Source organism: Lolium rigidum, chromosome 2, assembly GCF_022539505.1.
Source record: "Lolium rigidum isolate FL_2022 chromosome 2, APGP_CSIRO_Lrig_0.1, whole genome shotgun sequence".
Lineage (NCBI taxonomy): Eukaryota > Viridiplantae > Streptophyta > Magnoliopsida > Poales > Poaceae > Lolium > Lolium rigidum.
The window spans coordinates 223,915,371-223,987,459 of NC_061509.1; the positions used below are offsets into that span (position 1 = coordinate 223,915,371).

At 44.9% G+C, this 72,089-nt stretch overlaps 2 protein-coding genes and 1 long non-coding RNA gene across 10 annotated transcripts; 2 read left to right on the forward strand and 1 right to left on the reverse strand.

The window, feature by feature from the left end:
• The first annotated feature begins 28,454 nt into the window (after positions 1–28,454).
• LOC124693040 lies at positions 28,455–35,415 on the forward strand. 8 transcript variants are annotated; one of them, XR_006999836.1, is made up of 7 exons: positions 28,455–28,940; positions 29,123–29,185; positions 30,124–30,379; positions 30,990–31,176; positions 32,077–32,313; positions 32,405–34,479; positions 35,135–35,415. It is a non-coding gene; the product is annotated as an uncharacterized LOC124693040 (long non-coding RNA). The 8 variants fall into 8 exon arrangements; XR_006999839.1 differs by having other exon boundaries at positions 32,405–32,555; positions 34,340–35,415; XR_006999838.1 differs by having other exon boundaries at positions 30,124–30,414; positions 32,405–35,415.
• Positions 35,416–39,946: 4,531 nt separating this feature from the next.
• Positions 39,947–47,874, forward strand: LOC124690604. Its single transcript, XM_047223968.1, has 4 exons — positions 39,947–45,336; positions 45,733–46,730; positions 46,824–46,967; positions 47,120–47,874. The coding sequence occupies exons 1-4, from the start codon at positions 40,620–40,622 to the stop codon at positions 47,525–47,527; spliced, it is 6,267 nt and encodes a 2,088-aa protein (XP_047079924.1). The 5' UTR covers positions 39,947–40,619; the 3' UTR covers positions 47,528–47,874.
• A 728-nt stretch (positions 47,875–48,602) lies between these two features.
• LOC124688215 lies at positions 48,603–52,491 on the reverse strand. Its single transcript, XM_047221925.1, has 7 exons — positions 52,419–52,491; positions 52,253–52,297; positions 52,045–52,162; positions 50,137–50,196; positions 49,419–49,527; positions 49,123–49,339; positions 48,603–48,954 (listed from the first exon to the last, which is right to left on the reverse strand). Exons 1-7 carry the CDS (start codon positions 52,461–52,463, stop codon positions 48,781–48,783), a joined length of 768 nt encoding a protein of 255 aa, XP_047077881.1. The 5' UTR covers positions 52,464–52,491; the 3' UTR covers positions 48,603–48,780.
• Positions 52,492–72,089: the final 19,598 nt, after the last annotated feature.

The window sequence follows — 72,089 nt, forward strand, 5'->3', positions numbered from 1 at the left end:
CGGGCTCCCACATGTCGGCGACTATTTGCATAAACCGTTGGTTCGCGCCTTTTTCTCGTCGCTCCTTCCTTCCCGCGCCTCCCACCCCACCGCCGCCGCTGGATTTCCCGGCCGTTTGGGCGTCTGATCTGTGCTGCGAGTCAGCACCGTTGTCGCGGCTGGGGCTCCCGCCGGTCGTGCCGCCGCCGCGTCGCCGCGCGCCTCCCAGAACGCGCCGTCAAATCCGCCCCACCTCCGCGCACGTAAGGTGCTCGGACGACTTGCCGGGTAGGCGCGATTGGTCGCTGTTTGTTGCGCTCGTCCGCGCTCGGCGCAATTTTAACCATTGATTTTGCTTTAGCCATGGACAGCGACGATGAGATGGTTGCCTCGCTGCCGGAGGACGAGCAAGCGTTCGACGACGACCTGCGGGAGCATTTGCCGATCATCGCGTCCCTCCAGGACATGCTTGACGCCGAGGCGGAGAAGAGGGAAGAGGCCGCGCCGCGGAGGATCAAGGCCGGGAAGAAGGAAGTCGAAGCCCCGGCGAGAGGATGGAGGGGCATGCCATGCTGCACAACGACTACTTCGCCGACGGGGCAACACATGCCGACAATTTTCGGCGCCGGCAGCGGATGAGCAAGGGCCTGTTCATGAATATCCTCCACGGCGTTCGAGAGTTCGACCCCTACTTCAAGCTCAAGCTCGACGCCGTAGGCGTTCTCGGGTTCTCATCCATTCGAAGTGCACCGCCGCCATGAGGATGCTTGCATACGGAGCACCTGCCGATACACAGGACGACTACCTTCGCATGAGTGAGTCTACCGCCATTGAGTGCATGTACAAGTTTTGCCGAGCTGTGGTGGGAAAGTTTGGCAAATACTACTTGAGAGGGCCAACTGAGGAAGAGACTCGCAAGGATCATGGCACAAAATGCTGCCGGAGGATTTCCGGAATGCTTGGAAGCATCGATTGCATGCACCGGGCATGGAAGAACTGCCCGTTTGCTTGGCAAGGTATATACAAAGGGCGTCATGGATATTGCAGTGTGGTGCTTGAAGCTGTGGCAGATTATGACCTGTGGATTTGGCATTCTTTCTTTGGCATGACGGGATCACACAATGACATCAACGTGTTGCAGCGGTCTTCGGTGTTCAGCAGACTAGTGGAAGGGCATGCTCCACCATGCAACTATGAGATCAATGGCCACCAATATACCAAAGGCTATTATCTAGCCGATGGTATATATCCAAAATGGGCCACTTTTGTCAAAACAATCTCGAATCCATCAGGTCCGAAGAATTCTCACTTTGCTACACGACGAGAGGCTTGCGAGGAAGGATGTCGAGCGGGCATTTGGTGTGCTTCAAGCACAATTTGCCATTGTCCGGTACCCTGCTCTAAGCTGGTCTCACGACCAAATGTGGGAGGTGATGCAGGCTTGTGTGATCATGCACAACATGATCATCGAGGATGACCGCAAGAATCATGTTAGGTCACATGTTGGTCCCTATGAGTGTCAATGCCCTCTCGCGGAGGTTGATCATGAGTTGCCTGCAGATTTTGCTGATTTTGTGGTCATGCACGCAGAGATCCGTGACAGCAATGTGCATGAGCAACTTCAAGCTGATCTCGTTGAGCATTTGTGGAGGATCAAAGGAAATACCGTGGCACCTTGATGTATCATCTAGCCCTTTTTATTATATTTGATTACTTGTTTTATTGTTTGTTGTAATTTAATTTAAAAACAATCCTCGAAAACATTTTTTTTCATATGCTACATTTGATATAAATTGTTTATGTGTTAAAAAAATTATTTTAAATGTTTGGGGGCGGCGTTTGGGGGACGCGGCTGGGGAGCGACGTCCCCCAAACGCGGCACGAACAAAACACGTCCCCCAAACGCTCAATCCGGCGCGGTTTGGGGGACGGTTTGGGGGACGCGGCTGGAGATGCTCTGAATTGTTAAATTATCATCAGAGCTAAGCTATCTCATGTTGTCTTTATAAGTTATTCTGCTGTTTTTTTAGAGAGTTATTCGGCTGTTATGTGCACTATAAATCAGTTGATTCGATCTGTGTATACATGTTTTACTCGAATTTACTGCATGGACCTGAGGTCTGCAGGAGGAGGATCACCACACTGACTACTTAAAAAGTACTCATCCGATTCATATTAATTAATTCAACCTTATCTAGATATAGATATATCTAGTTAACAAACACATCTAAAATAGTCAACAAACACATCTAGATATATCTGTGTGTAAAAAAAATTGAGTCAATTAATTCGAAACGAATGGAGTAATAAAAATTATAAATAGGTACTCAACCACCTAGCGACAACTATAAACACTAGCATGAACCCAATGCGCGTCACCCTCGCTCCTCCATCACCGAAACTGGACAAAGCTTATCATAATAAAGCTTGTTGTACTAAACGAGAAGTTATCATGCTAAGATCCAAAAAAACGAGCACACCAAACAGCCACCAACAAATACTACATCAAGTTGAAGTAGTATGAATTTAATAACATCAAATTTTGACACGTCAGTTAAATTTGTGATTAAACTTGAGGGAGTTATTCGTGGTAGGAGTACTATCTCGTTTTTCTACAAAAAATCAAAATCATATTTTCGAGTTTCAGAAAATTCTAAGAAAAATCGCATGTATGTAAATGATGTAATTCAAAAACGTGTAAAATATCAATTTCAAATACTTTAAGCAGTTCATTTTCAAATCTCCAAAACATATCAGATTTTTTCATTTTTATCTAGCATAAAAAATAATTGGGTTGAGATTTTGCATGACCGTGTATCACTGAGTTATTCTTAGATTTCCTGATAACTTGTAAAAATGTCTTTTGATTTTTTAAAATAGCGACTGGGGCTCGGGTGCTAAAAGCACTTTCCACATCTTCTCTTCCTAATAATAAAAAGAGAAGTGGAGTAGTGGGAGAAAAGTGTTTTTGGCACATGAGTACCGCTCCTAATTTTTATAATCATATTTTTTCGATTCCGAAATATTGGAAATTAAATACCCACATAAATATAAACATTCCGACGGTATGGTTGGAATTTTGGAGAAAAATATGTTATACTCTGACCTATACAAAAAAGACAAATTTCGGACAAATATCTACTCCTATATGTAGCCATAAATTTGTTTTTTTTCCTGTAGCTTAAAATACAATGTTACCGAAACTTTGCACGGATATTTAGTCATTCGTGGAATAAATGTGAGATTTTTTGAAACATAGATTTACAATTTTCAAATATTTTAAAAACTGAAACACTGGTGGTGATGCTCAGTGCATCAAAAATCTGCTTCCATTGGGTGGTTTCTTCTCTGCCAAAAGGAATTCTTCCGCCACGGCATTCCCAAGGAAAACCCCCAAATCCGAAACCCTCGTCAGCTACTCCGGCAGCGGCGGCGGCGGCGGCGATCACCAGTCCCAATGTACCGCGCGCACCAGGGACCTCGGTGTAGGTGCTCGCACGGACCCCGGTGTGCCGGAGCGCCGCCCGTGGGAAGCCTTGCGGCGGCGGCCCTGCACAGCCGCGTGCGGCCCTTCCCCATGGACGCGGCGTCGGAGGTCCAGCAGCGGGAGTGCGGCGTAATCACAGAAGGACTAGATGCGCACATCGTCACCCTGCTCTCCTGCGTCCACTCCGTCCTCCCCTCTCCGCCCGTCGTCTCCGGCCACGCCGCCCTTCTCCCCCCACCCGAGGACGGCGTCGACCGCATCAGCGACCTCCCCGACAAGATCCTCGGCGACATCGTCTCCCGCCTCCCCGTCAAGGACGGCGCGCGCGTCTGGCGCTCCGCCCCTCTCGTCCTCATCGACTCCGACCTCCTCACCGTCGGAGGCGGCGAGTCGGGCCTGCAGGACGCGCGCGCTGAGGCGCGGCGGGTCGCGTACGTCGTCTCGGACATCCTCGACGCTCACCCGGGGCCCTTCCGCTGCGTCCACCTCGTCTGCAGCAGCCTGGAGGAGTACCCCGACCTGCTCGCGCGGTGGCTCCATCTCCTCGCCGTGAAGGGCGTCGGGGAGCTCGTGCTGGCCAACCGCCCGTGGCCGCTCGACACGCCCCTCCCGCCCACCGTGTTCGGCATGGCAACCCTCACCCGCCTGTACCTTGGCGTCTTCCAGTTCCCTGACACGACCGCCATCCGGTGCGCTGTGGCATTCCCGCGCCTCCGCGAGCTGGGGCTCTGCTTCGTGCCGATGCTGAGGCGGGAGGACATGGAGTTCCTCCTTTCCAGGAGCCCTGTGCTGGAGATCCTATGCATCCAAGCGAACGTTTTTGTCAAGCACCTAGATCTCGTCAGCCGCAGCCTCCGGTGCGTGCAGATCATCGAAGGCATTGATCTGAACATCGCAGTCAAGAATGCACCACACCTCGAGAGGCTCATCATCTGGTCATCAACAGTCCGAGACGGCTTGCCCTGGTTGGTCAAGATTGGCCATATCAGCGCAGCGCCGCGCCGCGCCGCGCCTCTGGCTGGCTGTAGCCTGTAGGAGTGGAGGAAGACTGGGAGAGGAACCGAGTTAGAATGTGGTTGAGCTGGCATTAATGTGCACGGTCATGCACGGCTGAGCAGACAAACACGCCACGCGCGTCATGCACGGCTGTCACGCGGATCACACCGATTCACCTCCAAGACCAAGAGACAAACGCGCCACGCACGGCTCTCACGCTGACCAAGGGGCCGGGTTGTAATTCACGCGCACGAAACAACCCGCCCGCGAATTAGCTGGCGCTCAGCATGCAAATCGATCCACCTCCAAGAGAGGCTCGCGCTGGGACGTTCTCATTAGCTGTCGAAACGGTGGTCCCCATCGCGGTTCCCCATTTCTTTTTTTTTTTGAAACTTCATATACAGGCCGCCTCATCAAAAACCTTCCAGTCCCCTTAGGTACCCTGGAAGGAAAAGAGTGCGTCTGGTACCTGCTGCCCCTCACAAAATAGTTACATCACTAACGAGCTTGCTAAGAATAAACCTAGGGGGTTCATCGACCCGGTACAAGACCTACCGTAACTAAAAGAAACTCTAGCAAGCTCGTGAGCTACGTGATTAGCCTCCCTATTACAAAACTCAATAGCAACCTTCCCAAAGCCAGACCAAAGAATACTACAATCATCATATATGGCTGCGGACGATGTTGCTGAGAAACCTCCATCCTTCATAGTCTCCACAACTTGGGCGCAATCTGTTTGAATAGTAAAATTTTGCATACCAATTTGTTGTGCCAGTGTCAAACCATCACGAAAAGCATAAGCCTCTGCCATCGGAGCATCCACCACATGAGGCAAATAAGTTTGGAGAGCTGCCAAGAAAGCCCCCGTATGGTCTCGAATAATGACACCCGTCGCCCCCTTTCCTGAATCACCATCAAATGCCGCGTCTACATTGATCATAAACCCACCTTCCATTGGCTTTTTCCAGCCCTCCTTTTTCTTCACCACCGATTTAGACCGAGCCTCCATATAATTTTTTGCAAGAACTCTAATAGACATAGCTGATCGGATCGGTGTCCGTACCTCCTCACCATGAACCTTCTTCCTCCTTTCCCACCGGATGAACCAGCCCTGCGTAAGAAAAAGTTCAGCAGCACCCACATTATCAATAGACGGTAATCGCCCCCCTCTTTTTATGATCTCCTCCACAATCACAGAGCCCGATCTGTCTATGTTCAGAATATCTCCAAGCCTCTCCTCCAAACCGAGACATCTCCACACGTCCTTTGCTCGCTCACATGTAAACATCATATGCTTTATGTCTTCACAACCATCTCGCACAAATGGGGCACCCGGCCATATTACCAATGTGCCGATTAGCAAGCACACCCTTACAGGGAATCATAGCATGTAAAACTCTCCGACCAAAAATTTTAATTTTACTAGGAATTTGGAGACTCCGTAGCTTCTCCCAAACTGAATTGCTTGCCCCTTCCGCAATACTCTCATTTCTATTGTTTCCCCAAATTTATAGTTCCATTGACAATAATAAGCTGATTTGATCGAAAACAGCCCCGACTTATTGTAGTGCCAAGCCACAAAATCTTCCCCGTCCTGGAGTCGGCGGAATTTGTAGAATTTCGTGTACATCAATTGGCCAAAAAATATCCGCAATCAGCTCTTCATCCCATCTACCATCAACGGGATTAATCAAATCCTCCACACGAGTAAGAATATTACCACCTCTAGGCGTCATGATTTTCGGATTATGACTTGAAGGAATCCAATTGTCCTCCCATATATTTATCTCGACTGCCGTCACCAACTCTCCAAATACACCCCTTTTAAAGCACTCCAGTGCCCGCGAATACTCTGCCATGTAAAAGAGTCTGCCACTTTTCGGTCTAGCATTAAGAAGCCGACCATCGTGGTAATACTTAGCTCGCGTAACTCTAACACATAGAGAATCAGAATCACTTAACAATCTCCAAACCTGCTTTGCCAACATTGCTAGATTGAAACATTGAAAGTCCCTAAAACCCATACCACCACTTGTCTTTGGGATGCACATTTTCCACCAAGCCTTCCAATGCATATGTTTCTGCTCTTCCTCATCGCCCCACCAGAATTGAGAGATGGCATCAGAAATTCCTTTGGAAATATTTTTTGGAATCTTGAAAACCATCATAGCAAACACTGGTATTGCTTGAGCAATTGCTTTAATAAGAATCTCTTTCCCCCCATACTCAACATTTTCTCCTTCCAACCACTAATCCTTGCCGTAACCCTTTCCACCAAATGTCTAAAACAAGTCACTTTTATCAACCCCTACCATAGCGGGTAGGCCAAGATACTTATCATTAAGGGATTCCGTAAGTATATTCAGAATTTGGCATACCTCCGCCCTCACTTCAACGAAGTATTCGGGCTAAAATAGATGCTTGATTTACTCTCAGATAATTTTTGACCCGAGTTTGTACAGTAACTATCCAGAATTTCCTTCACTTTGAGCGCATTCTTCGAATCTGCATTCATCAAGATTAAAGAGTCATCCGCGAACAGTAGGTGTGATACCATGGGGGCATCACGGCAGACCCTGACCCCCTCTAGTTCACCTCTCTGTTCCGCCCCCTTAAGCATACTTGATAAACCTTGGGCCACCAATAAAAAGAGATAAGGGGACAGAGGGTCCCCTTGCCTCAAGCCCCTGGATGGAGTAAACACATCAGTCTCCATAGAATTAAATCTGACATTATACCTTACTGATGACACACAAGCCATAATCATATCTATCCATCTTGTAGCAAAACCCATTTTCACCATAACCTTCTTCAAATAGCTCCATTCAACCCTGTCATAAGCCTTGTGCATATCAAGTTTAATAGCACATAAACCCTTTTTTCCTTTCTTCTTCTTCATAGCATGTATACTCTCATAAGCTATTAAAATATTATCCGTGATTAACCTTCCAGGGACAAAAGCACTCTGATGATCACTGATAATATCTGGCAAATACTGCTTCAGCCGCTGTGAAAGCATTTTTGAAATAACTTTATAAACCACATTACACGTACTAATAGGTCTAAATTGGGTCACCTTTTCAGGACTATCAACTTTCGGAATTAACACTATTGTAGTATTATTCCAGCCATCGGAACTGAAATATTATTGACAGACTTTGCAACACTTCCTTTACCGAGATCATCCCCAAGCATGTTCCGTAATCTTTTATAAAACACGGCATGCGTACCATCCGGCCCCGGGGCTTTTAAATCACCAATATTAAATAGAGCTTTTTTAACCTCTTCCGCGATGAACGGGGCCGGGAGTCCCATATTCATCTCATCGGTCACAAGACGTTGAATATCATTAAACACCAACTCATCAGGCTCCAACACTTCGAAGTAAAAAGATCCGAAAAATATCTCGTGCACAAGCATCGCACATAGCATCCCGATCTTCTTGCTTTATTCCATTATCATCAATCAAGTATTTGATCGTATTCTCGCTTTTCCGTTTTGAGGCATATCTATGAAAAAAACTTGTATTCCGATCCCCATGTTTCAGCCAGTTCGCCCTTGCTCTCTGGATCCAAAACATCTCCTCTTTTTCCAAAGTGTTCTCAATTTGCATTTGGATATCATTCTGCGCAGCCAACGTAGCATCTGTCATTGGGCCTCGTCTAAGTTGCTCGAGGTCTCGTTTCAGCTCCTTTAATTTCCTATACGGTGCTTTGAGCACCTCTTTATCCCAGCAATGAAGCTCCGAGTGTACGTCACTACATTTTTCCATCAAGGAGATATCCTCTCCCTTCTGTTTTGCCCGTTCCCACGAAGCCCTCACCATTTCTTCTACCTCATCCTCCATCAACCATCTCGCCTCAAATCGCCGCGGAGCGTTCGTCATCGCATGCGAGTTTGACAAATATTCCGTATCGACCAAGATAGGCCGATGGTCAGATCTTATGGTTTCACTATTTACCAGAGTAGCAAACGGAAACAAATCATTCCATTGTCCATTAACCAAGCCTCTGTCTAATCTTTCCCGAATCTTCCCTCTCCTCCAAGTAAACAGATCCCCCACATATCCCATGTCCTCCAAGTCACGAGTCTCGAGAGCATCATGAAACGCCCGCATCGCTCGCTCGTGATCTTGGTCGACCACCATCTTTCTCATAATTAAACAGAATCTCATTGAAATCTCCCATAGCTAACCATGGCAAATTCATCTGACCATGTAGAGTCCGAAGAGAATCCCAAGTAATATGCTTATTACCCCAGCTCGGCTCACCATAAATACCAAGTAAACCTCCACGGAATAATATCTTCAATCACAACATCAATATAATTTTTTGTCACACTTTTACCAAGTAATCTTCGAGTTATTCTTCCAAACCATAAGAAGTCCCCCACTTTGACCATCACTCTCAAAGACAATAGCATGATCAAAACCTAACTTTCTCCTCATTTCTTCTGCCCTAGCTTTATCCAAATGTGTCTCGGACAAGAAAAACACATCAGGTTTCGGCTTGCTTCTCGAGATCAAGAAGCGCACGAACCGCCCGGCGGTTCCGAAGACCGCGGCAGTTCAGACCGCAGAGTTTCATTGTTCCCGGCGATCCTCCATCCCGGAGGTCGCCGATCCTACAAATTCGTCCACTTCCACACCATCCACCACCTTCTTTTGCCGCTTTATTGGTTGTACCTTCTGGGGAGAAGACAGAGTTATCCCTCCAGAAAAATTACCTTTCCCTGATTCCGGGATGTTGACTTGTTGCGCCACCGTACCGACCGCAGCCCCAAGCAAGCATTGTTCCCTCGCCACCGGCGTCTTCCTTGTCCCTTCTCTACCCCCGAAAGATCCCACAGTGCCCCAATCCATGTCTGTTGCTTCCGATTCATGGGGTTCTCCCGACCCCCGGCCTCCACCTCTACCTCGGCCAAAAGGCCCAGAACGTCCTGCTGAACCCCTTCCACCCCCAGGAGGGTTATTTGGCTCAAAAATGACTTTGATCCATTCACCCCACTGCGGTTCCCCATTTCTTGATCGTCTCCTCTTCGGTTCCTTCCCAATGCTCTCCCGTGCACCTTGTCAAAAAAACAAAAACAAACAAAATTGCTCTCCCGTGCGCGACTCCTGACTTAATAATTCACATGCCAATCCACGCACACGTCTCTCTGTCTCTGTTCATTCACTCCATTCCTTCTCTTCTCTTCTCTTCTCAGCTTCTTTTCTTTTCCATGATTCCAGTTCACGGGGTACAGTCCAAGGATAACAGGGAGTAATCGGAATAGAAAAAGAGACCTTCTGGGAGAACATCATGCTGTAGGAGGCATCGTAGTCGAACAAGGCAGGGCCAGCACTGGACGTCGGCAGCTCAGTGACTTACAGTTACACCTACGACGATGCGTATTCCACCTTCAAATGCTCCAGGGCTGCCATCTACGAGACCATCTGACCTGCCACTTACAGTGAGACCACGTTAATTTGTTGTGTCTAATATAGTAACTAATTACTATCACACACACCAGGATTGCAGTTTACTGCTTCCCTGAAAATAAGAATACATAGCAGATGACTAACTTTGTGGAAAAGAAAATGCAGATCAAATGACAAAAATATGTAGGGCAATACAAAATCAGGTGTAAATTCCTATTTATATATAAGGCACCAGCTCCATTCTATTAGTATGACAATTCGTAGGATGATTATCCTGCAATATGCATTTCTTTTAAAACAAGAAAATAGTAATGTTGCACACCCAGATCTTGGTTCAACAATATATGTGAAGCAATAAAATAAAAGCAGCGACCATTAAACAGAGTAAATTTAGTACAGTCTCAAAAGGTTCAGTTCAAATACAAACTGCCGACCCTCTACAGTGTACACAAGCTCCACATCAGTCCCAAAATTAAGAATTCTGGACATGTACATTTAGTACATAGCTGGATATTGGATAATTCACTTGACTATCCACATCACGTGCCTAAAAAAATTAAGATGCTAACTGCGAGAGAGAAAGCTAGAACCTAAACCAATTCAGATGCTACACACAAGAAAATTACTACCGTCAGGCCAATGTGAACCGATTCATGCATTAAACATACAACAAAGCGACGCTCTCAGGATCAATTCACGCATCTATGTGCGAACTGGCTGTCCAAGAACGATTTTTTAACAGACTCACGGTTCAGTCCAAGGGTTGGGGGAGAACAAGATGTCTCACCGGCCGTCGAGGACGTCGGAGGAGACCGTGAGGACGGAGCCGAGAAGCTGTGCTGGCCTGCTGCGGTGGAGCGGACGAGGATGCAGGGAGGAGGGCCAACTGAAGCCGCCGGATCTCGCGGCCACCGGCGCCACGAAGTTGACGGTGGCGAAGGACGCGGCTGCCATCTCCGCCAACAAGGAAGTAGCGCGCGGCATCCGTGGCGCGCGTCGCCGCCTCCTGGTGGCCGGAGCGTCCTGGCCGGTGTGCAGCTCCCTCGGTCGGTCGGCCGTGCGCGCGACGCGGTCCGGACTACTCGACGGAGAGCCGCGCACCGTGCGAACGATGCACGCGCGCGCCGGCGAGCAAGCCAGCCGCGCCGACATGGCAGCGCCGCCTCTCTCAATGTGGGGAACGGACAAAGCTGGGAAGGAAGGGGAGAGTGTGAGGTAAAGGGTTTGGTTCGCTCCAGTTTCTTTCTTTCTTCTTCTTCTTTTTTTTTTTTTTTTTTTTTTTTGAGGATAGCTCCAGTTTCTTTCTGACCGGGATCAAAACGGGCGATCCCTATTCTCCGCTCAATGCGGGAGGGATCCGGCGCTCCGCACACCCTTTGCTCTTTCCCGCACGCTAATGGGCCTGGCCTGTTAACTCAGAACCGACTGTTTCTTTTTCGCCTCGCTGGGTCGTTTCTCGCACCTCGCCTCTTCCTTCTCCTGCGCCTCCCCTCCCGACGGCGCAGGGTTCCTTCTCCTGCGCCTCCCCTCCCGACGGCGCAGGGTTCCTTCGCTTGTTTCTCCGGGAGCGCCTCCCATCCCGACGGCGGGCGATAAGATTCTTCGTCGGCGATGGCAGCCGAAGGTTCGTCTACCCGTGCCCCTTCCTTCTCACAATTTGCTGACCGTCTAGGGTTTCTCGTAGAGTGCGCGTGTAGTTCTAGATAGGTTTCGTTTCTTTGGCTTAACTAGATTCGTGTGATGATAGCTTCTATACGCGTATTTTTTCCGTAGGCGCTAGTGTAGTTTGTATGGTTTTACTGGTTGGGGAATTAAGTTTTTTGTGCTTCGTGGGGATTTTCCTTATATCGTTTTGAAGGTGTTGCTTCAGGTCGATTAGTGCTGGTGCTTCCAGGTTGGTTTTTAGTGCTGGTGATAGTGTAGGGGATTTTTCAACTGGGTTTTTTGGAAATTAGTGTTGTTGTTTCAGGTGGATTTTTTGGTTCAGGGGTGGGGGCTGTTTTTTTTAGAAATTAGTGCTGGTAGCAACGATCCAGTGCCTTTGCATGTGCTGGCGTGATTTTTTCAACTTTTTTGTAGTACTACTGATGGCCAGCTCCTGGGATGTGCTCGTATGCTGGACACCTGTGCACTTTGTGTCTAAGCTTTCTTCCTTTGAGCAGACAATTCATCTATTTTCTTCATGGCCTTAGCTTCTCGCGGCCTCAATTTGTCATTATCGTGGGTTAAGCTCTCAGATGTAGCCGCCTGCACAGCTTTGTTAGCTTCAGCTACCCGCTGATTCCATGTGTATTTGGTGCTCTTGAAGACTCTCTTTCTCAGCCTTTACCTCCTGCACAATATTGTTAGCTTCAGCAACCGCTGATTCCGTGTGTGTTAGCTGCTCTTGAAGATCCTTTTTTCTCAGCCTTTTTAGTTCCTGTACTGCCTTAGCAAACATGGTGCATTTTTTTCGCAGGCTTTTTGGCAAACCGCTTATTTCCGTGTGCATTAGCTTCTCTTGCAGACCCTCTTTCTCAGCTTTTTACCTCCTGTACAGCCTTGTTAGCTTCAGCAACCGCTTTATTCTGAGTGCATTAGCCATCTTTTAGGACCATATGACATTCACCAGATGACATCCCCTTATCTAATAGTTGTAAGATTTCTTTTTGATAATTGGAGGTAGTTTTCAGGTTGCAGAAAGCATGGTTTTAAATTGAGATTCAGTTTCCAGATTTTTGTGAAGAAGCCTTTGCATGGTTTCTTATCAGTACTGTTTTTTTTAGCTTTTTTTATCAGTTAGTGTATCCTGTTTAAATTGATTTTTTGTTCAAGGTGTTAATTTGTTCTATTTCCTCACCTGGTTCTCCGGGAGCGCCTCCCCTTTCGACGGCGGGCGCTTGGATTCCTCTCGTCGGCGATGGCAGCCGAAGGTCCGTGTACTTTTTCCCGTACCCCTTCTTTTCTCACCTTTTGTTGGCCGTCTAGGGTTCCCCGTATGCGTTGGTGTAGTTGTGGATCGTTTTCGGATCTTGGATTACCAGATTCGTCTGATGATAGCTTTCTCTACTTGTTTTTTTTCACATCAGATTCTTGTGTGGACCGTTTTCTCTGCCTGTTCTGAAATTAGGTTTAGGTGCTTCGGGTGGTTGGTTTGGGGGGAATTTCCATCTGTTTTTGAAATTATTGGTGGTGTGTCAGGCGGTTTTTTGGTGTAATATACTTAGATGGTTGACTGATCTATTTTTGTTTGTTAATTATATGTTTTTAGGTAAATGTTCATGTTGTGATTTTTTTTTCCAAAACCAGTGACATATAGTGGTTCATGTTCATAGCGAAAATTGTATTAATAAGTGCAAGTTAATTTCTAGTAGAGATGCTTCTAGTAGGTATTTTTCAGGTTCCTGGTCGTTTAGATTGATGATTTTTTTGGAATGATAGGTAGCTGATTTTGTTAGCAGTGTGTTTTGTGAAGAAGTCTTGCATGATTCATATCAGTATTGGTTTACCTGATCAGCTAGTAATCATTCTGTTAGCAAATTTTGTGTTAAGAGTTGTAATATTCCTTTTCATGATAGCATGCTCATAACGAAAATTGTATTAACGTCTTTGTTGTTTCCCTCACCCATTATATGCTAGGAGAGATGTTTCTAGTAGGTATTTTCAGGTTCCTTGGTCGTTTAGATTGATGATGTTTTTTGGAATGATGGGGGTAGCAGTGTGTTCTGTTTACCATAAGGCACCACTCGTTCTGGTGACTAATTAAGTTTTTTTTCTTGCTCTACTTTCTGATGGAATTTTTGCTTTATGTTTGAATGGTTGATCTTACTTTCCATTGCTTACTGTTCCTAAATCTCTTGCCAAAGATCATGTTGGTTCCGATTCTTAATAACTGGAATTATATGATCAGCATTCTATCTGTCATTATCCATGTATTTTTTGTGCTGCTAGTTGTATGATTCACTTCTAGAGAGGTTAAATCTAACCACGTTAGAGGCTACTGTTAGTCAATGGGATAGTTGAGCAGCTAGCATATATTGGTAACACTATTTGCAAGATCTGGGTACGTGTGCCAGTTTAACAGAAGTTCAAGCATAGGAAGGTAGGCATGCCGCGGAAGAGAACTCCTTCAATAACAATGGCACTTTTGCTTTGGTTTAACCTTGCATGATTTTTTGTGAAGAAGCCTTGCATGATTCCTATCAGTATTGGTTTAAGCTGATCAGTTAGTAATCATTATTCTGTTAGCAAATTTTGTGTTAATAGTTGTAATATTCTTTTCATGATAGCATGCTCATAGCGAATTTTGTCCATGATTAACATTTGTTCAGTGTGGATATTTTTTTAATGATGTTTTTCTTAACATGTTTGTTCTTGTGATTCTTTTCTCCTTTTATAGTTGTTAATCTCCCAGTTATACACAGGCGACTTCAACACGCTTACATGGATTGGCGGTTGCCTTCCACTACTGGCTGTATGTCTTTCTCACTCTAAACTTTTGTGTCATAGTAAACTAATTATAGATCGTTTTTGGTTTCTTCGTTTTAACTTATTCTTTTTTTATTTTTGTTATTGCTTTTGCAGGTTGTATACTTGGATTTCCTCGATTTCAATGACAATGCCCCCCCCCCCATTGATTACTGCCTAGGATGTCCTTCATCAGAAATGAAGATTTCTCCTATCTCGTGAATTCAGATCGTAACATAACGTCTCGAAAATCATATGGGGTGCTACCAGTACGTATGGTTTTTAGTATTTCTTTTCCTTAAATCCTTTATTTTTTTAATTCTTTTTTTGTTTTAATTTATTTCTTCTTTCTTACCAGATAAGGGACATTTCTCTAACTCCATATGGCACTCCTCTACAAATCCTCCTAGATGCACCTCAGGCAAGAGATGGTGATGCAGTTTTGCAAGTTGTTGCTAATGATCTCATAGATCATCCACCTGAACCTAATCAAGCCATCCTGGGCGAGTTATTCGTAGATGATTTTAATGAAGATGGCTACTACAATCAGGAGCGGGCGAAGCCAGCAGCATCCCTTGTGGCGGGAGGCGAGTATCACTGAAGCGGAGGCGTCGTCCTGAACTCGTTCACCCTTGATCAGTCGACTTTTTGAGAAACCTGAGAGTTGTGAAGACGTCTTGATTGTCTGTTTAGTCGTCCCGTTTGCGTCCTTTTCGTTTCTTCTTAGTGTTGGTATCGAGCGATTTTAAGCACTGCTGTAAGATTGTCTGATTAGTCGTCATGTTTGCGTCTTTTTTTCGGTTCTTCTTAGTGCTGGTATCGAGCAATTTTTAAGCACTGCTGTAAGATCTGTTAAGATAAGACAATCTTTTTCTGAAACTTCTTTTGGACAATTGATGTTCAACACCATGCAATCTTTTTTTCCGAAAATTCTTTAACAATTGATGTTCAAGACCAGACAATTTTTTCTGAAATTTTTTTGAACAATTGATGTTCATTTTGCACATTCATCATTTTGCTTTTAAAACATACATCATATGGTGAACCAAAAGTTTTTTCAATACAATTGTTTTTGTATGTATCCAATTTTTTCTGTACCGTCATATTGCTCATAGATACTACCATAAAGCATGAGTAAAAAAACCAACTTGACGAAGTGGTCCATCGTCTTATTTTTCAGCTGAGTAGGAAAGGTGCAACATGTGGACTATGCATTCTATTCTTATGGAATTTGTCATGACGTTAAGTACATTTTTTATCTATGAATACATGACATTTTGTACAAAACACACACCTACAAATCACTAGTTATAGTCAATGGAAATTTGAGGTAGAACTCAACCTCCATTTCCGATTCCATATACATTCATTTGGAAGGACAAATTTTCTGTTAAGTTACAAATTTTGTACGACGTGAAATTTGTTCAAGGTGAAAACTGTTCAAGGAGTTTTTTTTCATATTTGTTCTATGTGCAAATCCGTCGGAATAAGAAAAATGTTCAAGATGGAAAATCAATTCACATGGTGAAACCGTTTGAAATTCATTAATTTTTCAAGGTGGTTGTTTGTTACTTAGTTTTTTAAGGTGCGATACTACAATTATCCGAATATGTTCAAGTCTCATATATGTTCAAGGTAGAAATTTGTTCAAAATGTAGTATCAAATTTGTTCGACGTGGAAACCATTCATGTTTTTTCAAGAAGGAAACCTAGGAAAAACCGTTCATTTTTTTAATAAAATTTAAGGTAGAAACCGTTCAAGGTGAAATCCGTTCATTTTTTGAATTTTTTGAAAAATGTTTCAAGGTGGGGGGAATGCGTTCATTTTAAAATTTGTTTGGAGACAGAAACCATTCAAGGGAGGAAACTGTTCATAGTTGAATTTCGTTGATGTAAAAGGTATGTTCAAGGGTGGAAATCCGTTCTATTTCTTCAAAAAATGTTTCCATTCATGCTTTGAAATTTCGTTTATCATGAAAATTTGTTCATGTAACCAACCTTTGAAAATCCGTTCATCTTTTGGGAATTGTTGCAGTTGAAAACCGTTCAATGTGTAATCCGTTCATTTTTCAAAAATGTTCAAGGTGGGAATGCATTCATGCTTGGATTTTCGTTCATCATGGAAACTGTTAATGTAACCAACCTTTGGAAAATCCGTTCATCTTTTTGGAAATTCTTTAAGTTGGAAACCGTTCAATGTGGTATCCGTTCATATCAAAAATGTTCAAGGTGGGAATCCATTCTATTTTCTTCAGAAAATGTTTTCAACAAACCATTTCATGGTGGAAACCCGTTCATGGTTTAAATTTTGTTCTTTTAACAAACCGTAAATCATGGAAATCAGTTCATGTGACCAACATAGGAAAAAACTTTCATTTTTTGAAAATATTCAATGTGGGAATCCGTTCATTCTTTGCAATTTGTTCATCATGGAAATCCGTTCATGTAACCTACCTAGGAAAAACTGTTTTTCTTCTCAAAATGTTCAAAGCGGGAATCCGTTCATTTTCAAATTTGTTCCGAGACGGAATCCGTTCATGATTCGTATTTTGTTCATCTTGGAAATCCATTCATGTAACCAACATGGGGAAAACCTTCCTTTTTTCAAAATGTTCAAAGTGGGAATGCGTTTATTTTCAAATTTGTTTTGGGATAGAAACCGTTCAAGGAGGAAACCGTTCATAGTTGAAATCCGTTCATTTGATAGATATGTTCAAGGTGTTAATCTGTTCTATTTTCTTCAAAAAAATGTTTTAAAGAAGGAAACCGTTCATGCTTGGAATTTTTGTTCATCATGAAAACTGTTCATGTAACCAACCTCGAAAAATCCGTTCATCTTTTGGAAATTGTTTAAGTTGGAAACCGTTTAATGTGGTATCCGTTCATTTCAAAAATGTTCAAGGTGGCAATCCATTTTATGCTTTTGCAATTTGTTCATCATGGAAATCCATTCATGTGTCCAACATAGGAAAAACCTTTCATTTTTCAAAATGTTCAAAGTGGGAATCCGTTCATTTTAAAATTTGTTCGGAGACGAAATCCGTTCATGATTCGCAATTTGTTCATCATGGAAATCCGTTCATGTAACATACATAGGAAAAACTATTTTACTTCTCAAAATGTTCAAAGTGGGAATCCGATCATTTTTAAATTTGTTCCGAGACGGAATCCGTTCATGATTCGCATTTTGTTCATCATGGAAATCCATTCATGTAACCAACATGGGGAAAACCTTTCTTTTTTCAAAATGTTCAAAGTGGGAATGTGTTTATTTTCAAATTTGTTCGGAGACAGAAACCGTTCAAGGAGGAAACCGTTCATAGTTGAAATCCGTTCATTTGATAGATATGTTCAAGGTGTTAATCTGTTCTATTTCTTCAAAAAATGTTTTAAAGAAAGAAACCGTTCATGCTTGGAATTTTTGTTCATCATTAAAACTGTTCATGTAACCAACCTTGGAAAATCCGTTCATCTTTTGGAAATTGTTTAAGTTGGAAACCGTTTAATGTGGTATCCATTCATTTCAAAAATGTTCAAGGTTGCAATCCGTTTTATGCTTTTGCAATTTGTTCATCATGGAAATCCGTTCATGTGTCCAACATAGGAAAAATCTTTCATTTCTCAAAATGTTCTAAGTGGGAATCCGTTCATTTTAAAATTTGTTCGGAGACTGAATCCGTTCATGATTCGCATTTTGTTCATCACGGAAATCCATAGGAACATATTTGTTGAAGTTGCAAACCTTTTGAGGTGGGAAACCGTTTATTTTTTAAAAATGTTCAAGGTGGAAATGCGTTCATTTTCAAATTTATTCAAAGGCGGAAACTGTTCATTTTAAAATTTGTTCGGAGACAGAATCCGTTCATGATTCACAATTTGTTCATCATGGAAATCCATAGGAACGCATTTGTTGAAGTTGCAAACCGTTTGAGGTGGGAAACCGTTTATTTTTTAAAAAAATGTTCAAGATGGAAATGCGTTCATTTTCAAATTTATTCAAAGGCGGAAACCGTTCATAGTTGAATTTCATTCATGTAATAGATATGTTCAAGGTGGAAACCCATTCATGGTTTAAATTTTGTTCTTTTAACAAACCGTAAATCATGGAAATCAGTTCATTTGATCAACATAGGAAAAACCTTTCATTTTTTCAAAATTTTCAAAGTGGGAACCCTTTCATTTTCAAAATTGTTCAGAGGCGGAATCCGTTCATGAAAATTTGTCCATGCTTGGAATTTTGTTCATAGTTGAAATCATTCATTTGATAGATATGTTCAAGGTGTTAATTTGTTCTATTTCTTCAAAAAATGTTTTAAAGAAGGAAACCGTTCATGCTTGGAATTTTTGTTCATCATGAAAACTGTTCATGTAACCAACCTTGGAAAACCCGTTCATCTTTTGGAAATTGTTTAAGTTGGAAACCGTTTAATGTGGTATCCGTTCATTTCAAAAATGGTCAAGGTGGCAATCCGTTTTATGCTTTTGCAATTTGTTCATCATGGAAATCCGTTCATGTGTCCAACATAGGAAAAATCTTTCATTTTTCAAAATGTTCAAAGTGGGAATCCGTTCATTTTAAAATTTGTTCGGAGACGGAATCCTTTCATGATTCACAATTTGTTCATTATGGAAATCCATAGGAACGCATTTGTTGAAGTTTCAAACCGTTTGAGGTGGAAAACCGTTTATTTTAAAAAAATGTTCAAGGTGGAAATGCGTTCATTTTCAAATTTGTTCAAAGGCGGAAACCGTTCATTTAAAATTTATTCGGAGACGGAATCCGTTCATGATTCGTAATTTGTTCATCATGGAAATCCATAGGAACGCATTTGTTGAAGTTGCAAACCGTTTGAGGTGGGAAACCGTTTTATTTTTTTAAAATGTTCAATGTGGAAATGCGTTCATTTTCAAATTTGTTCAAAGGCGGAAACCGTTCATTATTTTAAAATTTGTTCGGAGACGGAATCCGTTCATGATTCGCAATTTGTTCATCATGGAAATCCATAGGAACACATTTGTTTGAAGTTGCAAACCGTTTGAGGTGGGAAACCGTTTATTTTTTAAAAATGTTCAAGGTGGAAATGCGTTCATTTTCAAATTTGTTCAAATGCGGAAACCTTTCGATTCGGAAACCGTTCATACTAGAATTTCATTCATGTAATAGATATGTTCAAGGTGGAAACCCGTTCATGGTTTAAAGTTTGTTCTTTCAACAAACCGTAAATCATGGAAATCAGTTCATGTGACCAACATAGGAAAAACCTTTCATTTTTTCAAAATGTTCAAAGTGGGAATCCATTCATTTTCAAATTTGTTCAGAGGCGGAATCAGTTCATGAAAACCCTAGGTATCGATTATTGTTTTAGCAACGTGCGACATATATATAAGTTGGGTTCTGCTTTATGGTTTTAATTTACCGATGTACCGATTTCATTATAGTCGAGGTTCCGAAAACCCATATTATAAAGGTACGATTTATCTCGATGGTAGGTGTTGTAGATCAAATCAATCGCTGATGTGGTCGACGGTACCGAAAATCCTAGGTACCGATTGTTGTTTTAGCGAGGTGCGGCATATCCATAAGTTGGGTGCTTTTTATGGTTTTTACCGATGTACGGATTTCATTATAGTCAAGGTACCGGAAATCTCTTTTATGAATGTACGGCTTACCTCGATGATAGGTTTTGTAGATCAAATCAATCGCCGATGTAGTCGAGGGTACTAAAAATCCTAGTTACCGATTGTTGTTTTAGTGAGGTGCCACAAATACATAAGTTGGGTGCTTTTTATGGTTTTTACTGATGTAGTGATCGGTCATGCCGATAGTTATGTTTAATTTTTCTTCCTATTTAGAGGATGGCCACAGCGCCGCCTGTGTTAGTTGAACCATTGTAATGCATTTGTTGAATTGTTGATCCAAATGATTCTAACTAAGGAAATATATAAATTGTTGGCCTAAGTTTAGATGGCTGGGCTAACACAAATGATTCTAATTAAGGTTGCAGCCAAGAAAATGCAATTCTTTCATCAAAAAAGAAAAGGTGGAAATGCAATTACCGAATCCATCTCTCTGGTTGCTTTCATTAAAAAAGATAAAGGAGTAATTATGAGAAATTAACCAGTACATGGCCACCAACAATTCCATCTCAGTGAATGGAAAAATAGTCTATGTCTCTCTACATAAAATCCATCTGTATTGACTGAATTTTCTAGAAATACAACATCTACACATCAAGAGAAGACTAAATCCTGGAAATCACATACACAGGCAGTAACACAATGTCTTGTTGATACATCAAATTACTAATCAACATCATTCTACAGCTAACAGTAGGGTACCAATAACATTATCAGCTTCGACACCTAGTACCTAGTCCATGACATATCACCTGAATTCCTTAAACATAGACCATTTTCAGTCCCATGACAAGTCACTGACGTGAACTGTAAACAAATAAAAGCCTGCAAAGTATTAACAGATTGTGCTCGCTTTCGAGACAGCAAGCAACGAACTCCAAATTACTTCTGCATATCTACTGCTCCCTGTGGCATTTTAGCAAACACTTGACCTGCAAAGCTACAGTTCAGAGGCTACAATAAACAAGTTCACAGCGGGCAGAATTAGCGGGAGGCGCATGTTGAAGTCTAGGCCGCCGGCTCACAGAACTGCAGAACTCAACGCCAACACTTGTGCGAGACCACGCCGGCGACCACGGGGAATTCAGAGCGGCTGTGGTGGCTGGACGCTGGGTAAACGCGGTGGATGGAAGTGATCTCCTCTCGGACGCGTGCTCTGTACTGCCGGGCAGAGGGCACCGTCGGTCGTCTAGCAGAAGGAGGAGGGAAAGTTTACCGACGGCCACGACACAAGGGAGGGGCCCAGTCGATCCCGCGGCAGGAGAGGAGGACGATGTCCGGCACGCTGGAGCGGACGCGGGACGCCACGTGAGGGAGGATGGGGAGGTCGCCGGCGGCCGCGACGAAAGGGAAGGGCCCGGTCGATCCCGTGGCCGGAGAGGAGGAGGATGTCCCGAAACAGCGGGATAAACAGTCAACGAAATAGATAGCCATGCGAAACAGCCGAAACAGTCAACTACCGAAACAGCTTTTTTTTTTTTTTTGAGATAAAAATAATGCTTTATTAAAGCATCGCGAGCCGCCTCATTAAAAACCTTCCAGTCCCCTTCGGTACCCTGGTAAGGAAAAGAGTGCGTCAGAAACTCGCTGCTCAGTGATTACAGGTTCATTACAATCAGCAAGAATATTACTCCTAAGACCCTCTGGTGGTCCCGTAAACCAGACATGCCTGCCCAAAGCTCTAGACACCGAGCCCCTCGCCAGACAATGTGCGTCGCCATTGGACCTCCTCCCTTCATGAACAAACTGACACACCTGGAAGTCACTTCTCCTAGCCCACAAGTCCTGGACTACATGTCCATACAGGCCTTTTCCTTCTCCTGCAATGCTACGGATGACATTCAGACAGTCCGACGCCACTCGGATACGTTGTAACAGGAGATCAGCTGCTAACGCCAGCCCCTCCCTGCATGCCATTGCCTCCAAGCTCTCGGGATCCGACACCCCCGTAGGACCACAACGGAGGCGCCCAAAACCGCCCCTTCATCTCGAGCTACGGCCGATATCGCCACAGCTGGGAAATTCTTCGAGACTGCCGCATCGACATTCACCTTGACATGGCCAGGGGGCGGGGGTAGCCACTTGGGCCCGCTGATCGGCCCCGCCGGCGAAGTCCTCGGAACAGGCTCCGCGGTTTGAAGCTCCGCTTTGAACCTCTCAATGAAACAATGCGTCGAGAACGGGCTCTGAAACTGCCCTTCGTGAATAATTTTGCGCCTGGCGTGCCACAGAGCCCACAGCGTGATCACGACCCTGGTCGACTCCTCATGAGATAGATCTTTCATCATTGCTTGTAACCATCCGCGCGCGTGTGGCTCATACAGGTGTTGCACATAATCGCTGATCTCCGCCGGCGCTAATCCCCACACACTTCTTGCATGGTGGCACTCAATGAGGGAGTGTCGCCACGAATCTGTCTCGCCACACACCACACAGGCACTCTGTGGCGCCATGTTACGATGCTGGAGGACATCGAGCTCGTCGGGAGAGACCGCCGGCCAGCCTCCATAGAAATACTCTCAGCTTTGACGGAACCTTCATTTTCCATAGTGAAGTCCACGCCCTCTCCTGGTCTTTGGTGTTGGAAGCAGCTGGTTGCTCATCTAGCCAAGCCAGCCTCCTCTCCCTAGTGGCCACTAGCATTCTGTATGCCGAGCGCACAGTAAAAACCCCGTTGCGCTCATAATGCCAGGCCCAAAAATCGGTTTGCCGTCTCGTGCTGAGTGGTATACTTAAAATCACCTGGGCATCCATAGGAAGGAACACCGACTGGATTAGCTCGATATCCCAAGTCATTGTCGCTTGATTCATCAAATCACCCACTAGTTGCGGAAGCCCCTGGGAGCTTGCACTAGGAACAATGGTAACCGGGCGCAGCATGCCATCTCTTGGGATCCAATTCGTGTCCCAAATTTTGGTATCCTCCCCTGTCCCAATTCTCTTGATCAAGCCCTGTTGCAGGACCTCCCTGCCATCCAGAATAGCCCTCCAAATTTTGGAGGGGGACGCACCGAGATCCGCCTCAAGAAATTCAGAATTTGGAAAATAGACTGCTTTCAGTATGCGGGCACTCAGTGAGCTCGGATCTTGTATCAGCCTCCACGCTTGCTTGGCCAATAGAGCTAGATTAAACAGCTCAATGTCTCGAAACCCAAGCCCACCCAAGTGCTTTGGTTTACTACCGAAACAGCTGAACGAAGCAGCAGAACGAAGTAAACTCCCGAAACGGTACGTTAAATTGGGCCGAGCCCATTTAAGCACCTCCTTCGTAAGACAGGTGCGCGGAGCGTACCATCTATCCCGCTTAAAGCGTTCAATAGGGGATCCCATCAAAACGCCATGCCGTGATCTTCACCCAACGGTTTCAGGCCTGCCGAGCATGTCGTAGGCCCAAGTTTGGCTAAGGGTTACGGCCCACGTTTTCTTCCGGCTGTGACTTTCCCTTTTCTATCTTTTGTAGTATATAAATGAATGAAGAATTAGGTCTTACGTGGACGATTTTTCCCGCTCGTGTGTACTACACGCCAGCCTCTAAGCGCTAGTTAGCTTGCCTAGCTCTGTCGTATTGCACTAGCTAGCTATGTCTACTCCGACCTCTACTCCTCCCATGCGATTCATAATAAATAAATGTTGAAGATTTTATAAATTAGTATAACTTTTATATAAAATTCCCAACACTTATTATGATCAGGGGGAGTAACAACTTTTATAACACTTGATTTATATAATAGATGCATCACCACGGTCGTGATGTGTAAATCCAACCCATCCAAAACCTAAAGCGCGCGCTCGCGCTACCGCCGTTGCTATTGGCTTTGTCACATGCCTAGCCATGGCCCGAAAAACTCGGGCCTGGGCCTAAAAATGTTGGCCCGACATCCAGGCTGGGTCGGGCCTGGGTAGCCCGAAAAGTCCATTTAACACTACGGCCCGGTCTGCGGCCCGATGGCCCGATGGGTATCATGGGTATCTGGCCGGGCCGGGCTTGGGCCTGATTTTTCAGCATCGGGATTTCCTCGGCCCGGCCCGACATATGGCCAGGTAGACTTGGTCATATCTACGTCATCCATTCATATTCAACCATAGGATTGTAGCTATCTTTCATGTAGTCTGCGACGATGTTGATGGATTTCACCGAGATAACGGTGTTGGAGCTGGAGGCGGTGACCGAGTGATTCGTACAGCCCGGGCATGGTCCGGTTCCCTAATGAGGACATCATCATCTAGTTGCTTATTGTAGAGAAGCCCATAAGTGAGGGATCCTTAGTAATGTGAAGGAGGCGTGTCCTCGTCAGGGTGGATCGAGACGAGGAGATGGGACATGGGCGAGGAGTGGCCGGCTAGAGAGAAAAATATATATAGATGCTCATGCTACTGAAGCGCATAGGGTAATACGTGGACTACTTTCCCACACATAAAATATCAAATAATTATTTTATAAACAATAGGATGTATACTTTTCTAGACATAAAATATAATAAAGTATCACCCATATAATAACTAATAAAATGAATGTTTTTCATAAATAAATAGGGGTATATTTTCCTAAATGTATAATATAAAAAATTATAATAAGGCATAATGTATATAATAACTAATACAATTGTCATCAATAAAAATGTCCATATATAACTAGTCGGCGGTAGTTCATGGAGAAAATATGGAGCGGTCGATTCTAACCACTACTATATAAGGACTACATGGCCTAGAGGAGGACCACTGCCGTCACCCAAATGTGCCCTACCATCCCATAATTACAATTTCTACACCCAACCATCACTGTCGCCTGCTGTCCCTACTTAGCCCATACAATTATCTTTCCACCATCATGGTCGGCCACACTGCCAAGTTGTCTGACCCTTCCTAACCGTACACACACCGCGTCGAGGGGCGGAACGACGAAGACGAACGGGACCGGGGTGAGTAGATGAAGAAGGGAGACACCCTGAGGGTGGGACAAAAGGACGGTAGAGGGCATCAAGGCAGCTCCACTGTGGTGGCAAGAGAGGATCGATGCCTTGAACGAGTAGAGGTTGCATGATGTAGTCGACATGCGGTAGATTTGGGAATCGAGAGAGACATGTGTTGGATAGTTGGAGATTACCTATTTAAAAGATAAGGTGTGACCTACTTTGTAGTAACGCATGGCGCCAAATTTAGTTGATTCGAAATAGAAATTTTCCTATACGTGTAGAAACTTCCTCTGAGGTAGTCAAGTTTGTGAAGAAGGTCTTCGAAAAAAAGGTTTGTGAAGAAGGTGTCACTTCAAAGTCGTGTATTGGATTGTACATTATCCCACCAACACTATACCCAAATTAATTAGGACTCCATGCTCAAGTTCTTGGGTATCCGATGGATTTGGCATGATTTCATGTGTCCCCTCTTCTACGAGCCCTAAAATGGAAATAAGTTAACTTTTGAAACAACGTGGCGATTTCTAAAGGAGGTTCTAGGTCTAGGGTCTCGGAAGGGGGTGCCACTTCAAAGTTGTGTCTAGGTTTTAAGGTGTCGGCCTAGGACTACGATCTAGGGTGTCCGAATGAGATGCCACTTCGGCTTGGTAGGGTTGGATTCAGTCTGTAGTACTGTCCCCCACTCCCACGAAGATATGCTCGAGAGGTCAAAACCACGACATGTAGACAACACGACCCGTCTACATCATAGTCTTGCGCTCGGAGACGCACTCGAGTACTATGCATTCCATCGTTCGGCGAGATTTTTTTGTACGTCTCGTAGGATGCATTGAACTACCAATGGTTATTAGGAAGTATAAGCTAGACTAATACCATCTTCATTCCAAGGCTTAAGACTTATGTTTTTTAAGAAAGTCAAACTATGTCATGTTTGATCAAGTTTTATCAAAAAGCATTAGCATATAAAATATAAAATCAATATCATTAGATAGATAATAAAATATATTTTCATATGGTATCTACGTATCATATTTATTGATAGATTATTATAAAAGTTTGGTCATATTTTATATGGTTTGATTTCAAAAAAAAAAACTTAAGCCTTGGGATGGAGGTATTATCTAAAGTTGTCACAGACGAATGAGATGGTAACTTGGCAATTCCCTCCGGTAGAGGAAACCCTAATCCGGGAGCCCCGCAGATCTACCCCTTTGACCGGCCTCCAATGATAGTTGACCCATAGACTTTCCTCTTCCTCTGTGTTGTGTTAGGTCACAGGAACATGTAGTACCAATAATTATCCAATCTTACCTCAATATCCCCTCCTATACGAAACCATCCGGGAGCCCCACAGATCTACTTGCTTTGACCGGTCTCCAATGAGAGTTGACCCACAAACTTTTCTCTTCCTTTGTGTTGTGTTAGGTCACATGAACATGTAATACCAATAATTAGCCCATCTTACCTCAATATTCTCTCCGGTAGACGAAACCCTAATCGTGGAGCCCCGCAGATCTACCCCTTTGACCAACCTCTAATGATAGTTGACCAATGGACTTTTTAGCTACTAGGTCACATAAAATGATGTGTGCTAGATCAACCATATCTCAAGATTCCATCCGGTGCTCAAGGTATTATGCATGCAAACATTACTAAGTACACATAGGAAATTAAGCGAAACCTTAGAAAAAAAATACGGAGCCGAAACCAGGGAGAAAAAAATATTGAGCCTATGCGTCGGCATAGGTATGGTGTGGCAGCGGTGTGGGAGGGAAACAGAAAAGTGGGCGGGAAAAAATATTGAGCCTATACCGACGGTATAACCGTCGGCATAGGTATAACGTGGCAGCAGTGTGGGAGGGAAACAGAAAAATGGGGCGAAAAAAATTGAACCTATGCCGACGGTGATCACCGTCGGCATAGGCTGACATGCCAGGGGCTCCAACGGACTTGACAGCAGGGGATATGCCGAAGGTTATACCGTCGGCGTAGCTCAACGGCGTCATCTGCCGTTACACCTAGGATCGCATGGCTACGTGGAAACCGACAGCTCAAGCTACGCCGACGGTGACCCACGACATACCTGTAGCTCGGACGGTGACCCTTGGTGTATCGTGGGCTATGCCGATGGTGATTCTGTAGCCCTCGACGTCCATGGACTACGCCAACAGGCCCGACCTTTGGCCGTTGGCACAATAGCATTTTCCTGTAGTGAGGGTTACGTACACATATAGGGCGTTCATTTATGAGATAGTACATTCCGTCTGTATGGGATGGATTGTCCATGCATGTACCTTGTGCATAAAAATACTTTGTGTAGTACGTGCATGGCGGAAGCTGCTTGTGCTGGTGGCGTCCGATGGAGTAGACGAGCTAGTTGAGTTATTTTCCTAGTAGGAGCTCAACGTGTTGGTTAACTAATTAGCTTTGCGTGTTGGTTAACTAATTAGCCCCAAACGGCGAGTCCTAGTGGCCTATATAATCCTAGAAGATTTAGCTTTGCATGTTCGGTTGGGACAAAAGGAGCCAAGTCGGTGTACAAGATTTAGCTTATGCGTTTATTTAACAAGCACAAAGGATCCATATCGATGTACTAGAGTTTGCAAGGTGAAAGTTGAGATGAACGAAGATCGAAAAAATCAAGGCACCAACATGCATGGCTAAATAATCTTGCATGCTTGAGCTAATTGAATTAGACTTAAACTTTGTAAAGTTTGACTAATTTTTTTGTAAAAAGTATCAACATCCGCAATGTAAAATCTATAGCATTAGAATCGCTATAAACTATATTTTTTTATTATATATATATGCCTTTGATATTAATTATGTTTTGGATCAAACCCAACAGAGTTTGATTTTGACTAAATTCAGAGCGCAAAGTAAATAAAAAACGGGGGGAGTAGTTTCCTTGCTGGACTCGTACGCTTGCAAACGATGTGCCCGTCTAGTCCGCCTGAGATGTGCGTTGGCACTGTCGTCGACACCGTCAAATCCCACTCACACGATCAACATGGAATGTGGACTTGAGCTATGCGTGAATTTCCCTCTTTCGGCGATGTCCGGGGAGGGGCAGGTGCGCAATGCCAATGTCGACGTTGTCAGCTGTCTCATCGAACATGGACTCTAGGCAGCTGAGACGATGATGTCCGACAACAACAATGGACTAGTACCCGGCCACGTATGCATCTTGATCAGCTAGCTAGTACATCATCACGCATGCATTGTACATGAATTGCTCTCACGTAGTACGCGCTGGATTTTTTGTGTGGGGAATATAGCATTCATCGGCCGCACTTGACTGAGCACACGCTCTCCGTAGTTACGGATGCGACCAATTGCAGAAAGCTCAAAAGATTTTGTCAAACCTACTCCTCTGGATCGATTGCAGCAAGTCACGAAATTAAGAGTCACAAAGAGAGCTCAAATTACGAGCTGCATTGGCGCACGTGAGACATAATTTTGGGCCCTTAATTTTAGATGCAATTATGGATGATTGTGAAGTCGATCCGTCAGACGTCCAATTAATTGTGCAGCGCTGCAGGAAAACAGCTCGCATATCTCCTCAGTCTTACCTCGCTCGCGTCGTCTCCCCTTTCCAGCTCCCGGTCGATGCACTTTGCGCAACCGCCTTCACAAATCGATTCCGGCCAGCTCCGGCGAAGCCTCGCGCCGCTCATCTCCGCGCCAACACCAGATCCTCCTTCCCCACAGGCTCCATGGCTTAGAGCCTTCAATCTGCAGTCCCTCGACGAGCAGGATCCCGGCCTTTCGTCGCCGCCGCGTGGTTCCTCGAGCTCCGGCATGTCTTCCTCCTAGTTCCCCATCTCCGGCCACTCTTCCCGCTCCATCCTATCTCCCTATCCCATCCCTCTCTAGGCCAGACACCTTCGGGAGCCCATTCGACGGGCGAGGCTGCCGGTGTGATGGCCTGTGAACCGCGGACGGTGGGAGGAGCTCCCGTTGGCGCTCGATTGGCGGCGGGGAGGCTCGGATGAAGAGATGCTGGTCTCCTGCCAGCGACCAGCGCACCGAGCTGTTGCTGGCGACCACAGGCAGACTGATGGTTTGTTCTTTCTGACCTGATTCCATTCAGTTGCAACTCTAGCTTCAGGGTTGTACGATAGATAGATGTGCCTAAGCTTTGATTTCCTGACACTGCATCTAGTATGTTTCACATCGAAAGTTTTGCATGAACTGTAGGCACAATTAAGTGTTCTTAATTCCATGTGTCTTTGCTGTATGCAGGCAGTGTCAAGTTGTTTGCCCCCAAGGCACACCTCAGGAGCTCGTCGACATTGGCACCCCAAGGTATCTCCTTGGTTGCACTCTAGTCGATAGCTGCATTTGTTTAAATGTATAGTGGAGAAATCGTGATCTCCATTTGTGAGAATTGTGAGCTATGGATGACATGGTCGAGTTTCCCTGATCCATTTTCTTTGAGGAAATTTGTCTACAGACTAATCAAGCCTCACATAAATTATTTTCAACACACAATTTATTTTACTTTCTGTGATCCCGGATGCTCATGGCGTAATTTCCTTCTATATACAGATGGAATTGGAGCACCATTGTGCTTCTCTCTTTGGCATCTTTTCCTCTTTGTTTTGAGCTATAGTGTGTAGGTTTGCTTTTTTTTTTTGTGTGGCAAAGAGTTAATTCAAGATTTGCCGGTGTAGAATGTTTCTACACCCTAATATCAATTCCACATAAAACCTATGCCTATAGCTAAAACCTAACCTATGAATCACTTGGTGATCATAATTAGAATCCTAACATATCTGCACTCCACTTATTCCTCAATTAAGGAACACAAGAAATCTTAGTGCCAAGCCCTTTACTTAATCTGGTGTGAATGAACCACTCATCTTTATCACCAAGACCACACCATGATGAGGGTGATATCTATCCTAGATATTTCATTGGCTGGTGTAATGTCTTTTATACAACCTGATCTACATGTTTTTTTGTGCCAGGATATCTAATATCTGAAACCATGAATAAGGGATACATGAAAACCCGGAATGATATTTGGTTTAGGCTTTGCTGGAAAATATGTACTTGTTTTGGTCAAATACTCAAGTTGATGTTGTTGCTTTCATATTCGGTGAAAATAGTTATCTTTTCATTGAAAGAAGTCTCTGGCATTAACAGTGATATATTTTGTTCTCTTTTTCTTGCATAAATGTGTAGAAGACTTGCTGCTGAAAGCTTGGTACTTACCTCAGATTCTATCTTTTATTGGATAGGTGTGCTTCAAATGCACATGCAAAGAAGAGGCGCCATAGAAGTGGTTGGGCTACCCCTGGCAATGTCCATGGTGCTGGTCCTAGAATGACGGGGAGCAAGGTGTTCGTGGTGCCGCACAAGCCCAATGGTTATGTAACTTATGTCTTCCCGCCCCCTGTGGTCCGAGAGCCGAAAGGCACCCTTGCCCCGGCCTATCTGCTGGAAGACGCAAGGTTGCTGCTGCAATTGGGAGGTGGATCCTTCATCTATGTCAAGGTCTATTACTAGTTTTTTCTTCTCTGATTTGCAAGGTAGATAACATTCGTGTTTATAGTGTTTTTATATGTGTTATGTGCTAATTAGTTTCCTGAATTGAACATTCAGACCATATGTTAGTGAGATGAAATTTTCTTTTCTTTGTAAAGAATCTACTGCACCAGATCTTGGTTGAATCTAGTTCATTTTGACTCAATTATGTAAGGAACCAGGGCTTTCTATTTTCGTACCTCTCGTTCTACAAAAAATGTGTTGTTTTTGTTTCTCATCTATTAATTAGTTCTTTTCTGAATCATAAGATGCATTTTGTGGCAACGCACCTGATGGTTCTGATATTTGTTTGGAGTAGTTTATCATTTGTTGATCAAATGTTTCTGTTATTTTATTGATTCACCACCATATTCTACTGCCAGTCATCCTTTTTTCTTCTACTGTAACATAGTGTTTATGTTAAATTCAAGTTGAGATTTGCCAGCTTTATTTTCTTATAAGCCTAGAAGCATGGACAATTACTGCATTTTCTAATAATGTTCAGTTGTGTGAATGGTTGATAATTCTTCATGTTTTTATTTATTTATGCAACATCCTAATTGTATTCCCTTTCTTGCAGCGAATGAATTTTTTTTTGCTTGGGCTTGAGTGGCTCAACATGGAAAAGTTCATCCAATCCCACATTTCAGCAGCCAAGCCTATCTTCGTCATCTGATTGATCCTTTATTTTCTCGAAAGACCCTTCTCTACATGATTTTATTGGGTAAAGCAGTGAGGCATGTATTTGCATGGGTGCATGAAACTATGTACGTGCTTGTTTCCAAATACTGTTGCTTGTGTACCTCTTACTTAGAAACAAGCCTATAGCTTTTGTCAAGATGAGAGTGCCATCTAATTATTCATCCTAGTTTCATGCTTTTGCTGCACCCTAACATAAAAAGCCTTTTCTTCAGTGGGGAGTACAGCGCACGTGCTCTACTGTCAAAATTAAGCATTTGATGGTTCTACACAATATGAAATTCTTTCCAAGACAGCTATGTTGTTATCTGGTGGAAATAACTGCTCTACTTAGTGTTGCATTAGATTTTTGACCTCACTTGGGTATTACTTCAATTTTTTCTTGCTATTATTGTTCATACTCATGGCAAGATTTTAGAACATTGATGCTGCATGTTTATCACCTCAAGTCAATCTACTGCAGCTAGTTGTTGGAGCAGAATGGATGCACTAGGTTCTGGTTAGGAAAATTACCATGTTCAATTAGTACGTCAGCCACTAAGGGTGCGTTCGGTTTACGCTCTGCCCAGCCCCATCAAATCCTGGGCGGGTCCAAAATTTTGGTGAACCGATCCTCCGCTCGTGGATTGACCACGATTTGGCAAAAAATACACTGCACCGCTCCAGCGGGGCTGGGCTATCCAAAAAATTGGAGGCCAACCAAATAGGTTTGAAATGACAAAGGCATACCAACTTTTTGGTAAGGCGGGCATCAGAACCAAACCAAATAGATCCTAAGATATTAATTTGGATCTGATTTGCCGTATATTCTTGTTGTCTACTCTATATTTTTCTTTTCCACTAAGTTAATCATTTGCTATAATCACCCTCTTTAAAGTGAAGGAATGAACTGTGTGCATGGTTTGTGAGATCTATTTGTTACTATATTAGGCACAACAAATTGATTTTGTCTTTGTTTGGCAAGGCAGAAGGTGATCTCGTAAATGCGGCGCTGGAGCATGTGAAGGTGCAGTTGGGGTCCCATCTATGTGAAGAGGGAGGACATGGATGGGATGCTGGACTGGGTGAGGGTGCTCGCCGAGAGTGTCTCAGAAGTAGGTGGAATGGCCACCAGATTGATGGATTGGTACTTCCTGGAGGTGCGGGGGCGGTGGCCAGGAAGAGGGTTCATCACACGTTAGTGTCAAATGTCTAGTTCTTTTTAGGTGATTCCAGTACTTCTGATGAACCTATTGTCAAAAATGTACTTATCGCTAATACTGCTCCAGAGCTAACCATGTGTTTTTCTTGATCAAGGAGTGCGAAGAGCAGTAGATGACAACTAGGGTAGCTAGCTGGAACATTACCTGGTGCAGCCTCACTTGGAAGGAAGCTGGAAGACCCCGGGGACAAGGATATGTCATCATGATGGTGGCAGCGGTTGCTTCTTCTTCCGCTCCGTGGTTAGGTAAAAGTTCTTGGGTTTCTTTTTTTTTCCACATGTGCTTTGTAAAGCCTATGGTGTGTTCTCGCCATCTATTCGATGAGCAATACCCTGAATTATGGTGATGGTTGTCATTTGGCGATGTAGCTTTTAAGTTGTGTTGCTATGAAATCGACATGAAGGCTGGGTTCATTATAGGTAGTATTTCTGGCAAGCCATTGTGGTTGATTGTCTTCCTGATGTTGGCCTAATATTTATTTATGAACTCCGTAGTCGGTATCGAGTTGACTTGGTGATGCTTTGCTTGTTCTGTGTCAACATATCTAGGTCTGGTTGTTATAGTCTACATATATTGTTCCGTGTCTTGACAGAAATACAGTACTGTTAGCATTGCGTGTGGCTCTGTGATGATAATTATTCTTCTTAATACGTATACATATCATGGCTTGTTAACCTTGATTGCTCTTATCTTGAGATTATCCTAGAATACTTCAAATGTCGATTGATAGCTTGGGCTTTAGACTAGATCCAGGATGCTTGCAGATTTCATTGGCATGGTAAGAATTCAATATGTAATGATTTTTCTGGTAACTTGTCTCTACTTATGCTTACATGTGGGGTCCCAATTTGCTCATACTAGAGCTCGATTTTCCTCTGCGTATTTATCTAATACCAACTAGTTGTGTTGACTACTTCATCTCTTTTGAAAACATGAGCACAAATATTGAGGTATTACTTATTAGTATTAACTGTCATGTATTTATGTTGTTTACCCGTGTATGGCATCATGTGTGTTAAGTATTCGCGATTGAAGCAAGCAAGCAGAGTTCAGCTAGTTTTCTACTAGTTGACACTTGGCAGTATGTTCCACTCCTTCTGATTTCGTGCACTCTCAAGTCTATTGATTTTATTCGTCAGCAATACTTTTTAACGAAGCCATGTTGAATGTGTGATCAAAACAATCCTGCAATGTCCTATATGCTTTCATACTTAATAGTTAAACAACAATATGGAGTAACAAATAATAGAAAATAGAAACCATTCTCCACTTGGATGTCTTACTTTAAAAAATCATCTTGTTCTTTTGCACTTCATAAAATTCAGTACCAGACACTGCTTTCTATATAAGTGATTCACAGCTTCTCAATGCTCCTCTTCAAAACCATTTGTTTAAGTCCATATTATTAGTTTTGATGCTACTGTAGTACATGACAAGGAAAAGAGCAAAGAGAGGACATATGTGAATTGTGCTATATTGCGCTGCTCTTGGATTTGGTTATCTGACATACTTGCTACTTTCAGCATTATCGCGTGACTTTATCCAGCTAAAGAACATTTAGAAATTTACAATTGGAACTTAGAATCTAGGCATTTAGTTTGTTATTTCCTTCACAGTGGTATCATCTTGATTTTTTTATAGTTGGATTTGAAACGGTGTGATACGGTTGGAATTGAAACGGTTATTATGGTGGTTGAACTGATGAGGAGTCAAGCAATGTAGTTTTGTGGTATTTCAGAGTTTTTGTTAGGTAGATCCAGTGTATGTAACTGTATCTATCGATTTGTGGTTAGTCTCTTTGATCGTGTAGTCCTAAAAATTGTTATATCTATAACTTCTGTTAACATGCTTAGACGTGTACAAAGTACTCCAAGAATAGCATAATCTACGGGAGGTAGTGGAATATTATTTGACCTCGCAGTCATCACGTGTAGTATATGAAATTGCGAACACTCATATTTGTTTAATAGTGGCTTCTTGTGTCGTGGAGTGACTCTTTCTTGTAATTTTGTTTTGTCGTGCAACCTAGCTTCTTGTTCAAGCAGTTGTAGTCGGATGGAACGCTGGTGCAGTTAGCTGATTGTTGTGGCGCTGCCTCCTGTTGTTTTGCATGAGCGAGCTACATGTGTTGTGCCTATCATGCTGCCAAACTCCTCCTGGAAGATCTAGGTTTGTGGCTTTTCTCCAACAGGACTCCTACTAATAGCAAGTATTGCACTTGGTATTTAGAGCTTTCCTTTGCTAGTATATCATCGATTGTCTCATCAGAACTGTAAAGCCTATGTAGGCTAGCTTCACATTAGCTCACCTAGTTTTATGATTTGACTTCAACTAACATTACAATCCAGGTTTAAACATAAAATTAACCAACATTAATAAGCTAATACCCTGAATTATGGTGATAGTGGTCATTTGGCTATGTAGCTTCAAAGTTGTGTTGCTATGAAATTGACATGTAGGCCCGGTTTGTTATAGGTAGTATTTCCCTTAAGCCACTGTAGTTAATTGTTTGGTGTTGTTGGCCTACTATTTGTTTATGAACACCGCTAGTTGGTACTCTGTTGACTTGATGATGCTTTGCTTGTTCTGTGTCCATAATATCTAGGCATGGCTGTTATAGTCTACATAGTTCTGTGTCTTTACAGAAATTCAGTGAACCATTGAATTGTACAAGTTGATAGTTTGCTAAATTTGCGCATGTCTCGGACCCTATCAGAACTGGACAATGTCTTTTCCATCTTATGAGCATTGAACAGTAGTTAGTTCAATGCTACTACTGAAGATGTGATGAAGATATCCTGCTACTGAATCTTCATCTTTTCAGGTTTGGAGGCTTTGCTACAACTTGGCATGAACAACCATTTGAATATGAAACTACAGGAGTTGAATCGTATGTTGTTGATGTGTGTTCGCCGAATGAGTTCGTCTCGTGTGCCTGTTCATGTCCTCCTTCCAGTTTCAAGATTCTTTTTGGTAATGCCATGAAGGAATGAAGAACCATTGTGATAATAAAAACCTTTGCAGCAATGAAGATATTGTGTTTGTGATGCTATTTCTGAATTGTTATATTTTGCAAATTTATACGGGTGCAATGCTAGAAATAAATTTATTCGGATCATGAATCCTGCAGCTTTTTGAGAACTTTGTATGGAGTAGCTGTGAAGACTGGCTATCTAGTACGCTGCTATAGTTCAAACTTGAAGTGAAAATTTCTTTTACGGAGGGGACCGGAGTGGGGCACTTGTTTTGGTTTCTTCATATTGCTGAAAGGAGCTAGCCTCTCATGGTTTTGACCACTTCTCTTTCTCTTGCCATTTCCCACTGGCTGGCCTGCGCACATGCTGTGGTGTGGGATGGACATCTGATGTCAACCGGTGCCAAACCTTTTAAAACCTGGAACCAACCCGCACCAAACCGTGAGATGTACATTCTTGTATTACCAGTTTACACCGGACCAAACTGTTTGGAACCTGAGGCAACGACCTGGTGTGAGGAAACCACTGAAACCGGTAGAAACCAGGGATACACATGGTGATTCTTGTCCTTGATTTGCAGGTAAAAAAGAGAAGTTGAAGACTAGAAGTAGGCTTTGGTGATAATTCCTGTAATGATCAATTGATTTGTAAATTGTGACAATTCATGTAATGATCTATTGGCTTTTGTGACAATTCCTATAATGACCAGTTGAATTTAAATTGTGATACTCCAGATCACAACTTGTAAGCCTAAATTCCTAACTTGTATTTCTGCCTCTAAATGAACTTATCAGTTGAGTTATTTAATATCCAATATTTGCCGTGAAAATGTCCATAAAAAAGGAAATTCATGCCCAAATTTTCCAAAAACCAGTTTGCTAATTGTTCTCTGCATTAACGGCTGGTCTAATTCTCCTGCCTCTGTGTGCACCTACGAGGTGAGGTGAAGCTAGCATCTGTGTGCAGCTAGCTAGGTACAAGTTGACTGAGTCAGCAAGGGGACTAAGTTTGGTACTCGTATATATTGACAGCCATGCATATATACATGGCTCCTGCCAGGATAAATGGAAGGCATGGCCAACGTTTCCATCCGTTGAGGAGCTTTGCTGGCAAGGAGTGATGGACGTTTCGTCCTATCGACGTTGGTACCACAGAAGCACATCTCATCATGCTCACCATTACAGGGCGCCATCCCTCTCTTGAGATAAACGATCCCTCCCGTCATACAAAGCTAGAACCGCAGATGAACGATCCCTTCTACCGAGACACACGAGAGTTGTCTTTTTCCCTCTTGCCAACAACACAACACCCAACAAGTAACCATGAACGATTCCTTTATTGATATACCAAGATTATGAATTACACCGTAAAAAGGGAACATGATTTACCACAACAAGTCACCATGACACCAGCCCGTGAGCACAATCACGTAGTGATTTCATTCTTAGAAATCGTGGATTTAAAATATCTATTTCTATGCATGGTGCTCCGACTCGCTAGTCCAGAGTGATTTATCCTAGAAATTCCTGCATGATGCTGCGATTTCATTCTTAGATTGCTTTCTGTAGTTTTTGAAACAAGGCAAAAGATTTGCCATTTTCATTTATTAAGGAGAAGATTTTAGAAGTTTTACAACCCATCTCGGCTAAAAGCCAAGACCAAATATTATAAGCAACTACTCTCGCGGCATTACATTACTTAGAGCCTTGGCACCGGCTAGACACCACAAATTTGCCTCCTCTTTGATTTTTGTAACAAGCATAGCGATGGTGACGGACTTGTTACGGAAGACCCGAGCATTCCTTTCTTTCCAAATTTCCCAAGAGACGAGCATTGCGAGAGAGGCCAAAGCTTTCCTTGATTGTCCTCTCTTGTGGATCACCTCCGCCCACCACCTTTTGACTGTAGTGATAGCTATGTAGATACACACGAAGCTGCTTACATTCTCAGGTTAGTATCTTTTGAGGCTAGTAGGAGGCGTCCATCCACCAGTTCACTTTTTCGAGGCTAGCTTCTTTCCTATACGCGCTACTCAATGAGAATTCAGTCCATGAAGCTGCTTGCTTTATCAGGCTAGCATCTTCCCCAGGCTAGTAGTGGGGGTCCGTTGGGGAACACCAATCCATTATTTTTCTTGCTTTTGAGGCTAGCTTCTTTCTCACGTGCATGGTTGGATTAATTAGCAGCATGTCTCTTGAATCCCACCCGCACTTAAAGAGGAGTTGGCTCAGTTATATATGGACATTTACTTTCAGGAAACCACCAAACGCCATGTCAGCGATCCGTGGACAATTCATCTCTACCGTCTATTATGTGAATCACAACCAGTAAGCACCACATCATCTCTTCTTCAACCTTCATCAGCTCTATATATACTAGTCACTGGTCACACACCGCGTGCGGGTTTCGCGTGTGACTTAGGGCATCTCCAACGGGGCGACCCATCCCGCGCCCGCGCGTCCGGATGGGTCGATCCGGACAAAATCCCGGCCCAACGCGGCGACGCACCGCAAAAGCGGACGGCCACGGCGTCCGGAACGACGCAAACCCGGCCCAAATATTGGCTAGGTTTGCGTGGCCGCGGATGGCACGCGCCGTCCGCTCGCGTCCGGGCGTCCGTCGCCTCGTCTCCTTTGGGCCCACTCCGGCGGTGACCCGGGAGGGTATTAAATGGGGACCGGAGGGATGCGGAACTCCACTCCGGTCCCCACTCCACTCCCGCGAAACCGCCGCCATGGCCCCGAAGCGCGGTTTCGCTCCCGGAGCCCACGACGACGAGGCGAGCAGCAGCCGCCGGCCTCCGCCGGCGCCGCGGCCATCGGCGACAAGCCGAGGCGGCCTCCACATCGGAGAGGCCGCCCGCGGCGGCGCGGCATTGCCGCAACCGCCGCCGCTGCTGCTCGAGCCGAAGCCCGAGTCCTCGGAGGAGGACCCGGACATCCGCGCCGCCAAGCTCATCTCGGCGGCGGAGGAGGAGGCCAGCCGGCCGGACCTTCGAGATGCCATCCGTACCTCCGAGCCGGAGGAAGCGGCGCGGCTGGCGGAGGAGGAGCGGAGCTCGGGCGCTCTACGCCCGGGCCCGTCGGGCGCGACGGGACGAGGAGGAAGCGGCGCGGCGGGAGGAGGCCGGGCGCCGCGCCGACGAGGAGCGCCGCGAGGAGCAGCGGCGGCGAGGAGGCCGGGCGTCGCGCGGAGGAGCGGCGCCGCCGGAGGCCGGCGCCGCGCCGGCAGGAGAGGCGGCGGCGCCTCGGGGAGGAGGCGCTGCTATCCGCGCCGCCGCTACCTCGGGTCGCTGCGGACCCCCACTCGGCCCGGGAGGAGGCCCCGTGGTCTCCGTGGCCGGAGTCCCGGCGCGGTCGAGCCACAACGGTGCCTCGCCGCCGGGGACGTCGTCGACGACGACGACGACGCCGACTTTGCCCACGGGGGCTAGGCGGCGCACCGGCGGCCACCGCGCCGCCGACCAAACCCTACTAGAGGGTTTTTAGTTTAAATTTAAAAGCCATATAGGGCTTCTTTTGTCGATTATTTGCCCAAAATAGGGCTATGTATAAATTTTGCCCAAAATAGGGCATATGTTTATGAAATATCGTTTAAAATTTCCATGTTTCGTTTCTTTTCGTATTTGTCCGATTATGCGGTGCGTCCGCGCGTTGGGCGCAGCGCGCGACCCAAACGGACACGCGGACGCGGGCCGCTGTCCGCGCGTCCGCTCGGCCACGCAAACGGCCCAAAACGGACGCGCTGGGCCATCCGTTTGGGTCGCCCGGTTGGAGATGCCCTTAGACTTTAACTTTTACTTGTCGAGGAGAGGAGAGGAGAAGAGAGCGAGTACCATGATCAATCAAGGGAAGACGTCATCGTCCGTAGACTTCATGTCCAGCCAACCGACGGTGAGCCCATCTCAGATTCCGTTCATTTTGTATATTAATATGTATGTATCATCTTAGTACTAGTACTGGTTTTGTTTTTAAATCGACAAAGGAGTAGGAGGCGGTGGATTTTCCATGAGCAGCAGCGGCATCGCGGCAGTGACATGGTGTCGAGCGGTCACACAGAGGTCCTGGTCCTAAACTCGATCGTCTCCATCTCTAGCAGCTGGTAATCCATCTACTCCGTGTGTCCTCCTTGTCTCTCCATTTTTACCCCGTCTAATTCAGCACTGTCTGGTAAATTATATGATTTCATCATTTGGAGCTGCGGCAAATACCATTGGTGCATTCGAAAGTTCACAGCCGGCCGTCACCCCGGTGCAGCATCCTCGGCGGCGGGCCTCACCTCTGGTGTGTGTGCTTGGCGGCCTCCCCTGCTCTTGTGTTTGCCACGCGACCGCCTCCCCTGTTGCATGCCAGCGGCCGCCACTTTCGCTCAGTGCATCAAATCTGCTTCCATTTGGGTGGTTTCTTCTCTGCCAAAAGGAATTCTTCCGCCACGGCATTCCCAAGGAAAACCCCCAAATCCGAAACCCTCGTCAGCTACTCCGGCAGCGGCGGCGGCGGCGATCACCAGTCCCAATGTACCACGCGCACCAAGGACCTCGATGCAGGTGCTCGCACGGACCCCGGTGTGCCGGAGCGCCGCCCGTGGGAAGCCTTGCGGCGGCGGCCTTGAAAAGCCGCGTGCGGCCCTTCCCCATGGACGCGGCGTCGGAGGCTGTTACGGACCTGCCATGCACCTCCACTTCGCCATCAAGCAAGGCACGTGATCAAGAGATCAACAAGCACGGTACACCAGAAGAGCGTGAGCAGCTCCGAAGGTCGAAGCGGGAGAGAAGAAGGGCCGCCCGATTCAGCGGTCCAGAATGGACGGCCTGATGCAACGGTTGGGCAAAGCGCACACACGACTATGTCCTCGTTTTATTTGGCCTGCGAGCCCCTGGGTCATGGCTTTTGGAAGCCTTGTATCGGAAGAAAACTCTGAGATCTCCCCCTGCTTCTCTTCCTCAACCTCCTGCTTCTAATCCTCCCTCTTGCTTTGGATTATTTCCATTTGTATCCCAGATAATTGATACTACTGAGCATGTGAATTCGAGAGAATAGATCAGGGTACATAACATTTGGTATCAGATTCCAGCAGGTTTCCCTGCGATTTGGCCGGTTCCTCGAGTTCGGATCACGATCCATCTGGATCCTCATCGTTTGGGCGTGGATCTCTAGTAGATCCACACAAAGTTCGCTCGCGAACGCCCGCGGTGGGTCGATTTCGTCCTGAGCAACAGAGATCGGCGGGTGGAGAAAAGCAGCACACCAACTGTTCGACTGTTTGCCTACGAGAGTCAAACTGGGGACGGAGAAGGCACAAACGCGGTGGGATACGTCTGGCCGCATCGACACCATGGAGGGCAAGATGGACGCGTTGATGAAGATGATCCAGGACTCGGAGGCTCGCATGTCGCGAGAGATGGGGTCTATCAAGCTCGCCGTCGACGACATCAAGCCCGACATCATCACGCTCCAAGGCTCGGTGTCACGGTTACAACCGGAGATGGAACAAATCAAGGCCACCTTCGAGGCTTGGCGGCCAGAAATGGAAGCCAAGGTTGTTGGCCTAGGCGACGCAGTGAAGGACCTGCGTCGGCAGGTGGATCACATCGCGAAGGGAGTGGGAGCTGGTGCGCTGGGAAGGCCTCCTTCAGCCGCCCCTCCATCGATGAGCCCATCTCCATCGAGCGCGCCTTCAGGCGCACACTCCGGGCAACTCGGCCTCGGCAAGGAACATCTCACCGGGGTTGTGGTGGTGACGGATTCGCCTCCGTCATTACCAACCCCGGTCACAGGTCAGACCACAAACCTGTCTATGGTCCCATTTGATCCTGGTGCTAGTGCTACTCGTGTTCCGTTGGGGAATCCTCCACCGCACTCAGATTTTCCAAAGTTTGATGGCGATAATCCGCGTTTGTGGAAGAAGGCTTGTGAAAAGTATTTCAGGGTCTATTCTGTCAGTACTGAATTTTGGGTAGAGCACGCTACAATGCACTTCACTGGTAATGCTGCGCTTTGGTTCCAGAGCGCAGAGGATAAAATTGGAGAAGTAACTTGGTCTGAGTTGTGTGAAATCATATATACTCGATTTGATCGTGGGCAATACCAGATGTTGTACCGACAAGCCTTTAAAATTAGACAAATAGGTTCTGTATCTGATTACATCGAGCGTTTTGATACTCTCATGCACCACATGTTAGCCTATAAACCAGATTTAGACCCTACTTTCTTTACTACCCGCTTTATTGATGGTCTGCATAATGAAATTAAAGTTGTTGTTCTTATACAACAACCACAAAGCTTGGAGACTGCTGTTTCTCTCGCACTGTTGCAGGAGGAGATTCGAGACGAATGTTACCAGCCCAGTTCGAGCAGCAAGTCTGTATCATTTGTGCGCGTCAACTCTAAAGCGCTGGCACCTTTATCAACAGTCAACACTAGCAATTTCAAACAAAGAGTGTTGAACCCAGGAGATGATAAAAAGGGGCATGAACAATCTAGGCAGGCTACTGGCTCTCAGAAATTCGCTGCTCTAATGAATTACAGAAGAGCAATGAATTTATGCTTCAAATGTGGGGAGAAATACAGCCCACAACATCAGTGTGCAGCCACTGTGCAGTTGCATCTCGTGGAGGAACTCTTGGAGATGCTTGAAGGACCAGAGAGCCCTGATTCCTATACAACAGCAACTGAAGGTGAGGATGAAACGGACCAAGAACTCCATGCCTTATCTCAGCAGGCGATGGGTGGGACAGAAAACAGTACATGTTTCAGATTGCAGGGTGTCATCCAGGGGCAGGAAGTACTGATGTTGATTGATTCAGGCTCAACGGGAAATTTTATCAGCGACTCTCTTGCATCACTCTTGCAAGGTGTGCAACCCATGCATAGCCCTGTCCGTGTGAAGGTGGCCAATGGAGAAATTTTAACAGGCACCTCTCTTATTCCTAATTGTGAGTGGCACTGTCAGGGAGCAACTTTCAACACCACCATGAAAGTGATACCGTTACAATGCTATGATGTAATCCTAGGTATTGATTGGTTGAAGGCACAGAGCCCCATGGAGGTGGACTGGAACTGCAAGTGGATAGCAGTGAAACAAGGGGAGCTCAAGAAAAGGTTATTTGGTGTAACAGCTGATACATCGTCTTGTAACATCATTTCACTTTCAGATTTGGCAATAGCAGAAGAAGCTGGTGGAATATTATTCATTCTGCAAGTGTCTGCTGGGGAACCAAAACAGTCCAATGAAATGCCTCGGGAGATTCAGCTGCTGGTGCAAGAATATGCCGAATTGTTCACTGAACCCAAAGGACTCCCGCCAAAACGTTTATGCGATCACAAAATTCCACTGTTACCGGGCGCTACTCCGGCAAAATTAAGACCTTACCGGTACAACCCTATGCAAAAAACAGAAATTGAGAATCAAATCAAAGAACTCATGAAGCAGGGAATATTGCAACTCAGCGCTAGTCCTTTTGCAGCTCCAGCATTGTTGGTGAAGAAAAAGGATTTATCATGGAGGTTGTGCCAAGACTTCAGGCACCTAAACGCCATGACGGTGAAGAACAAATATCCTTTGCCCGTGATTGATGAGCTTCTCGATGAGTTGTCAGGCGCTAAATGGTTCACCACCTTGGACCTTAGAGCTGGTTACCATCAAATTCGAATGGCCGAGGAAGACATACCCAAAACAGCATTCCAAACCCATCACGGCCACTTCGAGTATAAAGTGATGCCGTATGGTTTAACTGGCGCTCCAGCAACATTTCAGGGAGTGATGAACACTGTGTTGGCCCCTGGACTGAGAAAGTTTGTTTTAGTCTTTATAGATGACATTCTTATCTACAGTCCTTCCTTGCAGTCCCATGTCACACACCTCAAAGAAGTTTTCGATCTATTGAAACAGAATCAACTCAAGGTGAAGCAGAGCAAGTGTTGTTTTGCGCAACCCAAGCTGGCTTATTTAGGCCATATCATCAGTGCCGCAGGAGTCGCAACAGATCCTGACAAGATTGCACCAATTGTCAAATGGCAATCTCCTCAAAATGTTAAACAACTCAGAAGTTTCTTGGGGATGGCAGGTTATTACAGGAAGTTCGTCAAGGGTTATGGAGTTATTAGTAAATCTTTGACTGAGCTGCTCAGAAAAGGTGTGCAATATATTTGGACTCCTGAAACAGAAGCTTCGTTCCAAGCATTGAAAACAGCTTTGATATCTGCCCCAGTCCTAGCCCTTCCCGATTTCAACAAAAGATTTACAGTTGAAACGGATGCTAGTGATAAAGGTATTGGCGCAGTTCTATTACAAGAGGATCACCCGTTGGCTTTCTTAAGCAAATCATTGGGCCCTAAACAACAAAGTCTATCCACATACGAAAAAGAGTGCTTGGCCATATTATTAGCAGTGGATAAGTGGAGGTCTTACCTTCAACACGCTGAGTTCCATATCAGAACAGATCAGCGCAGTTTGGTAAACCTGACAGAGCAACGTTTAACTACACCCTGGCAACACAAGGCGTTGACGAAGCTGTTGGGATTACAATTCAAAATCATCTACAAGAAAGGGCTAGAAAATAAGGTAGCTGATGCTCTGTCTCGGCATCCCTCTTTTCCATTGATGTCAATTGTGGAATGCAAACCAACCTGGCTTGAGGAAGTAATTCAGAGTTACTCTTGTGATGAACAAGCTCAGAAACTCCTCACAAAAATGGCAGTCCAGCCTAACTTTGAACACTTTTCCCTGCGTGACGGTATTATCCGATACAAGAAGAGGGTTTGGATTGGAAACAATGCAAAAATGCATGCCAAAATTACTCAGGCTTTACATGACAGCGCAATAGGAGGGCACTCAGGATTTTACGCTACATATCATCGTATCAAAAACCTGTTTTCCTGGCCCGGAATGAAGACGTTTGTCCAAAACTGGGTTCGTAGTTGTACTATATGCCAACAAGCAAAATCAGAACGAGTGGCATATCCCGGTCTCTTACAACCATTGAAAATTCCAGCTGGGGCTTGGGAAGTTGTCACAATGGATTTTGTTGATGGTCTGCCCAAATCAGCGGGGTTCAACTGTATTATGGTGGTGGTCGATAAATTCTCACGGTATGCTCACTTTGTGCCATTGGCGCACCCGTATACAGCTCTCTCTGTGGCCAAAGCATACATGAAAGATGTATTCAAACTACACTCAATGCCATCTGCCATCGTCTCTGACAGAGACCCGGTATTCACAAGTAAAATTTGGCAAGAACTGTTTCGGTTATCGGATACCCAGCTGTGCATGAGCTCTGCAAGACACCCACAGTCAGATGGGCAAACCGAGCGGGTTAATCAGTGTCTGGAGGGTTACCTTAGATGCTTCGTTCATTCTTGTCAATCCAAATGGGTGCAGTGGTTGCACCTAGCAGAGCTCTGGTACAACACGAGTTATCATTCCAGCCTCAAGAAAACTCCGTTTGAAGTTCTTTATGGGCATGCTCCTAGGTATTTTGGCATTGACAGAGTGGAGTCCTGCGCTATACCTCAGCTTGAAGAATGGTTAAAGGAGAGAGACACAATGACTAAACTCCTACAACAGCACTTGGAACGGGTTCAACAACGTATGAAATCTCAAGCTGATAAAGGTCGCACTGAGAGAGTGTTTGAGGCAGGAGACAAAGTGTTTCTGAAACTGCAACCATATCTACAGTCCTCAGTGGCGTTCAGAGCTAATCACAAACTCGCTTTCAAGTTCTATGGGCCCTTTGAGATTGAGCAAAAAGTGGGGACAGTTGCTTACAAGCTCAAACTACCAGCAAACAGTCTGATACACCCGGTGATACATGTCTCTCAACTGAAGAAATGTGTTCCTTCTAACCGTGTTGAAGCTGCAGAGTTGCCTGATGAACCTCCGGACTTCCAGGAACCTGAGAAGATTCTTGCGCGCCGCAGCAGATCGCTTGGCTCCTCTACGGTGCGGGAAGGGCTCATTCGCTGGACAGGTATGGCTGACACTTTGGCAACCTGGGAAAATTTGCAGGAGCTGCGCCATCGTTTTCCATCGGCACCTGCTTGGGGACAAGCAGGTTCTGAAGAAAGGGGGATGTTACGGACCTGCCATGCACCTCCACTTCGCCATCAAGCAAGGCACGTGATCAAGAGATCAACAAGCACGGTACACCAGAAGAGCGTGAGCAGCTCCGAAGGTCGAAGCGGGAGAGAAGAAGGGCCGCCCGATTCAGCGGTCCAGAATGGACGGCCTGATGCAACGGTTGGGCAAAGCGCACACACGACTATGTCCTCGTTTTATTTGGCCTGCGAGCCCCTGGGTCATGGCTTTTGGAAGCCTTGTATCGGAAGAAAACTCTGAGATCTCCCCCTGCTTCTCTTCCTCAACCTCCTGCTTCTAATCCTCCCTCTTGCTTTGGATTATTTCCATTTGTATCCCAGATAATTGATACTACTGAGCATGTGAATTCGAGAGAATAGATCAGGGTACATAACAGAGGCCCAGCAGCGGGAGTGCGGCGTAGTCACAGAAGGACTAGATGCGCACATCGTCACCCTGCTCTCCTGCGTCCACTCCGTCCTCCCCTCTCCGCCCGTCGTCTCCGGCCACGACGCCCTTCTCCCCCCACCCGAGGACGGCGTCGACCGCATCAGCGACCTCGCCGACAAGATCCTCCGCGACATCGTCTCCCGCCTCCCCGTCAAGGACGGCGCGCGCACCGCCGCGCTCTCCTGCCGCTGGCGCGGCGTCTGGCGCTCCGCCCCTCTCGTCCTCATCGACTCCGACCTCCTCCCCGACGGAAGCGGCGAGTCGGACGCGCGCGCTGACGCGCGGCGGGTCGCGTACGCCGTCTCGGACATCCTCGACGCTCACCCGGGCCCCTTCCGCTGCGTCCACCTCGTCTGCAGCAGCCTGGAGGAGTACCCGGACCTGCTGGCGCGGTGGCTCCATCTCCTCGCCGTCAAGGGCGTCGGGGAGCTCGTGCTGGCCAATCGCCCGTGGCCGCTCGACACGCCCCTCCCACCCACCGTCTTCGGCATGGCAACCCTCACCCGCCTGTACCTTGGCGTCTTCCAGTTCCCTGACACGACCGCCATCCGGTGCGCTGTGGCATTCCCGCGCCTCCGCGAGCTGGGGCTCTGCTTCGTGGCCATGCTGAGGCGGGAGGACATGGAGTTCCTCCTTTCCAGGAGCCCTGTGCTGGAGATCCTATGCGTCCAAGCGAACGTTCTTGTCAAGCACCTTGATCTCGCCAGCCGCAGCCTCCGGTGCGTGCAGATCATCGAAGGCATCGATCTCAACATCGCAGTCAAGAATGCACCACACCTCGAGAGGCTCATCATCTGGTCATCAACAGTCCGAGATGACTTGCCCAGGTTGGTCAAGATTGGGCATGCCCCCTCTCTAAGCATACTTGGCTATTTGGAACCGGAGCGGCACACGCTACAGGTCGGCAACACCATCATCAAGGTGCATAAAGCGATGCCATGTTTTTTTCAATTCCACACTGTATGTTTATGTAAATGTATGAACTTGTCTCACAAAAGTGGGTGCATTTTGCAGGCTGGGACAAGGGCGAGTCCGAACACCACAGTCCCAAGCGTCAAGATCCTCGGCTTAAGAGTCTACTTTTCCATCCGCAACAATGCTAAGATGTTGCCCAGCTTCCTCAGATGCTTTCCCAATGTTGAGACGCTTCATCTTGAGGTGACACCACAATCGCTTAACTTGGCACCAATTTCCATCTTTGGGCACTAGCATCATCGATGACTACTGCTAATGCTTTGATCTGGAGCCAAAGTTTTTTACTTTTTCTTTGAGATGAGCTGAAGTTTCTAATTCATTTAACCAATTTACAGTCCAGGGAGACCTATCAGCCCACTGGCAGGCTGAGCAACAAGTTCTGGCAGGAGGTCGGTGCTATCGAATGTGTGCAGTCACACATTAAGCTGATGGTCTTTTATGGCTTCCGAGGGGAGCGCGGCGAGCTCTCCTTCCTCAAGTTCTTCCTGGAGACTGCACGGATGCTGACGAAGCTTGTGATTGTGTTCAACAAGGGAAGTTTCGCTTCAGTGACCGAGGCGAACTCCAAAGTGAAACCTCTGTTTTCTACAAAATGGGCCAGCCCAGAGTGTTCGCTGTTACTCTTGGAGAGTGCACTTCCAGCAGGTGAAGACAAGTGGTTGTTGAACTTCAAAACAGGATCTGATTTCTCTACAAAGGACCCGTTCACGTGTGCTGTTGCTCTTGGCGGGTGCAGTTTTTAAGGAGAAGGGCTGGTGCTTACTGCTTACTGAAGATTAGAAAGATGTTCTCCACCAGGGGCCTTTTTGAGTTCATTGGGCGATCAGCTTATTCTAGGGAAACACATGGTTAGTCCTCTGTTGCAGTCTCTACCTTCAGCGAAAGGCAACGTTTTGGATCATTGGCTTGTGTTTTTTGGTCAGACTTCCTGGTTTTATTTGCATGACGACCTTCAGAAAGTTGATGCAAAAGACGAGTGTTGCTCAAATGCACTTCTGTATGGTTTATCTATTTAGCTTTGGCCTATTGCTGATCATGTTAGGACTCACAATTTCTGCTGAATGTGTTGAGCGATGCTGGCAGACAGATATTTTCGTGAGCTATTCCATGCTTTATTACTGATTCTGTTTAGCTTGTTTCATGGAATGGATGTTTCGTCTGATGTACCCTGGTTGATTTTGTTCGTCTGGAATGTTAAATTATCATCAGAGACAAGCTATTCTTCTGTGCAGTAGAAATCATTTGCATCAGACATGTAGTGTTCACACAGGTAGGAATATGATTCAGATCCGAGTCACAGACCGGAAGAGATTTGTATAATTGTATTCGAACAAGACAACCACATCATCTTGTTCTCTAGCAAATTCAACTAAGTTGCAGTTGTTGGAAGAACGAATACATCCTGAATCCAGCTCCGTTTGTTCATCCAGTGTTCCTGAATCCAGCTCCTTTTGTTCATCCAGTGTTCCTGAATCCAGCTCCTTTTGTTCATCCAGCTCAAATGCAGTTTCCTTCATCCAGTGTTCCTGAATCCAGCTCCTTTTGTTCATCCAGCTCAAATGCAGTTTCCTGCTGTTTGTTTATTGAGCGTGGATCTCTGTTTGAATGTGGCCTCATCACTGCAGTCTTGTTCAGTTATTCTGTATTTGTTCTCCTTTCCTCTCTACAGATTACAGTAGCCTAACTCTTGGATGATTTCAAGCCATTGGTTCTACAATGGACTATCCGGATTGGGCACTAAAGTGCATGGCAGTACATTCTACGGTTCACGGTACAATAGGTGGCGTGCTGAGTTAGTGCAATGAAAAGAACAAGAGAAAAGCCTACTGGCATTGTCCACCACATGAAATAAATTGCAGCATAATGGAACTCAGACTCCCATTGTTTCTTTATAGAATATATCCAGATTGTGTTTTCCGAAATTGTCAAATGGAAGTGGTAATGTTGGACCAGCAAGTATCTCTAGTCCAAGTACAGAAGTGATCCAATCGGACCTTCACAATGTTGCATGCTGATGATGATGTCGATGTCTTCTCCTCCGAGCTCGCGAGTCCCTTTTCCTGAGTATAGTAGTTGTGCGCTTAGGGGTATTATCATCCTGATTCTCCATGTTGTCTGGAAAACCGAGTATACAGGCCAATGGGTCCTCCATGAGATTCCCAAATGATGTCTACAAACATGAACATAAAATGATGTTGTGATTTTACTTCTGTTGAGTATAATGCAAAAAAGGCATAAGCTTTTGCATGCAAAAAGATGCATAGATTTCCCTCCATAAAACAAGGATGCCTCTTTGTGTTCTGAGTTCTGATAAACTTCAAGATTAGTTATAACTTACGTTTTTTACCGTTGTCTCGGCAGATATTGTTTTGGCCTTATCTGCCGAGTTGTTTGCTTCAGTCTCCTGCCTTTCCACATAGGTGCCGTCAATATACATGTTACGTGGGATCCACCTGAACTCTAGTTTATGCTGATCAGTGTAGAGCTCCTCGGCATAAAAATGCCTCCGTACTGCTTCAACCGATGATTTCTCATCACTATGCTTAGTAAGTATTCTGCAAGTGAAACAAGCAGTTAGCTAGCTAGTACACCTGACACAGCAAAAGTAAAGTATCGTGACTTCACAAACCGCACATAGTAGATAGCTCTGTTTTCAACCGTTCATCTCCCTTGTTCAATAAGTATAAAGTACATGTATGCAACGATCTATAGTACACCATCTGCCCTGCAATCAAACCAGCACCTGGAATATCGTTCATCAGATTATCATTCCGCTAGAAAAATGTTTAGTGCACGCACAAGAACAAACAAGAATCAATTCACCCAATAATTTTGAAGGTAGTAAACCAAGGTCATTCACTAGACCCATTTTTCTGTCAGGCCAGGAAAAATAGTCTAGCAGCTAGAAGGTTCAATTTAATTTAAATCTTTTGGCCGATCATCTACTGATGCCTGTGTCTAAAAAACTGCATGCTTCCTCAACTAAGCCAAGTCGTTTTTACAGTAAACAGAGGGTATATAAGGCACAAAACTGGGAGAAGCCAACACGTGCCCTTCCAACTAGAATTTTTGCAATATGAATTACGAAAGCAACCTTGAAGAAGTCCAATAACTGGTACATATTCTTATTGTGTACCCAAAATTGTTTCCAATTCCAAGCAAGTGCTAAATCAATATCAGTTATATTTTAAAATTTGAAATACAAATGGCGAACCAAGATTTACTAGCTCTGGGAATGGTCGGAAAGTTGTACCATCGACCGTATATTTTAAGAATTGGAAAATATATAGCTTGACTATGCATTTGAATGCCACTTCCAGCACAAGGGCCAGCACCAGGTTCATAGCCTTACCAGCACTCACTCCAAGCCTTAATAGTCGAGGCACAGGTTGACCTCCAACAATTTTATGTACTGCAAAACAGGAAAAATATGTAAGCATGTGTGGTACCAACAGCAAGTCCCTGACAGGAAGCTCAACAGTGATAGTATTGGCAGCTTAATTTAATCACAGAAGTTTGATTTGCACTGAAAGTAATCTGTTTCAATTTATTCGAAAGGAAATAGGTGTTACTTCTAAAGAAAAGACACTTACGTATTAATAGAATACAGATAAGATCAAACGACCCATACATGACCCAAACTACAGGCCACAATGGTTTATGTAACAGAGGCAAGGTGTTGCAGGCATACATAATAGCATAAATAGGCATATCAATATCCTTTTAAGTAATAAGAACGACAAAATACATAGCACTGTTTACTGACAACACTTGGCATGTATCATGGCACGTGCAGGGTGAGCACCCACACAGGCCTCCCAAGAAATTAGGCCTGCGATTTTTCTTGAGTACATATATTAGTTAGGCTAACTTAAATATTAGTTCAATTATTGTGCAGCAAATAACCAGAGGTTTTATGTGCCCTGAGGCTTGCTTTGGTTTTTGATCATGCGTGTTTGTACAAATTAAACTAAAATAGATAACTTGAGTGTAGAAGATGCAGCCAAGAGCAAAAGGTTCAATTCATGTCCACGTTTGTCTTGCCAAGTTCTCACTAGTAAATTGTGGTTACACGGAGCAAAAATAGCAACACGCGAACTGTAGATTTAAAAAAATGTATAAAATCAGGTAATTTTTTACTCCCCTCTGACCCATAATATAAGATGTCATTACAACCATTATACTCCTATATTGCTTGTAATAACTTCTTATATGATGGGACGGAGGGAGTATTTATTATCTTGCCCCAGAACCTATTTGAAGGCCATGGTAGGATCTTCACAAAATGTAAGCATGGTTCTGATACTTAAAAAAAGTTAGATGTATACAGATTCCTTACATGTGCCCAAGTTTAATGGGACTCTTTCAAGACCGTTATGTAGTGCTGTCAATTTGTTTTTCCATTCATATACTTTTCACTCTTGTGATATAAAGAAGCTCTAGATTTTCTGGATGAATTGCAAGCATGTGATTGGACATTTTATCTTTTGTCTACTTCCCAACACTGCACTACATGATAAGAGCTTCATGTCTTCTTGCAATTGTCTTGAGGTGGAACTTAAGAGTAGTGAATTTGCTAAAATACAACATTAAGATACATAGATTAGAAATTAAGGTGCCAAGATCAACTGATTTTTACAAGATGTAATTAGTAGAGAGCATTGTAGTGTGGTATGAACACTATGTTTTCCTAAGTAGGTAAGACTAAGGGCTTAATTTTAGATTTTGCACTGGGCCACCAATCTCTCAGGTACGCTCAAGCACTTGTTAATATCAAAAGAAGAACGGTGTGTACTGGCCAGGAAAAAGGAACAGAGAAATATCTTGCAATTTGAACAACACAGTTCATCGGAGAGCACATGGCACATCAGAGAAAACTGTCACTATCTAACAGTTGTATATCAGTTTTTACATATCCTCACCTCTATTTTTATGATGTAAAATTTAAAAATCACCGTAGGCTGTTGGGCTGCCAGAAGGTTTCCATGTGCATGCTTGATAAATACTACTATTGGCATAACACCACACCATAATATGGTTGGTGTAAGGAAACGAGAATTACTGAATTAGACATGCACAACTCTTTATGATTTCTACAGTGTTTCAGTGTTTCTCATTCAGCACAACTCTACGAAGTGGAAATAGCTTACGCCGCAGGCTATAAGCTATGACAACAGGTTAACCGACTGTTTCTCATTCAGCACGATTGCAATTTGTAAGCCAATGAACGGCCTCACAGATCGAATGGGGGGTTGTTTACCTTGAGCAGCAGCAAACGATGTAGTGAAGCCGACCAGCGAAGTGGCCACGGTGTAGCTCATGTTGGTGAAGATCGAGCAGGCCCGGAGCATCGTGTCCTGCCGTTGGGTCATGTTCCCCTGAAGCACCAGTAGCGCACCCAGATCAAGAAACCATCAACCGAAACAAGAAGAAGAGTAAGGCAGCGGCGATGCGCGCCTCTTGCGAACCTTGGCCCGCATGGAGACATTCAGCTCCCGGACCGCCTCCCCCCTCTGCAATTGCGAGAGAAACCCCCGTCATTCCCACGGGTAAACGACCGAACGGAACTAAGAAAGGGGATCGAGACCTCCGGAGAAGTAAATTAGGGCGTCTAGTGGGGATGATCCGGCGAACCTTGCCCAGTATCTGCCCGAAGACCTCCTTCAGCTTCGTCGCCATCTCCCCGCCGCGCCTCTCGCTGTAGTTACTGGAGCAAGACTGGGAGAGGAACCGAGGAAGAGGAAGAAGTCTCAGATTTAGGGCTTCAATTTTCATGGACCTTCATGTGCTATTGGGCCGGAATTATTGGATCGTACTTGTTTGACTTCGAGGTTTTCTTTTACAGTCCGCCCGCCAGTTACTGCGACAGGAATTTTTTTTTACTGCTGACAGGAACAAGAACCGCGGATCCTCTCAACGCGTGTGGTTTTTTACTCTAAAAAAAGTTATTTATGTTGCTTTTCTGTCATTTCGTGTGTTTCTACTAATTTATTTTTTTCAAAGATAGTATAGATGTAGACGCTTGCAAATACTACCTCTGTTTCAAGGAATAAGGCGCACACGTATTCCAAAACGAACTTTGATCATAAAAATTGAGTAACAAAATCTTGGCTATATTATATGTAATTAGTATCGTTAGATTCGTATTGATGATCTTGGTTACATACATAAACTCGCGTTCATGAACTCACATACATCCTACCCCTATAATCTCCTCCAAGAGACCGAGTAAGAAAAATTGATGATCTAATGGGTCTCAAAGCGGAGGAATCGGAAAGAAAGGGAGGTTGTAACGGGATATTCACTTTGGCTCATAGGAGCATTTGCTCCCACTATGTGAATCTACATTTCGAAGTGTCAAAAAATTCTAAATTAAATTTTTTCATGTACATCTACACATTTTATGTTCATGCACAAGTTTTTAAAAGAAACTAAGAAAAATTGTGGCTCCTGTAAAAAAGACAAATTTTGATGCTATAACACGACTACGTACAGGACATTTTTTTGTCTTTTTTGTACACGCCACATAAAATATTGTTTCTCCATGAAAACTTGTGCACTAACAAAGAATGTCACGATGTACACCAAAAAATTTATGTCAGAATTTTTTGACATTTTTAAAATTATTTTTTAATTATTTTGTATAATGGGAGCATTTGCTCCTATGAGCCAAAACGCCACCTCCGGTTGTAACAGTGGGTCTTTGTTTCTTTATTCACAACAATGCAGTCACGTTATAACAATTTATATGAATTATACATGCTCACATACAGTTTATTCCATGCATCTGTTAGGTTGCTTATATTTATAACAAGTTTGACTAGTCAAAAACACCTAACTCGTGAGTTAAACGAGTCGAGTTGAGTTTTATTTTGAATTTGTTATCATAATTTAGGGCTTCAATTTTCATGGACCTTCATGTGCTATTGGGCTGAAATTATTGGATCGTACTTGTTTGACTTCGAGGTTTTCTTTTACAGTCTGCCCGCCACTTAGTGCTGACTGTTTGCTACCACGTGGTCTAAAAATGTCATCTGCACCCTGATCTAGCGATCCGACACGTATTAACCGGGATGTTCGCGGAGACGCAAACGCAGCCCAAATATGCGTCTCGGTTGTGTCTCTGCGGAAGCATGCCCCTAGACGCAAACAAGTGCGCGGTAAAAAAATGACTATTTTCGTGTTCGCGGTCACGTGCGACCATTTTAGGCGTATGGAATGCGTCCCCCTGTTGGAGATGCTCTGAGAGAAAGAAATTAAAACATCTTTTTTGTGCGAAAGAAGTCCACATAACCCCCCTAGTATTGGATTTGGGACAGAGAACCGACCTAACTTTTAACTGGGGCATTTAACCCCCTATGTTTGCAAAACCGGTCGATTAACCCCCTAGCGGTGGTTTTGGATATTTGGCTTGCGGTTTTGGTGGTCTGGACCTGCCAGGACGACATGTGCGTCGGCATCATTGCCAGCTCCGACCGTAGCGCCTCGTTATCCCGCGATAGCGCCGCATGCGCCATGCCCTACATGCGCGCCGACCCGCCCTCTGACCTCGCCTCCTCGTCATCGTGGCCCGCGCCGGCGCTGCGGAGTTTCTGCTGGTCGTAGTAGAGTGCGCTGGGCACGGCCTGGAGCGGGAGGCGCTTTTTCTGGGAGGCGTGAAGGCGCGGCGTGTAGGATAGATTGAGGGTGTCCATGAGACCATGACGCTGCACACATCTCCCGTTCGATCTCGTCAAGCGATGTCCATCCACTAGTAGGAAAAGCCTCATCAGTGGCGCACGAAAACATGATTTTGTGGCGCATGGGCGGTGCGCCACAGAAACTTCGCCACAAAATAGGGTTTCTGTGGCGCACCGGACCATGCGCCACAGAATTAAGGTGTTCTGTGGCGCATATGGACCAGCTGCGCCACAGAAATCGGTGTGCCACTAAATTCTATTTTGGTGCGCCACAGAACAATGTACAGGTACACTCGATTTTGTGCTCCCTGGTGTATTATACAGGTTTTATACAGGTTTTGTACACAGTAAACAGGTATAATATAGACAGATAGACAGATATAATATGGACACATATAACATAGCAACATTATACATCATCATCACAGTACTTAGAGCCCGATCGAGATACATATATAGTGGCAAGTGTCAAATGTTTTGCATACAACTCTTAATTCATATAAATTTCGAGATACAAAGTAGTCTTCATCTGGTTCCTCCTTTGCTCCCTCCTCTCTACCCACCAGGCTCGCTTGCATCGGGGTCTTCATCCGGTTCCTACTATGATTAAAATGGAAGAAAGTGAGACCAACAAGTCCGATGCATAAGAGAAATGGAATAAATGTCTCATACATTGTTGGTCAACACACATATTAACATTCAGGGATGGCGTAAGTGAGACCAAGTCCGATGCACAAGAGATTGATATTTGTGCTATCTTACCAGGCTCACTTACGCCACCCCCAAGTGTACGGTGACCAAACATTTTAATCATCGGCATTTTGAAAATACCAAAGCAAATGGAATGACAAAATGGAATAAGTGCCTCATACATTATTGGTCAACACAAATACTATGGTCAGAAACCCTAGTTGCAGTATACATCGCAATATACTTTGCAGAAGGGCCCCCTTTCCCCGGCCGCCGTTCCGTGAACGGGTCCTTGACGACACAACAACGCCGATCTGCCTCTCCGGCGCAGAACCACGGCAGTCCCAGCCGCCTCCCTTGTGGCCGCGTCTCCTGCGCTCTTCTCCATGGCCGGACCACGATTGGACTCACCGGGGGAATAATGATAATCGCCATCACCACTATCGCCAGACTCCACTTTTCTTCCCTCGCCGTCCAGTGAACGAGTCCTTGATGCAAAGACCGTGCCGGCCTGCCCAACATTATGTCGGCCCGTGTTGCCGCGCTTCAGGCCTGATGGCGTGTAACTCACACGTTCGTTGGGAACCCCAAGAGGAAGGTATGATGCGCACATCATCAAGTTTTCCCTCAGAAAGAAACCAAGGTTTATCGAACCAGGAGGAGCCAAGAAGCACGTTGAAGGTTGATGGCGGCGGGATGTAGTGCGGCGCAACACCAGAGATTCCGGCGCCAACGTGGAACCTGCACAACACAACCAAAGTACTTTGCCCCAACGAAACAGCGAGGTTGTCAATCTCACCGGCTTGTTGTAACAAAGGATTAGATGTATAGTGTGGATGATGATTGTTTGCAGAAAACAGTAAAACAAGTATTGCAGCAGATTTGTATTTCAGATGTAAAGAATGGACCGGGGTCCACAGTTCACTAGAGGTGTCTCTCCCATAAGATAAATAGCATATTGGGTGAACAAATTACAGTCGGGCAATTGACAAATAGAGAGGGCATGACAATGCACATACATGATATGATGAATATTGTGAGATTTAATTGGGCATTACGACAAAGTACATAGACCGCTATCCAGACATGCATCTATGCCTAAAAAGTCCACCTTCGAGGTTATCATCCGAACCCCTTCCGAGTATTAAGTTGCAAAACAACAGACAATTGCATTAAGTATGGTGCGTAATGTAATCAATAACTACATCCTCGGACATAGCATCAATGTTTTATCCCTAGTGGCAACAGTACATCCATAACCTTAGAGGTTTCTGTCACTCCCCAGATTCACGGAGACATGAACCCACTATCGAGCATAAATACTCCATCTTGGAGTTAAGAGTAAAAACTTGGCCAAAGCCTCTACTAATAACGGAGAGCATGCAAGATCATAAACAACACATAGGTAATAGATTGATAATCAAAATAACATAGTATTCTCTATCCATCGGATCCCGACAAACACAACATATAGAATTACAGATAGATGATCTTGATCATGTTAGGCAGCTCACAAGATCCGACAATGAAGCACATGAGGAGAAGACAACCATCTAGCTACTCGCTATGGACCCATAGTCCAGGGGTGAACTACTCACTCATCACTCCGGAGGCGACCATGGCGGTGAAGAGTCCTCCGGGAGATGATTCCCCTCTCCGGCGGGGTGCCGGAGGCGATCTCCAGAATCCCCCGAGATGGGATTGGCGGCGGCGGCGTCTCAGTAAGGTTTTCCGTATCGTGGCTCTCGGTACTGGGGGTTTCGCGACGAAGACCTTAAGTAGGCGGAAGGGCGGAGTCAGAGGGGTCACGGGGGGCCCACACATCAGGCCGCGCGGTCCCCTCCTGGGCCGCGCCGCCCTAGTGTGGCGGCGCCCCGTGGCCCCACTTCGTCTTCTCTTCGGTCTTCTGGAAGCTTCGTGGCAAAATAGGCCCCTGGGCGTTGATTTCGTCCAATTCCGAGAATATTTCTTTACTAGGATTTCTGAAACCAAAAAAAGCAAAAAACAACAACTAGCTCTTCGGCATCTCGTTAATAGGTTAGTGCCGGAAAATGCATAAATACGACATATAATGTGTATAAAACATGTAGATATCATCAATAATGTGGCATGGAACATAAGAAATTATCGATACGTCGGAGACGTATCGGCATCCCCAAGCTTAGTTCCTGCTTGTCCCGAGCAGGTAAACGATAACAAAGATAATTTCTGGAGTGACATGCCATCATAACCTTGATCATACTATTGTAAGCATATGTAATGAATGCAGCGATCAAAACAATGGTAATGACATGAGTAAACAACTGAATCATAAAGCAAAGACTTTTCATAAATAGTACTTTCAAGACAAGCATCAATAAGTCTTGCATAAGAGTTAACTCATAAAGCAATAAATCAAAGTAAAGGTATTGAAGCAACACAAAGGAAGATTAAGTTTCAGCGGTTGCTTTCAACTTATAACATGTATATCTCATGGATAATTGTCAACATAGAGTAATATAACAAGTGCAATATGCAAATATGTAGGAATCAATGCACAGTTCACACAAGTGTTTGCTTCTTGAGGTGGAGAGAAATAGGTGAACTCACTCAACATAAAAGTAAAAGAAAGGTCCTTCAAAGAGGAAAGCATCGATTGCTATATTTGTGCTAGAGCTTTTATTTTGAAAACAAGAAACAATTTTGTCAACGGTAGTAATAAAGCATATGTATTATGTAAATTATATCTTACAAGTTGCAAGCCTCATGCATAGTATACTAATAGTGCCCGCACCTTGTCCTAATTAGCTTGGACTACCGGGATCATCGCAATACACATGTTTCAACCAAGTGTCACAAAGGGGTACCTCCATGCCGCTCGTACAAAGGTCTAAGGAGAAAGCTCGCATTTTGGATTTCTCGCTTTTGATTATTCTCAACTTAGACATCCATACCGGGACAACATGGACAACGAGATAATGGACTCCTCTTTAATGCATAAGCATGTAGCAACAATTAGTGTTCTCATATGAGATTGAGGATATATGTACAAAACTGAAACTTCCACCATGATTCATGGCTTTAGTTAGCGGCCCAATGTTCTTCTCTAACAATATGCATGCTCTAACCATTAAAGTGGTAGATCTCCCTTACTTCGAGACAAGACGGACATGCATAGCAACTCACATGATATTCAACAAAGAGTAGTTGATGGCGTCCCCGAAGCATGGTTATCGCACAACAAGCAACTTAATAAGAGATAAAGTGCATAAGTACATATTCAATACCACAATAGTTTTTAAGCTATTTGTCCCATGAGCTATATATTGTAAAGGTAGAGAATAGAAATTTTAAAAGGTAGCACTCAAGCAATTTACTTTGGAATGGCGGAGAAATACCGTGTAGTACGTAGGTATGATGGACACAAATAGCATAGTGGTTGGCTCAAGGATTTTGGATGCATGAGAAGTATTCCCTCTCGATACAAGGTTTAGGCTAGCAAGGTTATTTGAAACAAACACAAGGATGAACCGGTGCAGCAAAACTCACATAAAAGACATATTGTAAACATTATAAGAATCTACACCGTCTTCCTTGTTGTTCAAAACTCAATACTAGAAATTATCTAGACTTTAGAGAGACCAAATATGCAAACCAAATTTAGCAAGCTCTAGGTGTTTCTTCATTAATGGGTGCAAAGTATATGATGCAAGAGCTTAAACATGAGCACGACAATTGCCAAGTATCAAATTATTCAAGACATTTTAGAATTACTACATGTAGCATTTCCCGATTCCAACCATATAACAATTTAATGAAGAAGATTCAACCTTCGCCATGAATACTATGAGTAAAACCTAAGGACATATTTGTCCATATGCAACAGCGGAGCGTGTCTCTCTCCCACACAATGAATGCTAGGATCCATTTTATTCAAACAAAACAAAAAACAAAAACAAACCGACGCTCCAAGCAAAGTACATAAGATGTGATGGAATAAAAATATAGTTTCGGGGAGGAACTCGATAATGTTGTCGATGAAGAAGGGGATGCCTTGGGCATCCCCAAGCTTAGACGCTTGAGTCTTCTTAAAATATGCAGGGGTGAACCACCGGGGTATCCCCAAGCTTAGAGCTTTCACTCTCCTTGATCATATTGCATCATTTCCCTCTCTTGATCCTTGAAAACTTCCTCCACACTAAACTCGAAACAACTCATTAGAGGGTTAGTGTACAATAAAAATTAACATGTTCAGAGGTGACACAATCATTCTTAACACTTCTGGACATTGCATAAAGCTACTGGACATTAATGGATCAAAGAAATTCATCCAACATAGCAAAAGAGGCAATGCGAAATAAAAGGCAGAATCTGTCAAAACAGAACAGTCCGCAAAGATGGATTTTATCGAGGCACCAGACTTGCTCAAATGAATATGCCCAAATTGAATGAAAGTTGCGTACATATCTGAGGATCACGCACGTAAATTGGCATATTTTTCTGAGCTACCTACAGAGAGGCAGGTCGAAATTCGTGACAGACAAAGAAATCTGTTTACTGCGTGAGTAATCCAAATCTAGTATGAACCTTACTATCAAAGACTTTACTTGGCACAACAATGCACAAAACTAAGATAAGGAGAGGTTGCTACAGTAGTAAACAACTTCCAAGACTCAAATATTAAATAAAGTGCTGTATTAAAATAAACACATGGGTTATCTCCCAAGAAGTTCTTTCTTTATAGCCATTAAGATGGGCTCAGCAATTTTAATGATGCACTCCCAAGAAATAAGAGTTGAAGCAAAAGAGAGCATCAAGAAGCAAATTCAAAACAAATTTAAGCCTAACCCACTTCCTATGGAAAGGAATCTTGTAAATAAACAAATTCATGAAGCATAATCCAACAAGCATAGAAAGATAAAACAAGTGCAGCTTCAAGATTTTCAGCAAAAAGAGAGGTGTTTTAGTAACATGAAAATTTGTACAACCATATTTTCCTCTCTCATAATGATTTTCAGTAGCATCATGAACAAACTCAACAATATAACTATCAAATGAAACATTCTTATCATGAGTCTCATGCATAAAATTATTACTACTCCCAACATAAGCATAATCAATCTTATTAATTGTAGTGGGAGCAAATTCAACAAGGTAGCTATCATTATCACCATAATCATCAAATATAGGAGGCATAGTATAATCATAATTAATTTTCTCCTTAATAGTAGGTGGATGATAGTCATCATTGTAATCATCATATATAGGAGGTAAAGTATTATCAAAGTAAATTTTCTCCTCCATGCTTGGGGGACTAAAAATATCATGCTCATCAAAACCAGCTTCCTCAAGCTTAAATTCTTCCATAGCATTAGCAATAATAGTGTTCAAAGATTTCATGCTAATAACATTGCTACAACTATTTTGCAAACAAAGTTCCATGGGTTTTTTAATTTTCTCTTCAAACACCTCATGTCCTAACTCAAGATAAATAGTATAAAGATCTCTAATATTTTTGTTGTTTTCCATTAAGCCTAACTAATCACACAACTTAGTGTTCTCAGGAGTATTCATTTTAACAGTAGTAAATAAAGCAAAATAAATAAAGTAAATGCAAGTAACTAATTTTTTTGTGTTTTCAATATAGAGAACAAGACGGTAAATAAAGTAAATCTAGCAACTAATTTTTTTGTGTTTTTGATATAGTGCAGCAAACAAAGTAGTAAATAAAATAAAGCAAGACAAAAACAAAGTAAAGAGATTGGATTGTGGAGACTCCCCTTGCAGCGTGTCTTGATCTCCCCGGCAACGGCGCCAGAAAAAGATTTGTTGGCGTGTAGTTGACGTGGGAGTTAGAAATCTTTGTGGTGTAGCTTTTCTTCAGTTCCCCGGCAACGGCGCCAGAAAAAGAGCTTGATGGCGTGTAACTCACACGTTCGTTGGGAACCCCAAGAGGAAGGTATGATGCGCACAGCAGCAAGTTTTCCCTCAGAAAGAAACCAAGGTTTATCGAACCATGAGGAGCCAAGAAGCACGTTGAAGGTTGATGGCGGCGGGATGTAGTGCGGTGCAACACCAGAGATTCCGGCGCCAACGTGGAACTTGCACAACACAACCAAAGTACTTTGCCCTAACGAAACAGCGAGGTTGTCAATCTCACCGGCTTGCTGTAACAAAGGATTAGATGTATAGTGTGGATGATGATTATTTGCAGAAAACAGTAAAACAAGTATTGCAGCAGATTTGTATTTCAGATGTAAAGAATGGACCGGGGTCCATAGTTCACTAGAGGTGTCTCTCCCATAAGATAAATAACATGTTGGGTGAACAAATTACAGTCGGGCAATTGACAAATAGAGAGGGCATGACAATGCACATACATGATATGATGAATATTGTGAGATTTAATTGGGAATTACGACAAAGTACATAGACCGCTATCCAGCATGCATCTATGCCTAAAAAGTCCACCTTCAGGTTATCATCCGAACCCCTTCCAGTATTAAGTTGCAAAACAACGGACAATTGCATTAAGTATGGTGCGTAATATAATCAATAACTACATCCTCGGACATAGCATCAATGTTTTATCCCTAGTGGCAACAGTACATCCATAACCTTAGAGGTTTCGTCACTCCCCGATTCACGGAGACATGAACCCACTATCGAGCATAAATACTCCCTCTTGGAGTTAAGAGTAAAAACTTGGCCAGAGCCTCTACTAATAACGGAGAGCATGCAAGATCATAAACAACACATAGGTAATAGATTGATAATCAAAATAACATAGTATTCTCTATCCATCGGATCCCGACAAACACAACATATAGAATTACAGATAGATGATCTTGATCATGTTAGGCAGCGACAATGAAGCACATGAGGAGAAGACAACCATCTAGCTACTGCTATGGACCCATAGTCCAGGGGTGAATGATACGTCTCCGACGTATCGATAATTTCTTATGTTCCATGCCACATTATTGATGATATCTACATGTTTTATGCACACTTTATGTCATATTCGTGCATTTTCTGGAACTAACCTATTAACAAGATGCCGAAGAGCCGATTCTGTTTTCTGCTGTTTTTGGTTTCAAAAATCCTAGTAACGAAATATTCTCGGAATTGGACGAAATCAACGCCCAGGGTCCTATTTTGCCACGAAGCTTCCAGAAGACCGAAGACATAACGAAGTGGGGCGACGAGGCGGCGACACGCCAGGGCGGCGCGGCCCACCTCCTGGCCGCGCGGCCCTGTCGTGTGGGCCCATCGCGTCGCCTCCTGACCTGCCCTTCCGCCTACTAAAAGCCTCCGTCGCGAAACCCCCAGTACCGAGAGCCACGATACGGAAAACCTTCCAGAGACGCCGCCGCCAATCCCATCTCGGGGGATTCTGGAGATCTCCTCCGGCACCCTGCCGGAGAGGGGATTCATCTCCCGGAGGACTCTTCACCGCCATGGTCGCCTCCGGAGTGATGAGTGAGTAGTTCACCCCTGGACTATGGGTCCATAGCAGTAGCTAGATGGTTGTCTTCTCCTCATTGTGCTTCATTGTTGGATCTTGTGAGCTGCCTAACATGATCAAGATCATCTATCCGTAATGCTATATGTTGTGTTTGTCGGGATCCGATGGATAGAGAATACCATGTTATGTTAATTATCAAGTTATTACCTATGTGTTGTTTATGATCTTGCATTCTCTCCGTTATTAGTAGAGGCTGCGGCTAAGTTGATGCTAGTAACTCCAAGAGGGAGTATTTATGCTCGATAGTGGGTTCATGTCTCCGTGAATGCGGGGAGTGACAGAAACCCCTAAGGTTATGGATGTGTTGTTGCCACTAGGGATAAAACATTGATGCTATGTCCGAGTATGTAGTTATTGATTACATTACGCGCAATACTTAATGCAATTGTCTGTTGTTAGCAACTTAATACTGGAAGGGGTTCGGATGATAACCTGAAGGTGGACTTTTTAGGCATAGATGCAGCTGGATGGCGGTCTATGTACTTTGTCGTAATGCCCAATTAAATCTCACTTGTACTTATCATGACATGTATGTGCATTGTTATGCCCTCTCTATTTGTCAATTGCCCGACTGCAATTTGTTCACCCAACATGCTTTTATCTTATGGGAGAGACACCTCTAGTGAGCTGTGGACCCCGGTCCATTCTTTTATCTTGAAATACAAATCTGTTGCAATACTTGTTTCTATTGTTTTCTTGCAAACAATCATCTTCCACACAATACGGTTAATCCTTTGTTACAGCAAGCCGGTGAGATTGACAACCTCACTGTTTCGTTGGGGCAAAGTACTTTGGTTGTGTTGTGCAGGTTCCACGTTGGCCCCGGAATCTCTGGTGTTGCGCCGCACTACATTCCGCCGCCATCAACCTTCAACGTGCTTCAAGGTTATGGATGTGCTGTTGCCACTAGGGATAAAACATTGATGCTATGTCCGAGGATGTAGTTATTGATTACATTATGCGCAATACTTAATGCAATTGTCTGTTGTTAGCAACTTAATACTGGAAGGGGTTCGGTTGATAACCTGAAGGTGGACTTTTTAGGCATAGATGCAGCTGGATGACGGTCTATGTACTTTGTCGTAATGCCCAATTAAATCTCCTTGTACTTATCATGACATGTATGTGCATTGTTATGCCCTCTCTATTTGTCAATTGCCCGACTGTAATTTGTTCACCCAACATGCTTTTATCTTATGGGAGAGACACCTCTAGTGAACTGTGGACCCCGGTCCATTCTTTTATACTCGAAATACAAATCTGCTCGCAATACTTGTTTTACTTGTTTTCTTGCAAACAATCATCTTCCACACAATACGGTTAATCCTTTTTTACAGCAAGCCGGTGAGATTGACAACCTCACTTGTTTCGTTGCGGCAAAGTACTTTGGTTGTGTTGTGCGGGTTCCACGTTGGCGCCGGAATCTCGGTGTTGCGCCGCACTACATTCCGCCGCCATCAACCTTCAACGTGCTTCTTGACTCCCTTCGGTTCGATTAAACCTTGGTTTCTTACTGAGGGAAACTTGCCGCTGTGCGCATCACACCTTCCTCTTGGGGTTCCCAACGGACGTGTCAACTACACGCATCAGTGAACTACTCACTCATCACTCCGGAGGTGACCATGGCGGTGAAGAGTCCTCCGGGAGAGGATTCCCCTCTCCGGCAGGGTGGCGGAGGCGATCTCCAGAATCCCCCGAGATGGGATTGGCGGCGGCGGCGTCTCAGTAAGGTTTTCCGTATCGTGGCTCTCGCTACTGGGGGTTTCGCGACGAAGACCTTAAGTAGGCGGAAGGGCGGAGTCGGAGGGGTCACGGGGGCCCCACATAGCAGGGCCGCGCCGCCCTAGTGTGGCGGCGCCCCGTGGCCCCACTTCGTCTTCTCTTCGGTCTTCTGGAAGCTTCGTGGCAAAATAGGCCCCTGGGCGTTGATTTCGTCCAATTCCGAGAATATTTATTTACTAGGATTTGTGAAACCAAAAACAGTAGAAAACAACAACTGGCTCTTCGTCATCTCGTTAATAGGTTAGTGCCGGAAAATGCATAAATACGACATATAATGTGTATAAAACATGTAGATATCATCAATAATGTGGCATGGAACATAAGAAATTATCGATACGTCGGAGACGTATCAAGGCCGTGTGTCCCGTGCCCTGCACTGTTTGCCTTCTTGCCCGGTGAACCAATAGACTGATCGTTGGAATAAGGAAACCGATGACGGCCGATCGCAAGATTAGATTGCGATCGGCCGTCATCGACTTCCTTATTCCAACGATCAGTCTATTTGTTCACCGGGCAAGAAGGCGAAGAGTGCAGGGCGCGGGAGATACGGCCTGAAGCGCGGCAACAGGGGTCGACATGATACTAGGGAGGCCGGCACGGTCTTTGCATCAAGGACTCGTTCACTGGACGGCGAGAGAAGAAAAGTGGCATCTGCTGCAAAGTACTCTACACCTGTGGAGTCTGACGATAGTGGTGATGGCGATTATCATTATTCCCTCGGTGTGTCTGATGACCCACAAGTATAGGGGATCGCAACAGTCTTCGAGGGAAGTAAAACCCAATTTATTGATTCGACACAAGGGGAGACAAAGAATACTTGAAAGCCTTAACAGCGGAGTTGTCAATTCAGTCTGCACCTGGAAACAGACTTGCTCGCAAGAGTTTATCGGTAGTAACAGTTTTATAGCGATAGCGATAGTGAAATAACAGCAGACGAGTAACAAAAACAGCGAGTAGTGATTTTAGTAAACAGCGGGATTAAAATACGTAGGCACGGGGACGGATGACGGGCGTTGCATGGATGAGAGAAACTCATGTAATAATCATAGCGGGGCATTTGCGGATAATAATAAAACGGTATCCAAGTACTAATCAATCAATAGGCATGTGTTCCAATTATAGTCGTACGTGCTCGCAATGAGAAACTTGCACAACATCTTTTGTCCTACCAGCCGGTGGCAGCCGGGCCTCAAGGGAAACTACTGGATATTAAGGTACTCCTTTTAATAGAGTACCGGAGCAAAGCATTAACACTTCGTGAACACATGTGATCCTCACATCGCTACCATTCCCTCCGGTTGTCCCGATTTCTGTCACTTCGGGGCCATTGGTTCCGGACAGCGACATGTGTATACAACTTGCAGGTAAGACCATAAACAATGAATATCATGATGAAATAATAACATGTTCAGATCTGAGATCATGGCACTCGGGCCCTAGTGACAAGCATTAAGCATAACAAGTTGCAACAATATCATAAAAGTACCATCTACGGACACTAGGCACTATGCCCTAACAATCTTATGCTATTACATGACCAATCTTATCCAATCCCTACCATCCCCTTCGGCCTACAGCGGGGGAATTACTCACACATGGATGGGGAAACATTGCTGGTTGATGGAGAGGCGTTGGCGGTGATGGCGGCGATGATCTCCTCCAATTCCCCGTCCCGGCGGAGTGCCGAACGGAGACTTCGGCTCCCGAGACGGAGTTTCGCGATGTGGCGGCGTTCGGAGGGTTTACGGCGACTTCCCCCTTCTCCCCGTGCGTTTTTAGGTCGAGGCCGATAAATAGTCCGAAGGAGGGCGTCGGAGGCCGGCCGAGGGGGCCACACCACAGGGCCGCGCGGGCCCCCTGGGTCGCGCCGCCCTATGGTGTGGGGCCCTCGGGCCTCCACCTTACTTGTCCTTCTGGCTCCGTCAGTATTCTGGGAAAATAGGCCCTTTCGTCAAAATCCCGAGGTTTTTCCTGAAAGTTGGATTTCTGCACAAAAACGAGACACGAGAACAGTTCTGCTGAAAACAGCGTTAGTCCGTGTTAGTTGCATCCAAAATACACAAATTAGAGGCAAAACAATAGCAAAACTGTTCGGGAAAGTAGATATGTTTTGGACGTATCAACTCCCCCCAAGCTTAGCTTATTGCTTGTCCTCAAGCAATTCAGTTAACAACTGAGCGATAAAATAACTTTCACGAACACATTTGCTCATATGATGTATATATTCTCATGATATGGCTAATACTTAAGCAGTAAGATCATTTAACTCCGGGTGCACATAACCGAACTGAAACCAAAAACCGAACCGGAAAAAACCGAACTGAAACCAAATTTCAATTTTTATGGTTAGTGGTTAAGGTTACAGTTAGCAAAAGTGCTAACCATATATCCCTCAGTTAATTCGGTTTTAAACCGAAAAACCATGGTTTAACCGAAAATAACCGAAAAAGTCTAGCTTCAGCGACAGGCCCACTGGCCCCAGCCAAAGTAGACGTGAACTCGTGCCCTAACCTTAGTCGAACTAGTCGCTCAGACGCGGAGTTGCTCAGGTAGAAGCTAGCAGCCTCGCGCCAAACGAGATCCTCTGACGTAGGTGTAGAAACTGCAGGGGGACGTAGTTGATTCTTGATCGTTCGTTCCCGATCTGATGGCATCTGGTCCAACACCATTAAACATTAGCACCAGCCCACAGCCCAGCCCAGTTAACGAGCCCAGGGGAGATGAACAAACGGATGACGGAAAACGGTCCTATGTGGTGCAGGAACTGTTTGAACATAATCACTGTTGTTAACTGAATATGAAACTGCAAGAACTGTGAACTCAATGCTAATTGTTCCTCCTAATTCTAATCGAAGAAGTAAGTGCATCTCCAACAGCGTGACGCAAGTCAGATGCTAGAACAAACACGAAACATCCGTTTGCGTCGGGCCAAATGGTCGAAATCGACAGCGCGTCCGTTTACGTTTAGGGATGTCCCTAGCGGGCCGATGCATAATTTTTTTCCCATTAAAAACCCATAATTTACATAATTCTAAAAATACGTCAAAAAGCTTAAAACCTAGCTAGATCGATGAACTCTGACATCCGCCATGGGAGCTGGTACGCCGGTGGTGGAGGAGGAATGGCAGCATGCGGTGACTGCTGCCAGACCGTCGTGGGAGCAGGAGGCTGTGGTGAAGGTTGTCACGGATCCCAGAACGTCGAAGGAGCAGCAGACGGCGCGCCCCCTTGGGTACGTGTCGGCGTGGTCGGCGGAGTCGTTGGCCTCCCCTGCGCCTGCTAGCGACGACTCACGAAGCTAGATGGCGAGGCCGTCCAACATAGCGAGTTGGTCGAGCTCGCTATTGGCCATTGCCATCGCAATGGACTCCTACTCGCTAATGTCCGGCGGCTGGGTCTATGGATCCCACGCGGGGCCGCCGTTGTCGTGGTCGTTGTCTCCGCCTTGGACATGGCCGTCCGACGAGGCCTCATACTTGGCCTCGGCGGCATCTTCGTCCTCGTCATCGTCCATGTCGCCGTCATCGTACTCGCCTGGAGTTGAGGTATCGGCCAGTTTTCCTCCCAGAGGCGGCGCGCGAAGTCGATGCGAACGTACCGCCCAACCCGCGGCTTCTTGCCGGACCGCAAGCCTCTAGTTTCGTGGTCGTTCTTAGTCTTGCGGAACGGCCAAGCCTTCCCCATGGCGTTGGCCGAGTCGATACCGTGGGCTCTTGCAATGTCGTGGTCGAGAAAAATGGCCACCGCCAGCGAACCTTAGCGAGGCGCGCCATTAACGTGGCGCAGAAAAGCTGCAACGCGCCGCTCGGAAGTTATGCCACGCTGAAGACGAAACATATTAGCCGCTGCCAGACGGGCCCATGCGACCCAAACGGATGTTCTGCGTCCGTTTTAGCATTCGATTTGCGTCGCGCCGTTGGAGATTTCCTTATTTCTTCAATTAGAATTAGGAGGAACAATTAGCATATTGAGTTCAGTTCTTGCAGTTTCATATTCAGTTAACAACAATGATTAAGTTCAAACAGCTCCTGCGCGACATAGGGTCGTTTTCCGTCATTCGTTTGTTCATCTCCCGTTAACTGGGCTGGGCTGTGGGCTGGTGCTAATGTTTAGTGGTGTTGGACCAGATGCCATCTGATCGGGAACGAACGATCAAGAATTAGCTACGTCCCTCTGCAGTTTCTCCACCTACGTCAGAGGATCTCGTTCCCCTCGCGCACTCTCTTTTCACGGGCCGGCGAAACGCCTTATCGCTGCAGCAGGAGTGGTGCAGCTAGGAGCCTCCGGCTTTATTTGCTTGAGAAACTGAGAGCGGACAACTCACACTTTTCTTTTGTGCTTTTTTAGATGTTCGAGACGGATAGCATAGCTATCTTTGGTAGGGGACGTGGCTCCTGATTGCAGCCATGGAGCTTCTTTACGTACAGTGGTTTCAAGAAACCAAGATGCACACGTAGTTGTTATGTACTGGAGTGCAATACTACTAGTACTGTATGAAGCACACAAATCATGGCAAAAACAATACTTGACTGAATGCTCAAAGAAGAAACTTCATGCCAAACGCTAGGTGTGAATCAAAATTCACGTCAACTTTGGTTAATATGGTTATTACCGAAACCTAACCGAAGCTAAATGGTTATTACCGAAACCTAACCGTATTTTCGTATAAAATCGTATTTACCGAAGTATTGAAAATGTATAAACCGAATAATCGTATAAACCGAACCGAATTAACCATATTAACCGAATGCGCAGCCGGACATTTAACAGCTATGTCAATCATGAAGAGGTACCAACAATTAATAATAAGCATCATGAATCATGTATATAAGAAGGATTGCAATGTTCATAAGAGAGTATGATAAAGTGGTATCTCGCTTGCCTGTATTTGATCGGAAAAACCTAAATGCCCGGGCACCTCTGGAGTTCATAGAGAGACTAGAAGTAGTGATTGTCAAAGATAAAAGCATCACAGTTATACCACAATCAATCATATTTTGAGACAAGCATATTATACTAAGAATGACAGTTGTGCTCTCAAGAAAGTGCTCAAAGAAAGGATGGAGACACAACATAAAAGTAAAAGATTGACCCTTCGCGAGAGGGAAGCATGGATTAACATGCGCTAGAGCTTTTCATTTGTAAAGCAGGAGTAAAATTATTTTGAGAGGTGTTTGTTGTTGTCAACGAATGGTAATGGGTACACCAACTACCTCGCCAACCGGACTTTCAAGAGCGGCTCCCATGAATTATTTGCATTTTTATGTGGCACTCCTTCCAACCTTTCTTACACAAACCATGGCTAACCGAATCCTCGGGTGCCTGCCAACAATCACATACCATGAAGGAGTGACTTTTTAGTTTAGTTTTATTATGATGATGACACTCCCCCCAACCTTTGCTTGCACAAGCCATGGCTAACCGAATCCTTCGGGTGCCGTCCAACAATCACAAACCATGGAGGAGTGTCTATTTAAGTTAATTAATTCGGGACTGGGAATCCCATTGCCAGCTCTTTTTGCAAAATTATTGGATAAGCGGATGTGCCACTAGTCCATATGAGAGTCTGATACGTCCAATTTGCATCACTATTTTATATCGTAATTTGCTGTTATTCATTGATATATTTCATATTGGGACACAATACTTATGTTATTTCATCTATTTTGCATGTTTCAGCATTATTGGAGGATCGAACACCGGAGCCAGGATTCTGCTGGAAAAAGCACCGTCGGAACGCAATATTTCGGAAGATCAAGCTGTGGAAGGAAATTATACCAAAAATCCTATTTTTCAAGATGACGAAGGAAGCCGGAAGGAGGAGCCGGGAGGACCCGGGGTGGGCCCACACCCTAGGGCGGCGCGGCCCAGGCCCCGGCCGCGCCGCCATGTGGTGTGAGGGGCCCACGACCCCTTTCGCATCCTTTTCTTCGCCAAATCCTTCGTCCCGAAGACCTAAGCCACGAGAGGAATCCTCACGAAGGGTTACGGCCGCCTCGCGGGGCGGAGAACACCGGAGAGAAAAGAGCTCTCCGGCGGGCGAGGAATCCGCCGGGGAAATTCCCTCCGGGAGGGGAAATCGACGCCATCGTCACCGCCATCGAGCTGGACATCATCTCCATCACCATCATCATCATCTTCACCATCATCACCGCCATCTCCTCCGCAGCACCTCGTCACCGCCGTAGCAATTTGGGTTTGATCTTGATTGTTTGATAGGGGAAACTCTCCCGGTATCTATTCACACTTGTTGTTGATGCTATTGAGTGAAACCATTGAACCAAGTTTATGTTCAGATTGTTATTCATCATCATATCACCTCTGATCATGTTCCATATGATGTCTCGTGAGTAGTTCGTTTAGTTCTTGAGGACATGGGTGAAGTCTAAATGTTAGTAGTGAACTATGGTTGAGTAATATTCAATGGTGTGATATTTAAGTTGTGGTGTTATTCTTCTAGTGGTGTCATGTGAACGTCGACTACATGACACTTCACCATTTATGGGCCTAGGGGGATGCATCTTGTATTCGTTTGCTAATTGCGGGGTTGCCGGAGTGACGAAACCTAAACCCCGTTGGTATATCGATGCAGGAGGGATCGCAGGATCTTAGAGTTTAAGGCTGTGGTTAGATTTATTCTTAATTACTTTCTTGTAGTTGCGGATGCTTGCAAGGGGTATAATCACAAGTATGTATTTAGTCCTAGGAAGGGCGGTACATTAGCATAGGTTCACCCACACAACACTTATCATAACAATGAAGATTAATTAGCTGCATGTAGCGAAAGCACTAGACTAAAATCCCGTGTGTCCTCGAGAACGTTTGGTCATTATAAGTAAACAAACCGGCTTGTCCTTTGTGCTAAAAAGGATTGGGCCACTCGCTGCAATTATTTCTCTCGCATTTTACTTACTCGTACTTATTTCATCCGTTACATCAAAACCCCCTGAATACTTGTCTCGTGAGCATTTACGAGTGAAACCTTCATCGAAACTGCTTGTCAACACCTTCTGCTCCTCGTTGGGATCGACATTCTTACTTATCGAAGATACTACGATACACCCCCTATACTTGTGGGTCATCAAGACTATTTTCACGGCGCCGTTGCCGGGGAGTGAAGCGCTATTGGTAAGTGGAATTGGTAAGGAAAACCTTCTATCGTTTGTGCTGATTTTATTTCTGCCTGCTGCTATAAGTCATTATGGAGAGATCTTCTCTTCAATTTCTATTTGGGAAATCTACTACTACTGCAACGGTAGTGGATGAGGCGCCGAGTGAGGAAGTAATACCATATAAAATACCTACGAAAATTATTGAACATGTTATGGATAACCGCTATGAAGGGGATGGAACTGTCCACCCCGGTGATCATTTACTTGTTTTTGCATGAATTATGCGGGTTATTCAAATGTGCGGGTATCGCTATGGATGAAGTGAGGAAGAAATTATTCTCTTTATCGCTGTCCGGTAAGGCGGCGCATTGGTATAAATTACTTGGATAATGGGGATTCTCTTGAATGGAATGATATTGTGCCCCGGTTTTATTCTAAGTTCTATCCTCCAAGTGAAATTCATAAGGATCGGAATCGCATATATAATTTTTGGCCTCATGATGGAGAAAGTATTGCCCAAGCGTGGGGGAGATTG

What these genes read in the sequence shown, in the direction of transcription:
- LOC124690604 (XM_047223968.1), top strand. Translation starts at nt 40,620, where the DNA reads ATGGAGGGCAAGATGGACGCGTTGATGAAGATGATCCAGGACTCGGAG. An exon ending in ACCTGCTTGGGGACAAGCAG is followed by an intron (nt 45,337 to 45,732) that starts GTTCTGAAGAAA and finishes TGTGAATTCGAG; the next exon opens with AGAATAGATCAGGGTACATA. An exon ending in TCGGCAACACCATCATCAAG is followed by an intron (nt 46,731 to 46,823) that starts GTGCATAAAGCG and finishes TGCATTTTGCAG; the next exon opens with GCTGGGACAAGGGCGAGTCC.
- LOC124688215 (XM_047221925.1), bottom strand. Translation starts at nt 52,463, where the DNA reads ATGGCGACGAAGCTGAAGGAGGTCTTCGGGCAGATACTGGGCAAG. An exon ending in ATGTCTCCATGCGGGCCAAG is followed by an intron (nt 52,163 to 52,252) that starts GTTCGCAAGAGG and finishes CTGGTGCTTCAG; the next exon opens with GGGAACATGACCCAACGGCA. An exon ending in ATCGTTTGCTGCTGCTCAAG is followed by an intron (nt 50,197 to 52,044) that starts GTAAACAACCCC and finishes CCTGTTTTGCAG; the next exon opens with TACATAAAATTGTTGGAGGT.